The 60,948-nt window shown below is 36.9% G+C and overlaps 4 protein-coding genes across 5 annotated transcripts in view; 2 read left to right on the top strand and 2 right to left on the bottom strand.

Moving 5' to 3' along the window:
• Window positions 1-312: 312 nt before the first annotated feature.
• Window positions 313-2,297, bottom strand: LOC145127250 (uncharacterized). The gene is made up of 6 exons (XM_079062471.1): window positions 1,994-2,297; window positions 1,506-1,888; window positions 1,362-1,451; window positions 1,019-1,252; window positions 813-840; window positions 313-734 (listed from the first exon to the last, which is right to left on the bottom strand). The coding sequence occupies exons 1-6, from the start codon at window positions 2,295-2,297 to the stop codon at window positions 313-315; spliced, it is 1,461 nt and encodes a 486-aa protein (XP_078918597.1).
• A 21,372-nt stretch (window positions 2,298-23,669) lies between these two features.
• On the top strand, window positions 23,670-31,988 carry LOC145124216 (amino-terminal region of chorein). 2 transcript variants are annotated; one of them, XM_079059477.1, is made up of 19 exons: window positions 23,670-24,038; window positions 24,231-24,319; window positions 24,456-24,565; window positions 24,661-24,715; window positions 25,504-25,592; window positions 25,717-25,783; window positions 25,865-25,927; window positions 26,039-26,191; window positions 26,271-26,364; window positions 26,442-26,521; window positions 26,601-26,676; window positions 27,691-27,734; window positions 27,833-27,900; window positions 27,998-28,083; window positions 28,180-28,337; window positions 28,644-30,113; window positions 30,612-30,809; window positions 30,906-31,062; window positions 31,415-31,988. In XM_079059477.1, the coding sequence occupies exons 1-19, from the start codon at window positions 23,927-23,929 to the stop codon at window positions 31,705-31,707; spliced, it is 3,462 nt and encodes a 1,153-aa protein (XP_078915603.1). In that variant the 5' UTR covers window positions 23,670-23,926; the 3' UTR covers window positions 31,708-31,988. The 2 variants fall into 2 exon arrangements, with proteins under 2 accessions (XP_078915603.1, XP_078915604.1); XM_079059478.1 differs by lacking the exons at window positions 23,670-24,038; window positions 24,231-24,319; window positions 24,456-24,565; window positions 24,661-24,715 and adding an exon at window positions 25,214-25,242.
• A 1,936-nt stretch (window positions 31,989-33,924) lies between these two features.
• Window positions 33,925-36,727, bottom strand: FIE (Transducin/WD40 repeat-like superfamily protein). The gene is made up of 13 exons (XM_079061593.1): window positions 36,448-36,727; window positions 36,057-36,122; window positions 35,843-35,965; window positions 35,667-35,747; window positions 35,498-35,590; window positions 35,337-35,412; window positions 35,165-35,244; window positions 35,005-35,076; window positions 34,862-34,921; window positions 34,649-34,745; window positions 34,449-34,512; window positions 34,311-34,370; window positions 33,925-34,194 (listed from the first exon to the last, which is right to left on the bottom strand). Exons 1-13 carry the CDS (start codon window positions 36,622-36,624, stop codon window positions 34,131-34,133), a joined length of 1,113 nt encoding a protein of 370 aa, XP_078917719.1. The 5' UTR covers window positions 36,625-36,727; the 3' UTR covers window positions 33,925-34,130.
• A 23,170-nt stretch (window positions 36,728-59,897) lies between these two features.
• LOC145127249 (F-box protein At5g49610-like) overlaps window positions 59,898-60,948 on the top strand; it is a 1,867-nt gene continuing 816 nt past the window's right edge. The window contains exons 1-2 of the mRNA XM_079062470.1: window positions 59,898-59,903; window positions 60,417-60,948. The exon at window positions 60,417-60,948 is cut by the window's right edge and continues 638 nt beyond it. Of these exons, the coding sequence (XP_078918596.1) occupies window positions 59,898-59,903; window positions 60,417-60,948 (538 nt within the window). The remainder of the gene's footprint in view (window positions 59,904-60,416) is intronic.

The following is a 60,948-nucleotide window of genomic DNA, read 5'->3' as shown; positions in this document are numbered from 1 at the left end:
ATATAAAAGTTTCATTAGTTGTTATAATCTGCAAACTTAACTAAAATATGAAACCATAACATCTTATAAGATTTAATAAAAACATTACAATACAAAATAAGTTAACAACTCTTCATTTTAAGGTTGTTTTATATCAAAATCGGCGTCATAGGTTTGTGAGCAAGTCGCAAAACCACCAATATTAAATGTCATTTCCGTAGTAGAAATTGTCGTGTGACGTGCTCCACTACCGGACGCCCTTCCAGTACTATTGTTTCTCGTGTGTCCTACTTGACCACATGTAGAACATTCTTTTCTAATTGGACCCTCGCCTTAGGATGGAATGCGGTCTGTGTTTCTTGGCCTGCCTGGCTGACGTTTATCCATTATAGGTGGCTTAACAATCATCAAATCATCGGGGATCTCCCATTCGGATGGCTTTGGCAAAAGGTTTACTGATTCTTCATATGTTTTCCTCAGTGTTTCGGTAAAGTAAGCATTTAATGCAAACCTCGAGCAATCTTGGTAATTGTTGACTGTTAAACATCTTATGAGATGACCACAAGGTATGTCATCAAGTTGCCAATGCCTACATGTACATGTCATTTGTTGGAAATCAACAATCACGTTTTGTGCCCCCTTTTTGACCTCGCATTTCGTATTTGAGATCATGCGAACATCCCACTTACTACAAGTTTTTTTGTTTTCTTTTACAAAATCATCGGCCCAAGGGGTGAGTGTTGTTGTTGCTTCCGCTTAAAAAATAGACAAAATTACAAAGTTAAGATCAATAACATTTAATAAAACATTAATATTAAAAATTAACTTAATACCTGCAAAGTTACGCCTTTGAAACCACCACTGTTGCATTGTTGCACGAAAAAAATCGATCAATATAAGTATCGACACCTTACGTGCGTGTCTAGATAATGCATTTATAGACTCCGCATTGTTAGACGACATAAGATTGTATCGGTTCCCTCTAAAATGTGCCCTAGACCAAGTTTCTGGAATTTATACTTTTTAAGTATTCCCATACTGGTTCTTTTGTCTTTTTCATAACTTCCATCGCAGCGTCAAAAGCATCAACTGTATACGCCCTACAAGCCTCCCAAAAAAATCCTTTAACTGTCTTAGTCTTCCCGAATCTAGATACTATGTTGAAATACAAATGGACACCACATATTCCGTGATGAGCGTGAGGAAAAATTTCGGCAACGGATGTCGCTATAGATGGAGACCTATCAGATATAATTGTAAGCTCCTCCATTGCCTATACAATCACGTAGTTTTTGAAAAAACAATGTCCAAGAATCTGTACACTCATTTTTGCATATACCATATGCAACCGGTAATATTTGGTTTTGTCCGTCCTTAGTAACTGCAAGTAACATGGTACCTTTGAACTCGCCCTTTAGGTGGGCTTCATCTACCACAAGGGTCGGTTTACAAAAATTGACAAAAGCGCGTACCTACAATACACCAAAATAAAAATAAAAATAACAATAATAAATTAAAATACTAACCGAGCAACCAAGTGCGACGTACAAAAACTCAAAGCGATCATCACCATCTGTTTGAATATGTGTCACCGTACCCGGATTATGTTTGACCAAATTGTGGAAATAAGCCGGAAGTTTGGTAAAAGAATCCTCTTTCGTACCCCTTAACAACAACAATGCATATTGTTTCGCACGCCAAGCCTGATGGTATGAGATATTGATATTCAATTGAGCATTCATATCATTAGTAATATATTTTCCCCGATAAACTCTACTATAATCTTTAGCCAAAACATCAGCAAGATATTCACCAAAAACATATTTATTTGCTTGTCGATGATTAGGTTGCAAAATTGTTGAAGAACATATGTGTACATCAACAAATTTATTCACTTGGAAAAGTCCACCTGAATTTTTAATTCCTTTTGCTCTTAGTAACCAAGAACAATTTTTTGAAACACACACAACCTCATACCTTCATTTGGTGGATCTACTTGTCATCGTCTGAAAACCTTCTCGAAGACATTTTTTCCCAATAGCCCGTTTTAGAAGTTCTTTGCTGTTAAATATACTCTCACATTCAATCTTTTGAATATTGATGTCTACCATCTGTGTTGGGATATCTTCATTAATATCAACTGGACATGCTTGTACAGGGGGCATACCGTAAAAAAGGTTATCGGGAAACTTAGCTTTAACTTCATCACCCAACTCATCTCCATCTGAATTGCTTTGTAAGTCGGTTATATCTAAAGCTACATCAGCAACATCAACATAATCTCCGTAAACATGCATTTTTTCATCTTTTTTAGTCATAACTTTTTTCTTTTTACTTTTATCTACTAGACGCCTATTCAAAACTTTAACTTCTTATTCGGGAACATCAACACAAACACCACCAACGTCATTAAGATATGTACCAACATCATCATCACCAACATACTTGTAATTCTCAGGATCCACATAGTGAATAGGTGAATAACTAACATTAACATTTTCAGCAACACTGTGAAATTGAGGTACACTAGGAGTATTGAAAGTACCTATCATTTTGTTGCTCCCTTTATAGCTGCATAAATTAGAAACCGACTGATTTCCACTCTCGCCAGCCTCATTAACCTCATCTCTTTCATCAACCACCACAAACACTTTCACAACCTTTCCTCCACTACATTTGATTACATATATCAACATTCTAACATCCATGTCTTCAACCATGGCTATATACTGATTCAATTCAGGATGATGGAAACGAAGACTAATGTTATATTTGTCTAACAAACCAATTCTGCTTCTCACCAAAGATACAAACTCACTATAACTAATATACTCAGAAAATATCAAAGCGAATTCAGAAATACCTCCCTGTGGACATACGTATTCCAAATTTGTTTCACTAACTTGCCATCTCACACCAGTTACAAGACAAACCAAATATTCAATCATTTTTTAGAGAGATTTTTACAGAAATTTTCTAAAGAAATAACAAGTAAACTGATAATTATTTACAAAAGTTTATATATAATAAAGTTATTTCGTAGTCAAACTGTAACATCCCAAAAATACAACCCAAAAATTTTTGTTTGAAAACTTTACTAAACCATAATATCAAATATTAAAAGATAAAACCATGAATCATGTGTCTCAAAATGTCATAATAAATTTATCAAATTGAAACTACTGTCAAGATCATATTAAAATATCAGAGTCTAACTCCCAAGCTAAAACTGTGGTGTGTGCCATGCCATCATCCCGAGCCCTTCCCTTTGCTAGATGAAGTACCTGAAACCAAAACTGAAACTGTAAGCACGAAGCTTAGTGAGCTCCCCCAAACTACCACATACCATACAATAACATATAAAGCACATACTGGGCCTTGCCCACTGCATCGGACCGAAGTCCGAAACTAACTAGGGCCTTGCCCACTGCATCAGACCGAAGTCCGGAACTGCATCGGACCGAAGTTCGGAACTGACTAAGGCCTTGCCCACCGCATCAGACCGAAGTCCGGAACTGCATCGGACCGAAGTCCGGAACTGACTAGGGCCTTGCCCACTGCATCGGACCGAAGTCCGGAACTGCATCGGACCGAAGCCCGGAACTGACTGAACATATCATAACATAATCATAGCATATAATATGAACACATATACTGCCTACTGTATCGGACCATAGTCCGGAACACATAACACATACCATGCCTGTATCACAAAGACACCAAGCATACTGAACTACTGCATCAGACTGAAGTCCGGAACTACTGCTAACTAAACGGGCCGGCATTGTGGCCGTAGACTCGTTCCTACTGGAAGGAAAAACTCACCTCGTAAGGCTGGCTGCTGAAATGTTGCTCGGGAACTGTTTGACTGCTGCTCTGGTAACTCCCCGGCTACAATTCCCAAAAGACACTTAATCAGACACTGATAGCTAATCTTAGGGTAAAATGACTATTTTACCCCCTGGTCAAAGTCAACAATTCGTTGACCTGACTCGCCGAGTTGGGCCGCCAACTCGTCGAGTCCCTATCTTTCCTTCTACTCCCCTTCCCGACTCTACTCGTCGAGTTTAACCAAAACTCGACGAGTTCTCCTTCTTTACTGATATCCTGCCAACCTTCATCCGACTCGCCGAGTTGTATGAACAACTCGTCGAGTCTGTTCTTACGGGTAAGGAAATTGCCTTGGACTCGCCGAGTCAGGGCTTAGACTCGCCGAGTCCCTCTACACTCAGATCCATGTCTTAACTCACTGAGTCTTTACTCCACTCACTAACGGACTCGCTACTACTGAACAGGGAATCTAAGACTCGCGACCGGACTCGCCGAGTCCGAAGAACGACTCGCCGAGTCCTTTGCATGCAGTTTCTATTCAGTCGATTCTAATTAGTTTCAGTGCATCCAATTCATAGATATGGGTTTCTGGGACAACCTGAACACAAGTTGCTAACTTTACGTGTATCTATGATGTAATGAAGCAATAACACTCAAACTTGGCTATAATGGGGGTTACTTGTCTATAACAAGGCCATGGCTGCCAAAAGGTGGCCTTCTTGAGCTCCTGGAACTCAAGAGAGGCTAGATCCGAGATATGGCTTGATTACAAAGCTTCATCACTAGGGATTTGGGGTTTTTTTAGCTCAAAACCATCAATTTGGGGACAAACTAGATCTAGCAATACAATAACCAAGATGAAAGTTTTATTACCAGAAAGGATGGCCAAAGAGGAGTATAATCTGGATCTACTTCTTCTTCCTTGAGTTCTTCTACCTTCTCCTTCTTCTTCTTGCTCAACAATGCACCAAGATTCCTTCACAAGGGCAAAAATCACTCACACACACTTCAAGGAGGCTAGGGTTTCGGGAATAAGTCTCTGAGAGGTGAAGGAGGCTGGTTTGGGGCTATAATGGTGTTTAAATAGGGTACACTCCCTAAAATTAGAGCTTCATCCAGACTGGCGGACTCGCCGAGTCCGAAATATAGACTCGTCGAGTCGCCACGCCTACTCCACGTGCTAACTCGCTGCTACTCGACGAGTTAGGGCCACTGACTCGTCGAGTAGCTTCTAAAATAAAAAGAAAAATAATGTTTTAAATGCATACCAGGAACGGGGCGTTACACAAACCCATTGATTTCATAGTCAAAACAAAAAAAATCATAAAAAACCAATAAAATCGCAGATAAAAGAGAGAGGAAATTGTAGATGGACATAATCCATCTACGATTTTAGCCTGGAAAAGCCTATATATATACAAAAAAAATAAAAAAATAAAAAATAATAAACCACCTGCGAATGTACAAGTGGCTAAAGCACGTCTGTGTTTTAGCCACTTGTACATTCGCAGATGGATAGGCAAAATCGCAGATGGGGTGGTTCCATCTACGATTTAAGTGGCTAAATTTGCAATTTTGTTCTTTTTTGGCTATTTTCCACAAAGTAACTAATGTATTGGGCTAAATTTGCAATTATCTCTATTTATATTACTTTATTTTTTAGAAAAAACCCATAAGTTAAGATATTTTATAAAAAATGAATTGACTGATCAAAGTAATTACATTTTTTTGTTCAGTAATTTTTTTTAATTTTTTTTACACATTTAGATAACGAACTTGTTAGAAGTGTTCACATATGATCATTATAACTGGTTGTAGCAAAGTTACAGCTTACGTGGCATATATGTGACAACGATAATTAACTAGGAAGGTAATGAACTATTGGTTTTGCTCACATCTAGACAATTTTAGTAGAAATTAACCTCAATCATTCACGCGTCTTACTTATGGCAAACAATAATACAACTTCTCACACGTCTATTGATTAAATCGTTCAAGAAATTGAACGCATTTTTTGAGGAACATCCCAACAAAATCGACATCCTCGAATACATGACGTATACAATCAAAGTAACAAAATAGGTTCCCGATGAACATCCCTTGGAAATGAAGATCGACCTTAAGTTAATGTGTCATCCTGAAAGCTTAACAAGCTGAAAGAAGGATGTAACACCTCATTTCATTTTTTCTAGACAAGAATAATTTTAAATAATTAACTATCCCGAATAAGTAACTTCGAAACTTTAAGAATTAGTAGATAAATAGAAATATGGGTTTAATAGCATTTCATCAAAAAAAAAAGAATTTTAATGAAATTAATTGGTTTTAAAACAAATAAATATTAATAAATAAGTAATTCAAAAATAAATATACATATCACTTATGGCCTTGAATGTTAGTATTATAAGTTTAGGGGGTATAAGGGGTCAATTCATTAACTTCATGTGTTAGGATTTTGAATAGAGGGGCCATTAGTGCCAAATTCATAAAAACTAGCATATGGTTCACTATCAGGTGTGTGTATGCTTCATCCAGCAGTATCCTCCATCTTTATCTCGCGATTGTACGACCCAAATCAAGTCCCTATGTTTGGTTGCCTTCGTTTTATAGAATAGAGTGAGAAATAAAGGATGGAAGCCAAGAAAGCCGAGAGAAAGGAACGTCGAGGAGGAGGGAGGCCGGAGGGAGGTGAACTGGAGACAGTCGTTGGACTCTGTAGTCGGACCATTACGGTTACGGTCACCGGAGCTAGGGGAAAAGGAGGATAGGGTGTGTGTCGTTTAAAGCTTTATGGTATAACTTTCTCTTACTTGTTTTCTTTCTTCTTACTTTCAAACACCACACACAACTGTTGGATTAGGTGTCTAAGCCATAACTATATTTGGCATGTACTTGACCCGGTTGTAGCATGGTCCTTTTGGGTTGCCTTCACCAGATCAACTTGACTGGATAAATAATGGAGAAAGAGGTTATTATGGTTTATTAATATATTATATGAATAATATATTAAAGGAGAAATCATATTTGTTTAATTAATATTGGTCAGGATTTAATTTTGTGGTCAAAAGATATTAATTAAACTTGGGGGACTGATATTGTAATTATAAGATAATTGCATTTTGGGCTGAGGAACCCTTGGAAAGGGGTTGGACGAAATCTTATGGGAGCCCATAAGGATTTCGTCCAAGGGGCTTGATTCTAGAAGATTCTTGTGGGCTGCTTAGAGCCTAAGCAACCGGATGAGGTCTTTGACTGAAACCCTAATTCCTCAGCTATATAAGGAACCCCCTGGCTCCCCAATTCGACTACCACTTGAACCCTAGATATTCCAAGAGCCGATTTTATCCTTCCCCTCTCTCCAAGATCATCCAATTGCTTTTGGTGTTTGTGATTCATTAGAGGTATCGCATTTGAGGTGCTAGGTTTCTCAAAAGCTCAAGATCTTCAAGCAACAATCAAATGTAACTTTCTAACTTGTTTATTAGATGTTAATTTCGTTTTGTTGTATTCTATATTAGGGTTTGCAAGTCTTGGACAATTATTGCATGTACAAAGTAGAAAAACTAGATCCAAGCATTAGGGTTTGCATGAACACCATAGGAATGTTGTTTTGCTCATAACCCAATAGTGGTATCAGAGCCTAGATCGTTTCTCTTTTGTATTTGATGCATATCTAATTTGTTCAAGCTCAAAAGTCGAAAAATCATGCCTCTGACTGATGGACTCGTCGAGTCACCAGATGAACTCGATGAGTCAGGGCTACTCGACGAGTCCAGTTCTGTGACTCGGCGAGTCGGCTCGTCTGGTGGCTGATTTTTCGGGATTTTGACTAAAATTGAATTGGGATAATTACCAAAAACGTTTTTGACTGATAAAACTCGATTTTTTCAATATGGTATTGATTATCCTAATTCAATTGAAGGATAATTGTCATAAATAAGATAATCACTTGTTTTATAAGATAAAATTGATTATTTGTATTTTTGATTTGAATTATCTTGTAAAGAAAATAGATTAGGTCAAATTATGTGATAAATATTAATAATATGATTAATTAATTATTTTTCAAATTTGATCTAAAAGATGTTTTGAAAAGTTTCAAAACTTGCCCTCAAGTTTTGGAATTTAAATTTTTGATTAATAGTTTTAATTTTGAAATATTTAAATTCTAAACCCTAGAGTTTTAAAAGTTAAAATTCAACTCTTATACTATTATAATATTAAAAGATTATTAATATATATATATATATATATATATATATATATATATATATATATATATATATATATATGTATAAGATTAAGCTAGTCTTACCGTTAGTAGGCCTCATTCACGAAGCCGATCTAGAAGGGGGGTATAAGGTTGCTGCCTATAAAATGACAGTTTAATGGGTGTCCACTCTCACCCACCGCTTCCTTGATTGATGGAGGGTCGTTAGCCGAACGGGTAGGATAGGGCAACCAATTCCTCATTAATAAGTATAATGATTATATAAAGTAACTAAATGTTTTTATAAATTCTCAATCTTAGTTACTTTAGGAAAAATGTGAAAATGTATGATGTTCCATGAAATTACACTTTGCACCATTGCCAAGTCGTTAGTGGAGCGTGTGTGGTTAACCGACACACTAATTTGGGACTAGCAAAGGTGGCAAAGGGTAGCTTGATGTTTATCATAGATCAATGGAGCGTGTGTGGTTAACCGGCACATTGATTATGTGGTAAATGACATCGAGAGTACCAAGTATATTTGCATGGTTATTCACACCTTGTTTATGATCCTCGGTATCTCAGTCACAAACTTGAAGGACATAATCGAGATTTAAACATGCCATTGAAAAGTTCAATGAATCTAGAAATTTCAGTTCATTTAAAACTTAAAGTCCTTTTTCGTTTTTCATGGAGGAAATTGGTAAATGAGCATTTACCTACCTTCATATTATTTGCAATTAGATTACGACATCCCTGTTCTAAATTGTAAATAATCATGTTGGATCCTAGCCCTAATTTCTCATTTGGGTGTTTAATTGGGGATAATTATCTAATCTAAACTTTGTTCCTTTTCTATTTCAGATGTCTACTCAAAACAACAACAACGCTTCTGGATCGACCCCTTATGGCTCATTCTCACTTATGAACTTGTGTGGGAGGGTGATATTCGATGGGACCAATTTCAATGATTGGATCTGCAACATTCGCATGGTCACCCGCTACGAGGACAAAGAGTATGTTCTCGACAAGGAGCTGAAAGAGGTCAACGTCAACACTACTACTCCTGAAGAAATTGTTGCTTACGAAACTCATGAGCGAGATGTTACGAAGGTTCATTGCATCATGCTCACAACAATGACTGCTGAACTCCAAAAGTCCTACGAGGACTACTATCCCTACGAGATGCACCAAGATTTGATGGAACGTTACCATCAAAGTGCCAGGCAGGAGAGGTATGAGATCATCGCCTCAATGATCACTACCAAAATGAAGGATGGAGAGTCCATCACGACCCACTTGCAGAAAATGCAGAGATTCGTGGACCGCTTGCTGAAGCTGAATGTCAACTTTGATGAGGAGTTGGCCATAGATATCATTCTTCACTCGTTGCCTCCTTGTTATGACCAGTTTCGTATGACCTATCATATGAACAAGGAGGAGGTCACTCTGAGCAAGCTTCAAGGCCTGCTAAGGAATGCTGAGAGTAGTATGAAAGGCAAATCTACTACATCCACTCCTACTACTGTTGCCCCTGTCTTGGCTATTGGGCAAGGGAAAGGAAAGAAGATGAAGGCTCCTTCTAAGAGCCACAAGGGTAAACCCCATGATGGATCCTCTTCTAGTGGGACCAAATTTGGTTCTGCTACCCCCTCTTCCAACCCAAAAGAAGCAGAGTGCTTCTACTGTCACGACAAAGGACCTTGGAAACGAAGCTGCCCGAAGTATCTGCACGACATCAAGGATGGGAAGATAAAGCCATCCTTCGCAGGTATTTACACCATTCAATCTAATAACTCATCACGTGCTATTTCCTGGGTCATGGATACAGGATGTGGTTTTCACATTTGTTCTGATTTGTAGGGTCTAAGAAGAAGTAGGGATGTGGAGCATGAGAAGATGAACCTGATCATGGGAAATAGGAAAGCGTCGCATGTCACCAAGATTGGAGTTTACTCTTTAGTGCTTAGTAGTGGGTTAGGTTTTGATTTAAATGATTGTTGCTACTCGTCAGAAATTGCGAAAAACATTATTTCTTTTCATGGTTTGTATAGAAAAGGTTTTAGATTTTCATTTAATAATGAAATTGGTTCTATTAATGCTTTCTTGAATGGTACTTTCTTTTTGAAGCATTGCCTTGTAATGGAGTATATGAAACTGTGAATATTGTTGATAACTTAGGAAATAATGTGTTGCATATTGATTCGTCCAATTGTCCGGACAAAGCATGCTTGTGGCATTGTCGTCTTGGACATGTCAACAAGAAGCGCATAACCCAATTCCAAAAGGATGGAGTGTTGACACGTGCGAATATTGTTTACTTGGAAAGATGACCAAGTCACCCTTCACTGGTTCTTGTTAAAGGGGTGAGGGTTTATTGGATCTCATACATACGGATGTGTGTGGACCCTTTAGATCCACCACAAGGGATGCAAGCCACTTCTATGTGACTTTTACTGATGATTATAGCAGATATGGGTATATCTACTTAATCAAGCAAAAGTTAGAAACCTTTGAAAAGTTCAAAGAGTTCAAGCAAGAAGTGGAGAATCAGCTGGGCAGGAAAATTAAGATGCTCCGATGCGATCGAGGAGGTGAGTACCTTAGTATTGAATTCTGCGACTACCTCAAGGAATGCGGAATCGTTTCGCAATTAACGCCACCTAGGACACCGCAGTTGAATGGTGTGGCTGAGAGGCACAATCAAACCTTGTTGGACATGGTTCGTTCCATGATGAGTCGAGCTTTGTTACCTATCTTATTTTGGGGGTATGCCTTAGAGACTGTCGCCCATATCCTTAATCTAGTCCCAACTAAGAAGGTTGCCAAAACACCTCACCAGATGTGAACACGGAAAGTTCCCTTGTTGGCATATATCAAGGTTTGGGGTTGCGAGGCTTTCGTAAGACGAGAGACTCACGACAAGCTCGAGCATCGTAGTGAGCGGTGTATTTTCATCGGCTATCCACAGAAGTACTTTGGATATCTCTTCTATAGACCGAGTGACAGTGTTGTCTTCGTTGCGAGGATAGGGGTTTTCCGAGAAAGAGAACTCATATGCCAAGAGGACAGTGGGAGGCAAATTGATCTTGAAGAGATTGAAGAATCAAGCGATGAAGGAACCTCTAACACTGGCGCTCAACTCGAGGAGGAAACTCATGTTGAACCGATTGACGAGTCTCTACCTCTTAGACGTTCCAGTAGAGTTAGTGTTCCACCCGTATTATATGGTTTCCATATAACTGCTGAGGGTGATACATTTATTAGAGATAGCACACTAATAAATTTGGATGAACCTAACAACTACAAGGAAGCCATAGCAGGCCTGGAGTCTGCGAAATGGAAAGAGGCTATGGACAACGAGATTCAGTCCATGTATAACAATCAAGTTTGGAACTTGGTTGACAATGTGCCAGGTCGTAAGATGGTCGGGTGCAAATGGATCTTCAAGAAGAAGACCGACATGGATGGGAAGGTGCACATATATAAGGCGCGATTGGTTGCGAAGAGCTTTACTCAAACTCCTAGAGTTGACTATGATGAGACCTTCTCACCAGTAGCGAAGATTAAGTCTATAAGGGTTACGCTAGCCATAGTTGCGTTTCATGATTATGAAATATGGCATATGGATGTCAAAACCGCTTTCCTTAATGGGAAGTTGGTTGAAGATGTTTACATGAGTCAGCCAGAGGGTTTTGTCGATGCGAAGCACCCTAATAGAGTGTGTAAGCTTTAGAAATCCATCTATGGATTGAAACAAGCGTCTCGCAGATGGAATCTTTGTTTTGATGAGAAAGTCAAAGAGTTTGGTTTCTCAAGAAGCGAGGATGAGTCATGTGTATATGTCAAAGCCAGTGGGAGTATAGTTAGCTTTCTCATTTTGTATGTCGATGACATACTGCTCATAGGAAACGACGTCCCAACCCTGCAGGAGGTTAAGTCTTGGCTTGGGAAGTGCTTCGCTATGAAGGACCTCGGAGAAGCTGTCTATATTCTAGGGATAAGGATATTGAGAAATAGGAGTAAGAGGCTAATATGACTTAGTCAAAGTACTTACTTGGATAAAGTGTTAAAACGTTTTAGCATGGAGAATTCCAAGAAAGGGGAGTTCCCAATCCAAAGCAATACCAAGTTGAGTAAGAGTCGGAGTCCGAGTACTGATGTCGAGATAGCAGAGATGAGTCGAGTACCTTATGTGTAACGCCCGCAGATCCGGGCTAGTCAATTTAGAGACGATGAGCATCAAAAATGAGTTTTTGATGGAAGATTATTCAGAAGGATTAATCTTAACCAAGTTGTAGTATATGTTACAAGGGTTCCGTACATATAAAGAACGCCGAAATCCGAGTTATAACGAAGAAGTTATAGCCCGTCGAAGTTTTACGGCAAAACCGGCACGGCACCGAGAGACGTAAATAGTGAATTTACGGTAGAATAATTTTTAGCCTTAGTGATCTAAACAAAATTTGTAGTATACGTTAAACCGAGAACATACAAAAAAAGAACGCCAAATCTGACTTCGTATGAGTAAGTTATGAATTTTCTAAGATTTGGCATAGCAGTGCACGACCCGAAACTCGAATTTTAGTTCGAGCGGTTTTTGGCCTGCGCGACCTAAATGAGAGTTGAAGATCTCATTAATAGGAACTGATCTCATTAATAGGAACTCAACGGTAAAAATACAGATGAAAACGGAGTCCGTATGTAGAAGTTATGAATTTTACGCGGACATTTAACAGTATAATCTCATCCTACTGTTAAATTTAAGATTGGTCGAGAATTAGCCGACGGAGTCAAAATGAAAGTTTTAGATCTTGTTTTTACCTACGCGTGGATATACAGAATATCGAGAGTAGAGCTCGTATGTTAAATATATGGACGAAACTTGGTCCCTACTCTTCGAGCGCGATAAATTCGATACAGTTTTGTAAATCTGAGATAGAATGAGTATTAGCTGACGGCGTCTAAATGAAAGTTGTAGTGCTCGTAAATAAAAATGCGTGAATATAAAGAACGTCAAAAATGGAGTTCGTATGAACGAGTTACAAATTATAATAGCATATTTACGTATTAAAATAAAGTATAAATCATATATACGTACACATATATACACAAATGTATATATCATTAGAAAGGTATCGACGATGCGGTTATTATAAGACTAGTGTTGAGTACTTTCGACATTAGTTTAGTACAAATATCATTAAATCTATTTAAAATAGTATTATGAAGGGGTGTTTAGTCGTTTATATAAGTATAAGGTCATTAAGTAATTATGGAGGGTAGTTTTTGTAAATTCAATTACTATAAATAAGAGGCTTGGGCTCTCATATTTCTTGCACCATTCTCTTGATTCAAGAGTCTTTCTATTCTTATCCCCCGAGCATTTCGGTCTCTCGTGATTCGACTTCTATTTCCGTAGTTTTAGTATAGTAAGGTGAGCGCTGAAGCGCTGCACGAATCTTTCTTTGAAAGATTCAGCGACGAAGTTCTGCCCCTGCAGAGCCCGACTCCTAGCTAAAACCCCCTTGTAAGTAAGTTATGCTTACCTATTTTAATATAGCTTATATTTAAAATTAGTATTGTTATTATGAACTTATAATAAATATTTGAGCTATTATTATGACTTATATAAGTGTCGTTATAATATCTTTTTAACTACTCGCGGTACGGGGAATCTGGTTTAAAGGGCCGCATAGGGTTGTTGGATTTCAGAAGTGCTATATGCCAAAATGCTCCTGCCCTCCGGTGTTTTATGTTTGGCCCTGTCTGTACATAGTGGTTGGAAAGTATTGTTTAAACGCTTATATAATAATAATAATAAGACTAATAATTAGTCACGATAAATATTAGACTAAAATCTAGTGGTAATTATACTAGGTTTCGTCGAAGGAAATTATTTTAAAAGTAAACGAAGCGCTGTCCGAGTACCGAGTCACCGCCTTATCAAGTGAGTGCATAGTTACTTTCATCTTACACATAGATATGAAGTATTTTATATAAACTACGTGCTATGTGTGCATATTATCTGTATACTTGCTATCTATGTTGGATGAACGATTTTATACAAGTTTTATATGATTTAAACTGTATATGTATTTATATCTACATAATATGTTGGGTAAAACATGGGTAGATGAAATATGAGTTGGATGATGAGTTGAGAGGTGATATAGACCATGAGGTAAGGGTGAGAGGTGGACGATGTGAGAAGCCTTGTTCGTAAATGTTGGCCCCGTCATCTAGCAGAGTATGGATGACAACCATGGACTATTCTAGACAGTCCAGTGGAACACTAGCAGGCTCGCAACATGTAGGTGTTGTGAACGATGTGTTCACCCGGTGTACTCTAAACCCTGGCGATCATGCAGACTTGGTGCCTAAACCTTGGCGATCATGCAGACTTGGTGCCAAAACCCTGGCGACTATGCGGACTTAGTGCATGTTGTATAAACCCTGGCGACTATGCAAACTTAGTGTCTAAAACCCTGGCGACTATGCATACTTAGTGCCTAAAACCCTGGTGACTATGCGGACTTAGTGCCTGTTGTATAAATCCTGGCGACTATGCAGACTTAGTGCCTAAACCCCGGTGATGATGGACTTCGTGCCGATTCCTTAGGATGATCCTTAGGAATGAATGAACAAGAGATAGTTGATTCTTAGGGTAGATCCTTAAGAGTAAATAAGATAATGAGGATGGATAATTGGGTTAATTGTTTGATGATTAAACATAATAATTATATTATTGTGGGTTGAAAACCATATGTACTCACCAGGTTTCCCAACCTGACCCACTCGGTTTATTTGTATCACAGGTGTCGATATGAAGTTACTTTACACTGAGAGATTTAAAAGAGATGTAGATCACTAGTGTAAATGAATGTAAGTTCTGTTTATGCTTATATTTTTGTATTGACGATGACATCCTAAATGTTTTAAAATGAATAAAAATACATTTCTTCGGAAATGCTTTGATAACGTATTTATCATGTTTTTCTGGGAACAAATTCCGCAAGCTTTTTATTAAAAGAAGTACTCTGATTTTTATAAAGCATAAACAAAATCGGTCTTTTCTGGCCGTGAAAATGGGGATGTCACATTATGCTTCCGCAATTGGCTCAATCATGTATGTTATGACATGTACTCGCCCTGATGTAGACTTCGCTTAGAGCATGGTCAGCATATATCAAGGGAACCCTGGTAGAGCACATTAGATCGCAGTAAAGAACATTCTTAAGTACATGCGGAGGACTAAAGACTGGGCTCTTGTCCTCGGTGGGAGTGATGACTTGAGAGTGCGAGGGTATAGTGACGCTAGTTTTCAGACCGACCGGGATAATTTTCGATCTCATTCGGGTTGGGTCTTTACCCTAAATGGAGGAGCAGTGACATGGAAAAGTTCCAACCAGGAGACCGTAGCTGATTCAACGTGCGAATCAGAGTACATAGCAGCGAGCGAAGCGTCGAAGGAGGAAATATGGCTAAAGAACTTCATCGGAGACCTTGGAGTTGTACATGCCATAAAGGAGCCTATGGAGATTTTCTGCGATAACGAAGGTGCGGTTGCCTTGACCAAGGAACCGAGGGATCATGGCAGCTCCAGGCATATTGACAGGAAATATCATTTTATTAGACATCGGGTAGAAGAGGGACTCCTCGTAGTATAGAGGGTATCGTTAGAGGATAACCCAGCAGATCCTCTTACGAAGGGACTGAGTAGGGTTAAGCACTTGCAGCACGCTAGGAGCATTGAGCTGAAGGACAGTATTAGTTTTAGTGATTAGATAGATTTTAGAAACTTGTAATAGATAAATTGTAATTAACATTTGATGATTAAATAAAGGTGTTTTATTTATAAGTAATGTTACTGTCTTGTGTTGATTATTTACTATTGTTTCACTTTGCATGTTTTGACTTCCTAAATAATAAGATTATTTAAACTATCGACAGTCGATCATACATTGGAAGTAAGTATGAAAGAAGATTGTCATGAATTGGTTTGTAGATTGTCTAAGCGTTTAGACATAGCAAAGGTTTGCTGCAACGTTCATGAGTGCTTATGAAATATGATTTGAGTATTGGATTAAACCCACGCTCACATGGATCACTTCATGGAACTAATCACGAGTGAGTCACACCCCCGAACCAGACGGCGGAAACGTCCTCGGGCTCGCGTGACTTAAATTGAATATCATCACAATGATTATACATGAAACACAACATAAACTTCACCATACATTAATACATAACGATTGACATTGTTCACATCCAGTACATTGTTTAAATATTACATATCCATAGCATCAATTGTTTGAGAGTTTTCAAAACATAACATCCTAACATACTTGATATTACCCTTCAGCTTACCTGTTACCTGAGAATACAAGTTATTTTGAAAAACGTCAACATATGAAATGTTGGTGAGTTCATAAGCAGGGTTATGATAAAAATGATTTGTGTAGTTTATAAAACCCAGAAAATCCGATATTTTCTGAAAAGACAATTGTTTACCAAAGTGTGAAGATCCATAAGTTGGTGCATGAATGATTTCAAAACGTGTGTAAATGGGAAGTTTTGCATTATAGTTATTGAAAATATAAGCGAGTGGTGTTGATTTCCTCGAAAAACCCGATGTTTTCCGATAACATAATATAATTGTTTCAAATTGTTATACCGCCACACGAGTGATTTTGATTACTTTTCCTTGATTACTCGGATAGTATTGGATTTATTTAATTACGTGAGTCGTTATAACCATACATAATAATGACTAGTTCGTCTATCTTGGCATCCTAATAAACGCCGGAATTGATCTTAAGATTTTGTCACCCTAGACTGGCCGAGTCTAACTGTAGCGAACAGCTGAGGTGTGGGGGAGCCACCCCCGTATAGATCTATACACAAACTCTCGCTCTCCCTCCAGGAGACTTTGATTATAACTACAGACTACAAACGACCCATAAAGGTGCTGCCCGTTATTACTCACTGAATCCAATTGAATTTGATTACCACTGATTAACGACCTGTATTTGTTTACTGAATTGAAGGTAAGCCTAACAAACGAGAAGAAGAGGATTACAAAGTCCTGCTAATTACGTGTATTATTTAAGGCTGTTGGGTATACGAAGGACATGTAGGCCCATTTCGCATTTGATTTATTTGGACCTTACTAGCAATGCTAATTGGGCCACTGAGGCCCAGTAGCACTTGAAAGCCATTGAGGGTCCCTTAAGCATGTAATTGGGTCACCGGAGGCCCAATAACATTTATCTTCATCGTTGGGCTCAAAAGTTATGTTAATGGGTCACGAAGGCCCAATAAGCATGATTAAGATCTTTCAAGCCCAACTATTTGAATATTTACTTGTTTTAGGTATTGTATAATTGTTGGAAAGTTTGATTGAACGATTTTTATTTTTGTATCGGCACGAGGCCGGTCGGTTGTTTATAACGATATTTGGAATTATACGTATATTCATCTTTCCATTTTCATGAGTTGCAGTTTGGTATTTTTGACTCAAATATCTTAGTAATAAAATAATTGGTTCAAAATATTGGTTTGACCTTTTCAGCCCTTCTTTAATAAAAATGACAATTTTAGTCCTTTATTTAAAAAAAAGACATTTTAGGCCCTTAAACCATTTTCTTGACAATTTTGACCCATAGACTTGTTTAAATGATTTTTTTAGTTCAAAATTTACTCTTTGGCAGTTTCAGCCCCTCCAGTAAAGAGTTTTTCAATTTAAGCCCAAACTTTTCGGAACTTTTACAATTTTAGTCCAAAATCCAAAAAGCTTACATTTTTTTATCCTTGTTTGGAAAATAAATCATTTTAACCCCTGAATTAGTTTTGTTTACCCTTTTACCCCCTGTTTTTGAGAAGTTTACCATTTCAATCCCTTGAAAATTGTATTTTTCGCAATTTTTGGCTCAATGGGCCGAAAAGCCCAAAATTTGGCCCATTAAGCTACAAATTACATTTCTAGCCCTTAAAAGAGTATGATATTCATAAAAACTTTTATTTTTACTGTTTTGACTCTTTTAGTCCTTAAGAAAACCGTGGATGGTAATTTTCAACCCAACTTTTGTTTAATTGACAATTTAAGTCCAAAAATGGGTTTTATGTTGTAACATGCTTATTATAACCTTAGATGATAAATTTTCTTAACTTGTTAAGTGTAATATATATTAGATCATGTTTGTTTCCCTTCTTGTGCCATATATCTCGAGATTTCTTTCCTTTTTGTTACATATTTACCACATAAACACATAAAATCACACATACATACATGAAATCACACATAACATACACATACACATAGATCTACACATTTTACTTGTATTCTCCCCCATAAAACTTGTGAAAACCGAAAATAGAGGGGTATGAACTCACCTTTGCTTGTTGTTTTCGATTTGAAGAAGAAATGGAAGAAGTTTGATGCTATTCTCGGCCCTAGAAAGCTTCTTGAGAAGACTTTGGCTTAGATAGGTTCTAAGAAGTATGATCATGAACTTTCATGAGTTAGAAGGAGATTTATATCAATTTCAAGAAGCTAAACCATGGATCTAAGCATTAACTTACCTGGAATGATGATTTTTGTGGAAAAACCTTCTTGAAATGCCCTAGATCTCGAAAATTTTGATAGAGAAACAAGAGTGTTCTTTGAGAGTGTTTGGAGATAATTTGTGAGGCGTGTGTGTTTTTCCTTTGTGTTCTCGGCCGAAGAAGAAAAAGAGAGGGGAGAAGAGAGAGAGTGAGGTGATAGATGCTTGGAAGTATGAGATTTGTGCATGGGTTTCCAATGGACAAATATGAGGTGGCATATAAAAGTCAACTCTTTTCCCCCCATTTTTGTAGTTGGGCCGAGAGAAGAAGAAGAAAGAAAGAATTTGGGGCCTTTTTGTGCTTAAATCCATATTATGGCCCATTTTGATGATTTCTCGGCCTAATAGGTCTTTGGAGATGGTTCACGGCCCAAAACAAATCAAAGTATGAGTTTTATGGCCTAAAAGGGCTAATTAAATTTGTTATGGCCCAATAAGAGTATTTTATTTCATTCTAGGCCCATTATGGCCCAAAATGTTAAAATAAATGAAAGTGGGTCCAATTAGAGCCCATTTAAGAGTTCTAAGCCCAAAATAGTCAAATTGGAAGCTTATTGGTCCATTAGGCCCAATAAGAAAATCCTAGTCCAAAATGGACTTAAACCGGGATTTTTAGGGTTTCCAACTTTTGTTGACTATTTGAAAGTTTGTATAGGGTATTTGATGGAATTTTGTTGTCATTGAATAAACACCATACATGTTTTCTAGTTTTAGCTACAATGTCATTCTTTGTTAAGTGTTTACAACGTATCAGAAATTCCTAGTTGTGACATTGTGAGACAATAATATCATATAGTCTTTAAACCTAGATATATGAGTTGTTGTTTACGATTCGGTTGTGCATTGCTAATGTGTAGACGCATCAGTAACTTGATGTTATAAAATGCATTGTTGTGTACGATTTGATGAGTAAATAGTACAAACATATAAGTCGAAGTTTATTTGTTCCTTTTATCCTACGAGGCTAAAAGCGATATCTTGGGCCCCTCGATGATTTTGTTTTGACTTATGTGTCGGGCCCGGTTAGGACTGAATTGATGTGTTTAATTAAGTTCTATGTCAGACAAATCAGATATCAAGAAACAAACTGCTGGATAATAAGTATAACTATGTTCCATGTGATTGTCTACATGATATCTTGAGAACGGAGGACTATACGATCCCTTATCTATAGGACGTGTCGGAGTCCGACAACAGCTTTTGAGAGCTACAATTGCTAATCGGATTTTGAAGTCGTACTTGCACATATAGTTATTAGACTTATCCAAGTAGGAGACTATTGGATTAGGTGTCTAAGCCATAACTATATTTGGTATGTACTTGACCCGGTTGTAGCATGGTCCTTTTGGGTTGCCTTCACCAGAGCAACTTGACTGGATGAATAATGGAGAAAGAGGTTATTATGGTTTATTAATATATTATATGAATAATATATTAAAGGAGAAATCATATTTGTTTAATTAATATTGGTCAATAATTAATTTAGAATTATTTTTGTGGTCAAAATATATTAATTAAACTTGGGGGACTGATATTGTAATTATAAGATAATTGCATTTTGGGGTGATGAACCCTTGGAAAGGGGTTGAACGAAATCTTATGGGAGCCCATAAGGATTTCGTCCGAAGGGCTTGATTCTGGAAGATTCTTGTGGGCTGCTCAGAGCCTAAGCAACCGGATGAGGTCTTTAACTGAAACCCTAATTCTTCAGCTATATAAGGAACCCCCTGGCTCCCCAATTCGGCTACCACTTGAACCCTAGAGATTCCAAGAGCCGATTTTAGCCTTCCCCTCTCTCCAAGATCATCCAATTGCTTTTGGTGTTTGTGATTCATTAGAGACATCGCATTTGAGGTGCTAGGTTTCTCAAAAGCTCAAGATCTTCAAGCAACAATCAAATGTAACTTCTAACTTGTTTATTAGATGTTAATTTCGTTTTGTTGTATGCTAGATTAGGGTTTGCAAGTCTTGGACAATTATTGCACGTACAAAGTAGAAAAACTAGATCCAAGCATTAGGGTTTTCATGAACACCATATGATTGTTGTTTTGCTCATAAACCAACAACAACCACCACTAACCACCACCTATGGGGGGTGGCTGCTGCCGGAAAATTCCTCTGCCACCACCTTAAGTTCAATGGGTGGTGGTGAGGTCATTAATGGGTACAAGTCCTATAGCTAGATTGTTTGTTTTGCAATTCGTTCCTTTCAAATTTTAGTTGTATTTCTCTTTGAAATTGGCTTGGTGTGAGGGTTTTGAACACCCTATGACCACCATGACTCCACCATGTAACCACCACTTCATGGTGGTTGAATGGTATTATGTTTTTCAGATATATGTATATTTTATGTTAAGCACCTAATGAGTTTGGTTTGAAATCCAAACTCATAAATCTCTTCTAACGAGCTTGATGTGAAGAAGTGAGTTTATATGTTGATTGTTTGAATAAGTTCTTAATTCATTAAGTCACTTACTATGTGGTATTGAAAATAGTTGGTTTAAGGTCACCTTTAACTGTTTTAGTTGTTTTGGGGGTTAACCATTAAGGACTTAATGAGTTAAGTGGAATGTAAGCTCAAACTCAATTGTTTTGTAAAATTCTGAAATTATCCCCGATCTTTGAAAAATCATATAAAATCATTGGATGATCCAAATTGTGCAAGAAATATATCCATGAAAATGTATGAATGTCTAGTTTCACTCATATCCATGGCATAACCTGATTTTAAGGTCAACTGTACATTTTTCACTTTGAACACACGTTGGTCCATAAATTTCACTGATCACTTTGGTTGTTTTGTAAAAATCATAACTAAATCTAGGGAGCTCCATTTTAATGAGGTTTTTCCCTGAATGTTAATATTTATGTTTAGTTTTAGTGATAAATTGGACTTTGTATGATTCCATTTCTAAGTTAGTGGGATTTGACATTTCTTGCAAGTGGGTCTAGAAAAATGTTGTTTTCATTAGTCATTTTTTAAAATACATAATTGAATCTAGAAAAATATAAATTGCATAAAATCAAAGGTTGAGTTTAGATGGAAGGTTCTAGTTTCTTAAATAATTTTTCAATGGAATGATTCTCATCCCTCCTAGGGCGTTGATGACCATTTTTCCTGCATGGTCTAGAAAGGGGACAATGTTTATAATCAACTTGTGAAATCTTTAGAGTTCAATATAAAGCTAACTAGAGAATGTGTCCTATATTATGAAAAGCCAAGGAAATATATTATAAGAAGTAATGTCAACCTTTCATGGGTTTGGGGGTTGAGTGAGGTTTAATGTCCCACAAAACCAATTGCTACAACGATAATAAAAATGAATAAGAAGTATATTATGAAGTATTAATAAGTAATATGCAGATACGAGCTAAGTAAGGACTATTGATGTGATTGTAGCTGTCTTAAGAGCTGGAAACCCATCTTATGGTTTTATCCTATGTAACTGCTTCATGTGAGTCTCTTCACTATACTCGTGGGTCGAAGGCACCAATGCCGACCCACTGAATTATGTTATAGGATGATAGTTGCCTTTGTGACACTTGTTGATATGTCTGTATGTGCTTGTTGTCTTTGTGCCTCTTGTTGTCCTATGGGTTGATACGGACCCGACACAACTACATGCTGTTATATAGAGTCATTTTGGACTCGGGGTTGATACGAACCTAGGGGTTGATTCAGACTCGATGCAACTACGTGTTGTTATATAGAGTCATTATGGACTTGAGATTGATACAAACCCGACACATCTACATGCTGTCATATGGAGTTGATACAGACCCGACACAACCACGTGTTGTTATATGTATATGTGTATTGTATGTGATATTTTGGAGAACTCACTAAGCTTCGTGCTTAAGGTTTCATGTTTAAATTGTTTCAGGTTTTCTTATATTGAAGGAAGGGCACGACTTGATTGCATAGCATCCATCAAAGATTTATGCACTTAATAACTTTTATGTCTAATCTGTGATAAATGTTTTAGACTAATGGGTTCATTTAGATCCTTGAAGTTGTAATTGTAATAAATGCTTTTATTTTGAAATTACTTTGACTCTGATCGCCTTTTGGAACAATGAATGAACAACTTTAACTTATTTAAAAATGAAATTTTTACTCGGTATTTTTGGGACGTTACAAAGGAGATGAGAAAGGTTTTGTTTCAGACGAGTAGTAGGAGATTATTAATCGATCATGACAATTTATTATCTTATGGATTTCACATCACACTCTCTATTAATGAGATGACACCGACCTTACTGAACGTGGCACATAACTTTGGTGACTAGCCAAAACATTATCAATTTACCCTTTTATGTTGTCAGTAATGTTTTTTTTACTTGATAAAAGTGGACTTTAAGCTCCTAAAATACTAAAAAGAGAGATAATAGACATTTTAGAACAAAAATCAAAAGTTTGTAGGAATATAATATCATTTCCACGTGTTTTTATAAGTTATCAATTTATAATCGGTTAAAAACATATCAAACCCACATAATTATTGAAAAAACTAATGAAAAGAATTTTTAATTAACAAATAATTTGCAAAAAACTTTTCTTATAGCTTTATCAAAATTTAAGAGTTTTTTGTTAAAAAAAAATCTTATAGAGCTTATATAGTGGATGCTAATATATATTGCATATACTGTTTTAAAAATAATTAAATATGTGTGACTTTATTTTTATTTATCTTATTATATAATGCTGTTGTTAGTGAAGATGTGATGTTAAATATGATTATATATAGATGATTAAACATAAATTTACAAAAACCCTACAAAATCTATGTTTATTATAAGTATGATGCGATGTTAGATATAATTTTATATAGATGATTAAATAAAAATTATAAAAAACCCTATAAAATCTATAGAGGAGAATATATACTACCAAAAAATACATACTTTGAAATATATGTTAATAAAATATAAGTTTTTACTTTTTACTACATGTAAAATAAATAAATTTAAAAAAAAATAAGTATTGTAGGATGAAAAAAGTGATTTAGACCCCCAAGAGACCAAAGACGTCGACAGATCATCCATCTCCTGACTGTCAAATACCAGCTGCTGACGGCACCCCGAGATCCCGTAACGCACGTCCTTTGAACCCATCATTCTCACTTCATTTCATCACCTTTAATTCCCATTCATCATCACCACAATCCATGAGATTCACTTTTCACTTTCCCCTCATTCCTCACCACCTTTGAACCACCTCTGTGGCTTTGTCACGCTCTATTCCGGCGGCGTCGACGGCGTATCATCCGATCTGTGGAAGTTCTTCCTATAGAAATACATGGAGTCGATACTCGCGAGGGCGCTGGAGTATACTCTTAAGTACTGGCTTAAATCCTTCACTAGAGATCAGTTCAAGTTACAAGGACGGACTGTTCAGCTCTCCAATTTAGGTTAGCATTTAGCAACTTGCTTGATTTGGACGCAAATGTATTAAGGTTGTATAAGCTTTTTTGATGCTCCGATCAGAGAATTCCGTGTTGTATTAGTAGGTTTGGTACTTCGATTTCGGTATTGTGTTAGTAATTTTGGTGCTTCGATCCGAAAATTTGGTACAATTTGAGTGACGAATTTGATTTTGATAGATATAAACGGTGATGCGTTACACGCGAGTCTTGGATTGCCTCCGGCTTTGAATGTTACAACCGCGAAAGTCGGGAAGTTAGAAATTATAGTACGTAGCTTGTTCTTCAACTTATATTCAATAACTTGCCATCTGAATTTCTTTGGAAGGATTGCTGTTGGTGATATCTTCTGCTAGATTTGATTTCTGTACACTATCTAATTTTATCTGGTGATTTGTTTCTAAGCTTCCTTATTTGAGCAATGTACAAGTTGATCCTATTGTTGTGCAAATCGATAAGCTTGATTTGGTATTGGAAGAAAATGATGATTTGGATGCATATAAGAGCACAGACAGGTAACTATTAGTTTGGAACCAAAAAGTGACAACAAAGTTGTTTAAAGTACCACTACAATTCCTAACTTGCTAATCTCTCTGTTTATTTCTTGAAGTGCACAAACGCCATCCAGTCCTGCAAAAGGCAGTGGATATGGATTCGCAGACAAGGTTAGTCTCTTCTTACAATGCAGTTTGTAGCTCTTTACTGGGGTTGTGAGCTAATTGTATTCTGTTTTTAGACAGTTTGAATAAACATGATCTCTGAACATAGGGTTGCATAGAATGTTATGGCTAATTAGAGGGGAAAAGAATATCCATCTACTCCTGAGATTAGCGAAACCAAAAAATAGTAGTATGTCAATTCAATGGAGCAATTTGATTGTGTTAGTTAAGTTTTCATATCCCATGCTAGTTAAGTGAAGCAGTCAAAGGAAGAACATATAGGAAGTTAAGTGAATATTAAGTAAAAGCAAATGACTTCTAGCTACATGGAGCTGCACAAAATATTGTATCTTGAGAATGTTACTATTTGAGAACCAGTTGATAAAGATTTGCAGCCACTATCTTCATGAAGCTTTTTATTTCTAATTTCCAACATAGTAAAGGAGGTTCCAGTTTTAAATATGTGGGTGTTGGTTTGCAGAGGTCATTCTTGCAATGGTAGGAAGCTACCTTCTTCTAGCTGGTAGTGAATTGTACGTACTACATGTGCCTTTGTGCTTTCTTACTGCAATATTGACGGATATCATATCTTTTTTTCCATTGTCTGTTAGCTTTTTGAAAAATCTCTTGTCTTTTGCATTCAACTATTATGCTTTGCACTTAACAACCATGGTTTATGAGCTTAGGTCATACTTGTAAGCTGGGCTTCATCTTTGTAGGGCTTTATTTGTAGCTCATAACTATTTCTTTTAAGACTTTCATGGATTCTTGCACTGACAACTTGCTTTTATCAGATTGCAGATGGAATGACATTAGAAATAAGGACTGTCAACCTTTTACTTGAAACTCATGGAGGTGCTAGACGTCGTGGAGGGGCAACTTGGTACATTTCCAATTTAAGCATCCCTCTCACTAATATCCTTTTTAATTTCTATGATAATCTGCTTGTTGCTTACTTGCTTACACATTATCATGTCTTCTTCTGTATATGTGTTCTCACTAACCAGGGCATCACCAATGGCATCTATTACTATCCGCAACCTCTTGCTTTATACCACAAATGAGAACTGGCAGGTTATCTTATAAACCCAATTCATTTTGATGATTTAGTTTCTTTGATACATTAAATAATTGATTGGAGATTACCCGTATCAGGCTGTAAACCTTAAGGAAGCCAGAGACTTCTCAAATGACAAGAAATTCATCTATGTGTTCAAAGTAATGTTCCCTTCTACCATTTCTTTTCAAACTGTTGTTTATTAGTATTGCTTTTGATATTTTAGTTGATGTTCATATTAGTACTTATAATACTTGTTTTGTGGTTACCAGAAGCTTGAATGGGAGCATCTATCAATCGACCTCCTGCCTCACCCTGATATGTTTGCAGCATTTTCTGAAGGTGCATTTAAAGATGATGATGGTGCAAAGAGAGTTTTTTTCGGTGGGGAGCGGTTTCTTGAAGGAATTTCTGGAGAAGCTTATGTAATACAAACTTAATCTCCTCAATTGATCATCTATGAATTGCATTTGAAATATGATTAATCTTTGATTCTATATTCAGATTACCATACAAAGAACAGAGCTTAACAGTCCATTAGGGTTGGAACTCCAACTACATATTACTGAAGCTGTGTGCCCAGCTTTGAGTGAACCAGGTTGGTTTTAGTCTTTGTTGATAATCCGTTATTGTGTTTTGAACCATATTTTGAATAAAACAATTTAACTTGAACAGGGCTTCGCGCTCTTCTTCGCTTTTTTACGGGATTGTATGTTTGTCTGAATAGAGGAGACGTGAATCCAAATGCTCAAGAGGTTTGATTTTTTTTTCTTCAATTGTTAACCTTGTTACATAGTTTACAAATTGTTTACAAGCAACTCTCTCTTATGGCAGCGATCAGCTGAAGCTGCAGGGCGTACGCTAGTCTCCATTATGGTGGACCATATATTCTTTTGCATCAAAGATACTGGTTTGTTGACTTCTTACAATTATGTACAACCCATCATTGTAGAATAACTAGAGCTGGATAAAACTGACACAGCCTGAAATTAGCATGTTGGGTTGAGATTTTTAACCTATTTAACTAAATAGGTTGGGTTAGTGTTCAATTTTCTTTTTCTGAAATCTACCCACCAATCTGTTTAAATATATATTTATTTTCAATTTTTATTATATTTAATATGTTAGTCTAACAATTACAAAACTCTAATGTTTAAACCAATTACCACTTTGGACAAGTAAATTTTGAGATGTGTCTCTTTAAATTTTATAGATTATTTGGGTTTCTAACTTATTTAACAAAGTCTGAACTTTTTTTTTTATGTAAAGTTTGAAATCTAAATGGGTCAACCCAGGCTAACCTGTTTATCTAAATTCTAACATATATCATATATAGCTGGAAAGAAAAAGTAAACAGGTCAACCTGTTTATCTAACAGATCAGGTTGGGTTGAAAATCTTAACCCGTTTGTTTTAGCAAGTTGGGTTGTGTTGGAAAATTTTCAACATGTTTATATCAACCTAAATCCAACTGTTATCAAGTTCTGATAATAACTTTTGAGTAAATTACAAATTTTACCTGTGGTTTGTCAAATTATGGATTAGGTTCCTTGCCAGAATTTTTAACCTTTTCGTCCCTAAAAGATGCATTTGTATCCCTTCTCGTCCCTCCACTGTAAAATGACTAAGTTGCCCTTATATGATAATTTAAAAAAAAAATACTTTTTATGATGTAATTAATATACAAATAATAAAAAATTAAAAACAATATTAGATAAGTGCAAAATAGTCATTTTACATTGGCCAGAGAAGAAAAGGGATACAAACGCATCTTTTTAGGGATAAAAAGGTTAAAAATCTTATAAGGGATGCAATTCGTAACTTTTGACAAACCACAAGGAAGAAGTTTGTAATTTCCAACTCAACTATAAAATGATGTACATAATAATAAATAGCTGGCTAATGATTCTAATTTTACTTTGCAGATTTCCAGTTAGACCTTTTGATGCAGTCACTTCTCTTTTCTCGGGTATCTCTCAATGACACTCAAAAAGATTATGTTGTTTGCTGTTTCACTTTCTGTTCTATCTTCCTGATTCACATTGCAAATTCAATTTGGTCTTTCAGTCAAGCCTCTCTGATGGAGAAATCACCAAATGTTTAACTCGGGTCATGATAGGTGGACTATTTCTGCGGTATAACTATCCTATGGTTTGTTTTTTTTGTAGTTATTCTCATACCATTGTCAAAAAAAATAACCTTACAATTTTATTTATCTGGGATAAAATTCAGGGATACTTCCTCTCGCCCACCATGTGCATTAGTACAACCATCAATGAATGATGCTGCAGAGGAACCACTACGCATTCCAGATTTTGGTATAAATATTAGAAAAAAAAAACGTTTTGTTTATTGATATTCTCATATTCATGCGCTATATAAAATTTGATATCTCCCATTTCTTATTTAACCAGGAAAGAATTTCTGTCCTCCAATATATCCATTAGGAGATGACCAATGGAAATTAAGCGATCGTGTTCCATTAATTTCCCTCCATTGCCTCCAGTTTTTGCCCTCACCTGCCCCACCTTCCTTTTCTACACAAACTGTCATTGATTGCCAGCCTCTTATGGTACTTTCATTACCTATATATACAATGTACTTTACTTTTATCCATATTAACATTTCTTTACCCATATGTAACTGATGATAGCAATGTAGAAAAAATTTAAAACTCATAATAGCAACGTACTTACATTTCTTCCCAATAATGATAATATGTAGCAAATAAAGTACAATGCCAATATTGGTAGCAAAATGTAAGTATGTTGCTATTATAGTAAAAGATAAAATACATTGCTATTATTTTTAAAGAAATGCAAGTGCATTGCTATTCTCTGAATTGTTCTTTTTTTACTTTACTATGTCTTGTTTTTAGATACATCTTCAAGAGGAGTCGTGTCTAAGAATATCATCTTTACTAGCTGATGGAATCATGGTTAATTCCGGTGACATTTCACTGGATTTCTCTATCAACTCCCTTGAACTAAACATCAAAGGAACAGACATCACAATTCCACTCGAAAATCAAAAATCTAATTATCCTTCATTTGATAACTCCTTCACTGGAGCAAAACTTCATATTGAAAACCTATTTTTTCACGAGTCACCTTCCTTGCGCCTCAAGCTACTCAACCTTGACAAAGATCCCGCGTGTTTCTGTCTATGGAAAGGCCAACCAGTCGATGCCAGCCAGAAAAAATGGACAGGTGGCGCTTCTGTTCTTAATTTATCTCTAGAAACACGTAACAGGAATGTAATCAACGATTCCGGTCTCCAATCTTCGGAATTGACATGTGTAGAAGTGAAAGACGCTTGCATTCAGGTCGCAATGGTAACAGCAGACGGGACCCCTTTAACAGACGTCCCACCGCCAGGTGGCGTTGTTAGAGTAGGAATCGCGTGTGAACAATATCAGTCAAACACTTCCGTTGACCAACTGTTTTTCGTATTGGATCTATACGCGTATTTTGGTTTAGTCAGTGAGAAGATGGCCATGGTTGGAAAAAGTAAACGGAAAAAAGCAGTGAAAAGTGATGGAAATTTAATCGAAAAAGTTCCTGGTGATACTGCGGTTAGTTTAGCTGTTAAAAACCTAAAGCTAACTTTTCTAGAATCTTCCATTCAAGAAATAATGCCCTTGGTTCAGTTTTTTGGAGAAGATCTTTTCATGGAAGTTACACATAGAACCCTCGGTGGTGCAATGGCAATTTCGTCAATTTTACGCTGGGACAAAGTCCAGGTGGACTGTGCTGAAACTTTTGAGACAAATTTAATAAATTCAAATGGTAACGAATTTTGTCTCCCTAAATTAAGACCCGTTTTTTGGGTGCAAAAAGGAAGGAATAAGCAACAGTTTTTGAATTTACGAATGGTGCATGTTATTCCATATAACGCACAAGACACAGAGTGTCATAGTGTAAGTTTGTCCGCTTGTGTTGCTGGTGTACGTTTAGCCGGTGGGATGAATTACACCGAATCGCTACTCCACCGGTTTGGAATTTTAGGACCGGATGGTGGGCCGGGGGTTGGGCTTTCTGAAGGTTTGGACCGTTTGTCTGCGGGCCCATTTTCAAAACTTTTCAAACCATCATCTCATAAAAGCATAGAGGAGAAGGATAGCGGTTATTTGCAATTGGGTACGCCTGATGACGTGGACGTATCACTGGAATTGAAAGACTGGTTATTTGCGTTGGAGGGTGCTGACGTGGCAGAAAGATTGTTTTTCAATAGAGAAGAGGGATCGTGGCATACAACTTTTGAGAGTTTTAAAGTTAAAGCAAACAGCAGGAAAAGTCGCTTAGTAAATGGGAAGAATAACTCGAAGCATCCTATTGAGTCAGTGACGGTGGGTATTTTTGTCATTATTGTAACAGTAAATTACATTTTTGGTACCTGAGTATAGGTAGTTTTTGCATTTTTGGTCCCAAAAAGTTTCTATTACAGTTTTGGTACTTATTTGAGGGAGCAAAAACGTTACAAAAACCTCTAGGAAGGACCAAAATGCCAAGACAACTTTTAGGGATCAAAATTGAAAAAATCAGCTATATTCAAGGGCCTAAAAATGTAATTTGTCTCTAAGTATATGTGATATCTACAAATTTGGTCCCAAAAAGTCCTCTTACAATTTTGGTCCAAAAAGTATAGTCGTTTTACTTGGAATAGGGACTAAAAACTTTACAAAAACCTCAGATAAGGAACCAAATTGCAAGAGACAACTTTAAGGGACCAAAAAAATTGAAAAAAAAAACCAACTAAACTCAAGGACCAAAAATCTAATTTGCTATTTACTATAATTATGTTGTTTGTTCACAGATATTATATATAAAATTGGAAATTGATGTAGGTTGGTGTTGAAGGGTTAAAGACGTTGAAACCACAGCAGCAGCATAAAGGAGTTGTACCTTCAAATGGGCACAAGGAAAGTGTTGAGCCACATGGTGGGGTGGATCTTGAAGCTGACATAGTGTTATCTGAAGATGATGGTCTTAATGGGGTGATTAAGTGGGTGGTGGAAAGTTTGAAATTTTCTGTGAAACATCCGGTAATTTTACTTGTAGCTTTAATTGATATTTTATGCAATCGATCGAGAGCATATATGTATATTGATGATGGATGGGTAATTTGGTAATTTGAGCAGGTTGAGGCAATTGTAACCAAGGATGAGTTGCAACATGTTGCTAAACTGTGCAAGTCGGAAGTTGATTCCATGGGTCGAATAACTGCTGGGGTTTTGCGTGTGTTGAAGTTGGAAGGATCAATTGGTCAGACAGCAATGGATCAACTAAGTAATCTTGGTAAATATTTCTTTCTTCTCTAGATTGAATACATCGTCTGGATGAGTCAAATGACCATTTTATCTTTATATTCCAAATTCTTTTTTTGCAATATTCATCAATTCTAAAATGAGATGAATAAGGTGGAAAAACAAAATAAAAAAGACAAATAGGTAAACGGTTAAAGTCTCTTGACACATTAAGCCACGTGTTAAGTGCTTAACCTATTTTGATCATTAAGTCAAAAAGAAGCAACCCCCCTAATCTATTAAGTTGATATGGACTTAATAGAGAAAGTCACTTTTTCCCATTAAGTCCTTTTTTTACAAAGAAACATATATGATTTGGAACTTATCCAACTGAAAACTTGTAGGAAGTGAAGGGTTTGACAAGATCTTTTCAGCAAATAGTAATGGTTCTTCTAGTGTTGTTGGCTTGAGTCCATCTTCCTTATTGGCTTCAGATGACAAACGTAGTACATCCTTGGGTTCAACTTTAAGCTCACTTGAGGTGGCATTATTAGATACACACACCAATTGCACAGCTCTTGCTGCTAACTTAAGCACTTCTGAGTCCACCAAGCCACACCTTCATAGTGTACAAGAACTCACTCTGAAACTCGAGAGTATGCAGAAATTATTGGCCAAGTTGCAGACTCAACTCTAATTCCACCTTCTACATTATTGCTGTGGTTGTACAATTTCGGTATTGTATGGTCTCTCCCTTTCCCTCTTCCTAGATATATGCATTCTTTTGTGTATATAATAGTGTTTACATATATTATTATTATTATTTACCAGCACATGTACCAAAGTCAGCTGGTCCGAAATTTTGTATGAAAAAAAAAACACTTTATTCACCACATAGTTGCTTGCATTTGCACACTACTGGATAAAGTTGTTTACTATGTGTTTATATTATACAGAGAAAACTACAAATTTGGTCTATGTGTTTGTCAAAAAATTGGCGTTCAAGTCCCTAAACTTTCAATTTTGCATAGAAGGTCCTTATGGGTAATGCTTTGTTGTGGTTTGAGTCCATGGTTTTAACCCTCATCTAATTTGTTTGCTAAATTTTATGAAATGAGGATTTTACCGTCACACACACACACACACACACACACACATATATATATATATATATATATATATATATATATATATATATATATATATATATGTTTATTACTAAGTGGGACCCAACCCCACATCTCACTTCTACCTATCTTGAGTCCCACCACTTTATTAATAAGGCTGATGGGTATGGATATATAATCCTTAGCCTCCCTCTACGCCGGGGAGCATGCCAGAGCACCACCTCAAGGGTGTGGCCTGTGGCCGGTATGTGGAGATGACAACATAGAGTAACACCTAGTGGAGGAGTAATGTCATGGTTATATAATTTTTAATGCAAACTTATCCTATAAATTAAAGTGGTGGGTATTTCCTAACAAATATGGAATGGTGTGGAGACAACATGATGTGACAAATAAAATGATGTGGAAAGTGTGATCCATACCCACCAACCTAAGTGGGTCTGTTGTTGCTTCTGTAGAACAAGATGAAGATGGCCCATGCACATCATCACTATGTAAAGATCTTATGAAAGCTCTCGTTCTCTCAGAATCGCTAACACCTCAAATCAACAATACCCATCAATTGTTTTTTCATCGATGCATCCCCTTCACGGTTCTCCTTGCTCCATTCTTGACCCAAATGAGTTTCCCTAGAGGCCTGAGTTCATCCATCGTTCTTCTAATATGGATGTTTGAATTTGAAGTTTGAGGTTGTTTGTTAATCAGAATGAAGGGGAAAAGAACCTTACAGGCCAACATTGATTTGTAGTCTTCGTGGAATTTCTAGGATGTTGCTTAGTTTCTGTTTTCAGATTTAGGGAAATCAGTTTAGCATTAGAACCCTACAATAGGTTAGAATAGTTTCTGAAGGTTTTATTAACCTGATTCGATTTTCAATTTTTGGGTTTCAGCAATGCTAAAGAAAAATTAGGTTATAGTTCACTGAGCTTTTAACAACAGGGGATTTGATGGTGTTTTGGAAGATGGGTTAAACTTCTCTTTATTGAAGATTTCTCTGAGTACCCATTTCTGGAAACTCAATTAGTGGTCACCAAAAGATATCATGCTGCCCTTATGAAACTTGTCTCTTGCCTCTCATGGTTACCAAAAGCCGGCAAATTCGTCATTTCATAACATTTAACAGAGAAATTAAGATGGGGGTTAAAACTAGATACCAAAACCACAATGAAACATGCCCATATGGACCTTCTATTAGACCTGTCAATGGGGCGGGTTTGGAGCGAATCACCCTTGATCCAAACCCGTTTAAAAAAAATAAAAACATGACCCGCTCCGCTCCAATAACCCTCAGGGTCTTGAATAGTCGAATCCATACCTGTATCCACCGAATCAACGAATACCCGACCCATTAACCCGACCCTTTTATAATATTAAATTTTTATAATTTTTATGTGTTCCACAAAGTAATATTTCTCAAAAAGATAAAATGTCTACTTAAACAAGATGTACATTAATTAATACTCAAAGTCCAATACAATAAAAATCATATTTTACTTAGACATCGAGTGGTATATATATATATATATATATATATATATATATATATATATATATATATATATATATATATATATATATATATATATAATGGGGCGGGTTATAAGTGGAGCGGATCGACAATGATCCATACCCGACCCTTTTATTAAAAGGGTAAGCGGGTATGGATCGTAAACGGGTAAACGAATCGAAAATTACAATCCAAACCCGTAAAATTCTTACGGGTTTGGAGCGAATCAGGGTCAAAACCCGCCCCATTGACAGGTCTACCTTCTATGCAAAATTGAAAGTTTAGGGACCAAATTTGCAGTTTTCTCTATTCTATTTATGTATATATAGTCCGCTACAAATCCAAGTCCAATTCTATGATTGTTGAAGAAACAAAATACAAAAAATAGATAATGCATTCTTCTACATAACTCGATGAAGCACAAGCACAAGCAGTCACTATACAAGCCAAGGTACAAACAGTATAGCCGGATAGATTTAAATAAGGTTAGGAGGTTGCAACTGTATCCCACCGCCAAATGGTGCCATCTTCACAGCAACTCAGTATTGTGCTGAAATATAAACATATCTCAACATCATCAAAGGTAATAAATAATAATGCTCTACACATCACTTAAAAGGCAAAAGTAAAAAAAAAAAATAGGAAGAAAGATTTATAGTTTTATACCTGCCATCAAAGGACATGGCAGTTTGCCTGATTGGAGATTTGGATTGAACATGGGATAACCTGAAAATTAATCAAATCAATCTTTACCCTTTACTCTTTAATCTTTAGATGATGATTTGAGAAACTAAGAAAGCAAACCTTGCAATGAGAGAAGGTGGACTAGTCTGCAATTCCCATACAAAGATTTTCCCTTCTCTGTTGCCTGTTCAACATTCATTACATACATCATTACTAGAATGAACTTTTTATATTATTACATGATCAATTCTTATTTTATTCCATCAGAAAAAAACACAAACTTTTTTTTTTAGAGGCATCATAATTTAATTCATAGTTACCTATTGCTGCTGCATTGTAATGGAAATCACACGAAAGCTTTATAAACCAAATGTCACATTCAGGGACAGGATATTTCTGAAGGATATCTACTGTGCCCTGAAAATTAATTATAATGTATCACCATTTCATTCTTCACCCATAAAAATCAAGTAATATAACACACACACACACACACACATATCTGCATATAAGTAAATTATATGGTATCAAACCTCTCCTGGAGATTGCTCTTTCATCTTTGGCTCCCACAATACAAACTCATTATCAACACTCTACAAAAAACAAAAAATAAATAAATCAACTTTATATTTAAATATATATAGAAACAATAAATATGTATGAGGTAGACAGTTACCTTAGATAATATGAAATCACCAAGCCACCTATTGCAGTCAACATAATTTGTATGGATTGAAGCAATTAACACCTAAACAAGTGTTGGCCTTAGATTAAAAAAGGGACAAATGCCCATTTCACAAAAGAAAATAATCAATAAAAAAAAAACAAAATCTAACCGGAAACTGCACATATTTTGTAGGAAATTGTGAAGGAGATCCCTCCCATGTAAAAGACCTCTCAACATACGTCCAAAACTCTGCAACAAATTCAATCACAATAACAATTAAAGATTAACATTCACTACTTCACATATTTTGTAGAAAAAACACCATTAACAAAAGACTCTACCTTTCATTGACCAGATCTTTACAGTGTTATCCATACCACAACTGGCAATACGATATATATCTGAAGGATGAAAATCCTGAAACAAATATTAAAAAAATATACTTAATAAATGATTTGAAGTGTTTCATTGAATGGAAATGAGATAACAAGTCTACACTAACCACACTTAACACTTCATTGCGATGACCACCAGCTCCAGCAAATATCAAAATGCATATTCCAGTTTGAACATTCCACAAACGAACAGATTCATCCTATTCCAATTCAAAAAAGAATCAGTTTTGAATATACTTTAGTGGACCCAAACTGTAAATTTGGAATGATGCTTACTTTACTTGCAGAAAGCACAAGAGAAGGTCTTAATGCTTGTGTTCTGATTTCATTTACTGAATCTCCATGGCCAACAAAACTCTGCAGGAAATAACAATGATTATAGGGTTACAAATTACAATTACAGAATAAAGAAACAAAATGGCATCGCTATTATCACATTGAAAGAAGTTAACCTTGTGTATCTTCTCATTGCCAGCATCAATGACACGGATTATACCATTGATTCCTCCAGCTACTAACAATGGTGTCCCATCAGCATCACATGCCCAGCTCACAGTGTAGAAAGACTCGTCCTTCTGATCTAGAATGCACATGGAAATCCAGGTTTTGTTCATATATCTCCCACTAAGAAGATAAGATTTTAATATAGAATATGTTTAATCTTACATCTTCATCAATGTAGGATTGTAGTACAGCAATAACGCCACCTTCAAGGCATTGGTATACAGTAACCTAAAAATATCAACATCTTCGTTTAATCATATAACAAGTACAGAAGAAACCAGAAACAGCTGGAAATGTATAACATCACAACGACTATAGATTTAGTTAACTATCTGTCTGTTTCGATTAATGGATCCCTTTCAGCTAATCTCTGCTCATTCCGCAATTTAGACCTAATCGAAAGCCTACTTTACCAAATAATCGTGAATTAATCACATTTTCATCCTCCTAGCTTCAGTGTCGATTTCTAAAGGAAAAAACTGAAAGTCGCAATCTAATTGGAAAGTTTTCAGTAAGCTAACGATAACAGAGAAAAGACACAGGAGACTCTTACGCGATTACCACCAACAGTGGCGAATACATTGTAATAACGAGAGTCGATGAAGTTGAAAATGACAGCGTAAATTGGGCGCTTGCCTTCTTGTAGCCTGTTGGTGACTCTATAATCCCTCTTCTTCGACGGGATCAGTGATCCGATAACTGGTTCGCAGCCTAACGTTATCTTCGCCATTGAAACTATACTACTATTTTCCTAAGCGGCCGCCGGAAACTACCGCACCGGAGCACAACGGAGCGAGCGGCAAAGAGGGCAAAATCAACCGTGCTCGTTAAAAGTTGTCTGGGGAAAGAGGCTAAAACCTATATTCACTTTCTTCGATATACCCTTCTAATTTAAAATAAGGACATAAATACCCCCTATATTTATCATTCGTTTCATAATACTTCTTTTATCCTAAAAAATACAACAATAATATGCAATTCCCTATCAGAAATATGATAAAGGGAAAGTTAGATTTAGAGAATTTTTCCGGATATAGACATTTTTGGGGTTAATTCCCAAAATAAGACACAAAAAATCGAATTTCTAAGTATAGACATGGATTCCGCGGAGGTAAGCTCCGAGGGCTCCACGGAACCGACTTAATCTCCGAGGAATCAATGTGGGAAAAAAAATATAAAGAACCATTTCGCAGAGCTTATACTCATTCCTCGGAGGTAGCTCTGCGAAATTGTTCTTAAGATAATTTTTTTTTGCCATATCAATTCCTCGGAGCTTATACTCATTCCGCGGATCCCTCGGAGCTCACCTCCACGGAATCTATGTCTATACCTGAAATTTCAATTTTTTGTGTCTATTTTTTGGAATTCAACCCCAAAAAATATCTATATTCAACAAAATCCCTTAGATTTATAGTTTTACTTCCAACCAAGGGTAACCTATTTCCATTGGAGACCTCTAACAATAAAAAAGTTTGCGCCAAAAACAAGAAATAAAGAAAAAAAAGTAACAAAACTCATGTATGCTATACAAATATAAACAATAGAACAATAAGACAAATATAACAAGAGAGCAAAAAAGTAACGAGGGACACATGTGCAAACATATGTTATACTCAAAACTCATACATAAAGAAGAAAATTGTGACATGTGCTAATCCACTACCCTATTATTTTGTGCGACGTCCTCGGAAAGAGCTAACTTCACCCTCCTGATTATACATGTTGGTCGACTCGTTTGGATATGTCGAAACCATCACAACCTTTATTCCATCGATCTTTCTTATCATATCATCTCCCTAGTACCTCCTTAGGGAAGTTTCTCATACGTCCAAAAAGAAAATGAGGTGTTATTTTTAGGGGTAATTGTGAAGAAGTAAGGCAATTCTTCTTACAAAATGTTTTTATTAAAAGCACTTAGAGGAAGTAATTTATGTTCTATAAGTCTTAAATTCTTGTTTTAATCCTTATTTTAACTTGTAATTGGGTTTAGCAGATCATGGTCAACTAAAACCCTAGAAATTCGACTATAGGTCTAAATTCTTCTTGTTTGTTTTTATTTTTATGTTTATGTTCTTGGATTATTGTTGGAATTTTGTTTGGGATTGGTAATGCATGTTTGTTTCAATTAAAATCAATGATTATTTGCGTAAATGAGTTGTTGGATTGAGCAATTCGGATTTGGCATAATGCGAAATAAGAATAATCACAAATCAACAAGATGAATTTTGGTGCTAAACATGATAGTCGTCTATTAAGAGGAGACAAAGAATAAAAATATGATCCTAGCTATTTACAATGTTCAACTCTCAACTCACAATGACTACATATCTGTGCACACCCCCTCTCATTTGAATGATAAAAATCTTTGAAAAGAGAGTACAATCTTTTAGTTGTATTACAAAAAATATTTATCTATTTTATCAACTTAAGATTTTCCCTCCTCACTAAGATTCTATAACCATCTAAGTTTACTACATCCTTCTTTAGAATTTTAATTTTCAGATCCCTTCTATCAATCGCAGCCTGAAACTCTTCTAATCTCTCTTGTGCCTTATAAGTCTTCTTATTCACAAATATTAGTGCCTGACTCAAGACTATGCAATTTTTTCAAATTTAGCAATATCATATTTATATTTAGAAATTGAAATATTATTTGCAATGAGAATATAGATTACCTATTGAGTGATTGTTCATTTGGTTTTTGCAGAATGATCCAACTTTGTCTGATGCGACATTTCCATCATGAGTTTCCATGAACGCTCCATGAGTTAGTCGTCGCATATCTTCATCATCAAAAAAGACCATACTTGAGTACCTTTGCAGTCATCTTCTCGTGCAAGAAGAGAAAAATCTTTAGCTTTTTTCTTCAAATCACGAATTTCATTCAACTTTTCAACATAGTAAACTTCATCCTTGACTGGTTCCTATTTTGTTTGTCTTTTCTTAAGCATAGAATTTTTTACGAAATGAATTTTCCCATTGTAGTAGTTACAATAAAAAATAGAGTCACTAACTAATTTCTTCTTTCCGCTTTCAAACTTAACTCCTTGAGTTTTTGCTTTGTAAGTTGGATTTGGCTTCCATTCTTTTGCGAAAGACTTTTCACCATTAGTATTAGCTTCATGAAAATTTAAGGATGGTTTCTTGTAAAACTTTTTCGCTTTGTTATTGTTGACATAGAGTGCGAGTTCTTCATCATCATTAGAGACCGCAATCACGACTTCTTCATCTAACACAACTTGTTTCGTACATTCTTCTTTTGAAAGCAATGAGTGGTCCACCAAATGATTTCCTGTTTCTCAGGGGCTATGATATATTCTTCACGAGTTTTCAAAATATCAAACAAATCAGTTAGAGTGTAGGAATCAACTCTTTCATGACTTTTGATAATAGAGGTTGTAAGTTTCCATTCCTGATGTAATGATGACATAAAGGTTATGTTAATCTCCTGCTAACTTTTGATAACTTGATGAGATTCCAGATTAGTTACCATGAGACTGAAACATTCATAAGCACTTTCAAGTGATTCGTCTGGGTTTTTACGAAACTCAAGAAATTCAGTTAAATAACTGGCCATTCGTGATTTCTTACGTTTCTTAGTTCCTTCATATATGATCTTTAAGCTTATTCGACATATCATAATTAGAAACACAATTTTTCAATTTAGAATTGATGTTTGGAGGTATACCATAACAAAGTTCACGCTTAGTTTTACGTTCGTTTTCAATTTCTTCTTATCTGCAGATGTGAGAGCTTTTTCAGCTTCAGTATCAGCATCATCAATACCAAATCGAGTTATGATTACAGGAATGTGAGGACTTAGGACCATGCTTCACTGATCTCTGTGCGTCTTCATCAATGGCGTAGAGATAGTCTTCCATTCTTCCTACCGAGTCACCATAGTCACCCGACATTTGTTGGAGTAGTTGAGGTGAATAACTTCTTGATTGAAATTTTCCATAACTGAACATGATGTTAGAATAATCAATAAACTTTTCAGGGAATAGATGAAATGAAATCCGAATGAAACTTGGTATTCAAGGATCACAAACAGATCAGAATTCCCATAAGGAAATTTGATTCATGCTCTGATACCAATTGACGGGACACAAACTAGTTAATAAGGGCAAATGAATTACGAAATAAAATCAACAAGAAGATATACATTTTCAATAATTCTCTTATTTCAGCTTGCTATAATATTCATGATGAATATGAACAAAGGAAACCAGAGACAACGAAGGATTACAATGCAAGGAATAACGACTTTTTGCACACATGATCCTAAGGTCACACCACCTATATACATAGTTAGAAAAAGGAGGCAGTCGTGACAAATTTCATTATTATGAGAAGACACGTGGAGCATAGTACATGATAATATCTCAACTGGAAAAAGATTTTTGGAGATTACAGTATCAACCACACATTCATGCTATAACACATATAATGAAGGTTTACGAAGGAGCAACTAAGTATGGGGCTTAATGACTTCGAAACATACACAAAAGATAATGAGAAATAAAATATTACTCAAATAGATATAATGTGTTTTTCGCAAATCAACATATATTTGTATATAGACATTCGCAAAGACAGACACAATAAATTTAACTCTCAACATGAGTTGACCATTTTGAGTAGGAAATTATAATGCAATGTTATTGTGCTTCTAAAAGTCGTAATTACTTTAGGACCAAAATAAATAAAAAATGATGAATGTGAATCCAATATGGAGTATTATTTTCATTGTAAACATGTATTGGGTGTTTAAAACCCTTCAATCTTATGAAGGGTCGAACCCTATCGGAAAACTTGCAAAACTTAAGGCAATTTCTAGTAAATGAATTTAAGAGTATGTTTGAATTTGATTGACAATATTAGGTTTGACTAAAGATCTTGTTTTGGTTAAACAATTTGGCAAATAATAGATTTTTTAAAACTTATCAACATGTCTTAGTACCGGTTCAAATCCGAGACTTGACAATTCTAATATTTTATCAAAGTGTAACAAACACATCAAGATAGAAAAGACTTAAAGTCGAATTGTAACACCCATAAAAATCATGCCAAATTTAAACTTTTAAATTAAACATTTCAAATCCATAAACCATTACAAACTTGTTTTCAAAATGTATCATATCAAAGTATCCCAGAAACAAAGTCATAAAAAGTGAGGAGCTGTACGATCACGCCTTTGCCTTGGACCCTATTGATATAGTGGGGATAACTCACCTTGCAACTGTCGACTCGAAAGATAAGCTCAAACTCTCGGATCGCCGCCACAAACTCCACCACCTATATTCACCATAAAACCATACTCATAAATTTCCAACTTCCCAAAATGCCCCATAAGTCAAATAGTCAACCCTTGGTCAAAGTCAAAGTCAATGATCAAGGTCAACAATCCATATTGACCCGACTCGTCGAATGCAGTCTCTAACTCGCCGAGTCCTTCCAGAACTCAAGTAGTCATGAAAACCCCCCATTCGCCGAGTCCTTCCATACTGCAGATCCAGCTCCCCAAGGCATGTTTATCACGTAAAGTTGCAAACTTTACGTGCATCCAAGGCTCTAAGGTCTTATAATGACAAAACCAAGCTTGTAATGGAGTTTTACACTTGAGGAGAGGTTCACACTTGCTAAAGCTGAAAGCTTTATGGACCTAGAGACCCAAGAGAGCTTAGATCTGAAGTTGCAACTTCAGATCTTAGCTCATACACAAGAAAAGCTTCCTAATATGCTAGAAAAGCCCTAAACTTCACCCAAATGAGATCTAGAAGGAAATGAGGTCAAGATAACGACTTGATACCTTCAACTGATGCTACTGAGGTAGATTTCTGCTTCCCACACGTTCCTTACTTCTAGACACTTGTTCTCCAAGCTCTTCTCACCAAGAATCCTCTTCCAAAGCTTAACACACACAAATGGAGCACACACACACATATTAGGGTTTTGCTGAGCTCTCAAGGGACAGTAAGGAGGCCAAAGGAGGCTAATGATCCCTTAAATAGGGTGCAAAACCCCGGAAATTCGGGTTTCATCCTCTAGCTCCTACTCGTCGAGTCCCTTACTGGACTCGGCGAGTAGGTCACTTAACACGTGGACCAACCTGCTGCTACTCGACGAGTCAGGGCACCCAACTCGTCGAGTAGACCTTGAAATCATGAAAATTTATAACCATAAGTCAATACCTGAGAATTGGGGCGTTACACGAATATTGCTCTTACTATTTTAATTTGATGAACATCTCGTGTTATATCTTTCCTGTATTTGATCTTAAGATGTCATACGCTTGGCATGTGATAGATTGATCTGTATAATCCCAGAGGACACAAACCTTTCTACCATCTATACATCCTTTGTTTGTATATTTGGTCCAATTTCATTACTTTATTTTGTTGGATTATACATAAAACCCATGTGACAAACTACTTTTAGCTTTTTTAAAAGATTACTGATATAACAATTTTTTATATAGTTATCCATTTTTTACACTACAATAACTTATTTTAGGGCATACATGGGCATACCTTGACTTTTATTTAGGGGAAACTATGTTTTATGAATTAGAGTGTTTAATATAAAAGGCAACAACTAGAGTACAAAGTGGCAAGAAGGTGGAGAACGAGACTCTTAAAATGGATAAACCCTTGAAAGGTAAATTCTACATGATAGAAGTTAGGCCAACTATGTTATGTTGATTCGATTGTTTGTCGACAAAGAATGGACGTGAGAGAAATATGAAGGTTGCATAAATGAGAATGTTAAGACGAATTACAGTATGGAAGTGTTGAACAACAAATACAATTATATAAAATAAGTTAGAGAGTGACATGAGTCACTGAAAAATAAGGTAATAAAGATTATAATCTGCATAATTAAAATGCTACAGTTAGGAAGGTGGAGACTATTTGGGTCGTTGAGGAAAGGAGGAGAGAACATTCTAGGAGGAAGTGGAAATATAGTTTGAGGTTATACGTTAAGGATATGACACCTTTTTTAAGATAGGTTTATGGCATAAATTAAGGGCAATGGAGTAATGTAGGTAGGGATGATACTAGTCACAAGAGAAATCAAGGGATGAAGATCGTGGTATTTTGGCATGTCCATATGAGACCACCAATATGTTGGATTAGTGTCTAAGGCTATAACTATATTTGGTAAGTACTTGACCCGGTTATACATGGTCCTTTTGGGTTGCCTTCACCATAGCAACTTGACAGGATGATTTGTTAAGAGAGAAGAAATATTATTAATATATTATGAGAATAATATATTGAGGAAATAATAATATTATTTGATTAATATAAGTCATATATTAATTAAGAATTAATTTGGTGACTTAGAGAGGTTAATTGAATAAAGGGCATAAACTGTCAAATGTGTGATAACTGTATTTTGGGCTATGTATCCTTATGGATATTAGGGTGAACGAAATTTAGGGGCTTGGGAACCTTAATTTCGTCCAAGCCTTGTATCTAGAAGGATCTTGGATTGCTTAGGGCCTAAGTCATTCAATTAGGGTTAAAGTAGAAACCCTAATAGCTCATAGTATAAATAGAACCCTTGGGGTGAAGAAATCGGCACTCTTGCGAGCCAAGGAACCCTAGGGCCGATTTCTATCCCTCCTCCCTCTCTCTCAAGATCATCTTCTTGCTATTTGGTGTTTGTAAGCCATTAGAGGAGTGACAATTGTGACTCTAAGCTCCAAGAAGAAGAAGTATCAAGCAAGTAATTCAAGGTATTCTTTCAGATCTGATTTCATATGATTAGATTCAATATATTACATTAGATCTAGTATTGCAAGTCTTGGATTCAATGCATGTTCAATTAGAGAAACCTAGATCCAAGCAATTAGGGTTTGCATGTGCACATAGGAAAGTTCTTATGGCTCAAACCCATCAGTGGTATCAGAGCTTTGATTGATTTCTATTGAATTGATGCATTGGTTGATTGATTGTTGCTTGAAAAATTCGATTTTGTGATTCTGACTGCTGTACTCGGCGAGTTCCACTGTGGACTCGGCGAGTCCATAGAGGTACTCGGCGAGTCCATAGAGGTACTCGGCGAGTTCGAGCGTCAGAAGGAGGAAGTTTCGGGATTTCTTGCTGTTTTACTTGAGGATACTTGCCTTAACTGTTTTGGGTCATTAAAATCCGATTTTAATCATATATATGAGTATATTCTTGACCTAACAAAAGATAATTACCAATTAGTTGAATAATAATTTCCTTATATGATAATTGTTGATTATTTGAATTGAATTGGTAAATTGTTTTGCAAGTAACATTAAATAAGATCAAATTGAGATAATCTAATTAGATGATTTATATTATTTGCTATTTGATCCTTATGCTTTGAAAAAGTTCAAGACTTGTCCTCAAGCTTTGAAATTTTAAATTTTGTGATTAAAAGTTTAATTTGGATAATTTTAAATTTCAAATCCCTAGAATTTTACAAGTTTAAAATTCAACCCTATACTATTATATTATTACAAGCTTAATATATATATATATATATATATATATATATATATATATATATATATATATATATGATTTACAATGCTAGTCTTACCGTTAGTAGGCCTCATTCACGAAGCCGGTCTATAAGGTGGGTATAAGGTTGCTGCCTATAAAATGGCGCTTAATGGGTGTACATTCACACCCACCGCTTGCTTGACTGGTGGAGGGTCGTTAGCCGAACGGGTAGGATAGGGCAAACCTCCTCTCATTAATAAGTATAATGAATCTATATAAAGTAACTAAACATGTTTTATAAAATTCCCAATCTTAGTTACTTTAGGAAAAGTGAATTGATGCAATCCCATGAAATTACACTTTGTACCCTCGCTAAGACATTAATGGAGCGCGTGTGGTTAACCGGCACATTAATTGGGTTCTAAGCAAAGGTGGCAAAGGGTGACTCATTGTTTGTTATAGTTCAATGGAGCGTGTGTGGTTAACCAGCACATTGAATAGGTAACTGTAACAGTGGGGGCACCTTGTACATTTGCATGGTTATTCACACCCACTTTGTGATCCTCGGCATCCCAGTCACAAATGAGAGGGGCATATCGAGATTTAAACATGTCATTGAAAGGTTCAATGAATCTCAATGAAATCTACGAATTCTCAATACATTTAAAACTTAAAGCTTATGTTTTTCATGGTGAAGAATTAGTGAATCGTCATTCACTTACCTCCAAATTATTTGCATGTTGGATTACGGCATCCCTTTTCTAATGTGTAAATAATGTTGTTGGGTCCTAGCCCTAATTTTCCTTTTGGGTGTTAATTAGGGACTTAATCTAATCAAACTTTGTTCTTTCTATTTGTAGATGTCTAACGCAAACAACACAGCTGCTAGCTCATTTCCTCTAATGAGCCTTTGTCAAAAAGTGACATTTGATGGAACGAACTTTAGCGAATGGATAAGATACATTCGCACAATCACGCGTTACGAGGACAAAGAGTATGTTCTCGATGAGAAGCTCGAAAAGATCAATCCAGAAACTGCTACTCCTGAAGAAATGGTTGTCTTTGAGAACCATGAGTGTGATGCAACGAAGGTCCATTGCATCATGATAGCCACAATGAACTCAGAATTCCAAAAGTCCTATGAGGACATGTATCCTTATGAGATGCATCTAGACTTGATGGAGAGGTATCACCAAAGCGCGAGGCAAGAGCGCTATGAAATCATAACGAATATGATTACTGCTAAAATGGGAAGTGGAGAGTCTCTTACTATGCACTTGCAAAAGATGCAAAGGTATGTTGATCGTCTTCGCAAGTTGAATGTCAACTTTGGGGAAGATTTGGCTATCGACATTGTTCTTCACTCCTTGCCCTCATGCTACAACCAATTTAGGATGACCTACCACATGAACAAGGAAGAGTTCACCCTAAGTAAACTCCAAGGGCTCCTGAGGACTGCTGAGAGCAACCTCAAGGACAAGTCTGTTGCACCAACTCCCAATCCACCCGTTGCTCCTGTTTTGGCTATTGGACAGGGAAGGGGCAAGAAGAGGAAGGCTTTTTCAAAGAACCACCACAAAGGAAAGTCCCAAAATGGTTCCTCTTCTAATGGGACCAAGGTTGATCCTGCTAAGCCCAACCCAAACCCAAAGGAGGCAGAGTGCCACCATTGCCACAAAATAGGGCATTGGAAGAGAAGCTGCCCGGAATATCTGCAAGCCATCAAGGATGGGAAGATCAAGCCATCTTTCACAGGTATTTACACAATTAAATCTAATGATTCATCTCATGCTATTTCTTGGGTTCTTGATACATGGTGTGGTTACCACATTTGTTCTGATTTGCAGGGACTAGGAAGAAATAGGGATGTGGAGCTTGGAAGAATAAATCTGATCATGGGAAACAGAAGAACGTCACCTGTCACCAAGATTGGAGTGTATTCTTTAGAGCTTAGGAATGGTTTGAATTTAGAATTAAATAATTGTTGCTACTCGCCAGATATGGCAAGAAACATCATTTCTTTTCATGGTTTATTTAAACAAGGATTTAGATATTCGTTTAATAATGAGAATGGTTCGATTTATGCTTATCTAAATGGTGTTTTATATTTTGAAGCAATGCCTTGTAATGGAATTTATGAAACTGTTATGGTTGTAGATAACCTAGGAAATGATGTGTTGTGTATGGATTCTTCCAATGGTATGGATAAAGCATCATTGTGGCATTGTCGTCTTGGACATGTTAACAAGAAGCGCATAGCCCAACTCCAAAAGGATGGAGTGTTGGAGTCGTTCGACCTTAGGGAAGATGACACGTGCGAATCTTGTTTACTTGGAAAGATGACCAAGTCACCCTTCACTGGCACTTGTGCGAGGGGTGAGGGTTTATTGGATCTCATACATACAGATGTATGTGGACCCTTTAGATCCACCACAAGGGATGCAAATCGCTTCTATGTGACTTTCACAGATGATTATAGCAGATATGGGTATATCTACTTAATCAAGCACAAGTCAGAAACTTTTGAAAAGTTCAAAGAGTTTAAACAAGAAGTGGAGAATCAATTAGGCAGGAAAATCAAGATGCTTCGATCTGATCGAGGTGGAGAGTACCTAAGTCTTGAATTCCACGACTACCTTAAGGAATGTGGAATAGTTTCACAATTGACGCCACCTAGGACACCACAATTGAATGGTGTAGCTGAGAGGCGTAATCGAACCTTGCTAGACATGGTTCGTTCCATGATGAGTCGTGCTTCACTACCTATCTCATTCTGGGGGTATGCCTTAGAGGCTGCCGCCCATATCCTTAATTTAGTACCCACAAAGAAGGTTGCCAAAACACCTCACGAGATGTGGACAGGGAAAGCTCCCTCGTTGGCACATATTAAGGTTTGGGGCTGTGAAGTTTTCGTAAGACGAGAAACTCACGACAAGCTCAAACCTCGTAGTGAGCGATGTATATTCATCGGCTACCCACAGAAATCCTTTGGATATCTCTTCTATAGACCGAGTGACAATGTTGTCTTCGTTGCGAGGAGAGGGGTTTTCCGAGAGCGAGAACTCATAAGCCAAGGAGACAGTGGGAGGCAAGTCGATCTTGAAGAGATTCAAGAATCTAGCGATGAAGGAACCTCTAACACTGGCGCTCAACCCGAGGAGGAAACTCCGGTTGAACCAATTGACGAGTCCTTACCTCTTAGACGTTCCGAAAGAGTTAGAGTTCATCCCCAGTTTTATGGTTTTCATATTACTACCGAAGGGGACACGTATATTAGTGATGGTACACTAATAAATCTAGATGAACCTAATAGCTATAAGGAAGCCATGGCAGGCCCAAAGTCTGTAAAATGGAAAGAGGCGATGGACAGCGAGATTCAGTCCATGTATGACAACCAAGTTTGGAATTTGGTTGACAATGTACCAGGTCGTAAGACGGTCGGGTGCAAGTGGATCTTCAAGAAGAAGACCGACGTGGATGGGAACGTGCACACTTATAAGGCGCGATTGGTTGCGAAGGGTTTCACTCAGACTCCTGGAGTTGACTACGACGAAACCTTCTCACCAGTTGCGAAGATAAAGTCTATTAGGGTGATGCTAGCCATTGCTGCATTTCATGACTATGAAATATGGCAAATGGATGTAAAAACCGCTTTCCTTAATGGGAAGTTGGCTGAGGATGTTTACATGGCTCAGCCAGAGGGTTTTGTCGATCCAAAGCATCCCAATAGAGTGTGTAAGATTGAGAAGTCCATTTATGGGCTTAAGCAAGCGTCTCGCAGATGGAATCTTTGCTTCGATGAGAAAGTCAAAGAGTTTGGATTTGTACGAAGTGAAGATGAATCATGTGTATATGTTAAGGCCAGTGGGAGTATAGTTAGCTTTCTCGTTTTGTATGTCGATGACATACTGCTCATAGGAAACAACGTCCCGACTCTGCAGGAGGTTAAGTCCTGGCTCGGGAAGTGTTTCGCTATGAAGGACCTCGGAGAGGCTTCCTATATTTTAGGAATAAGGATAGTGAGAGAACGAAGTAAGAGACTAATAGGACTTAGTCAGAATACTTACTTGGATAAGGTACTAAAACGTTTTAGTATGGAAAACTCGAAAAAAGGAGAACTACCGATACAGAGTAATGCCAAATTGAGTAAGACTCAAAGCCCGAGTACAGAAGCCGAGATAGCTGAGATGAGCCGAATACCCTATGCTTCCGCAGTTGGCTCAATCATGTACGCTATGACTTGTACTCGCCCTGATGTGGCCTTTGCTTTAAGCATGGTCAGTAGATATCAGGGGAACCCAGGTAGAGCTCATTGGATTGCAGTCAAGAATATACTTAAGTACCTTCGGAGGACCAAGGAATGGTTTTTAGTCCTCGGAGGGAGTGATGACTTAAAGGTACGAGGGTATAGTGACGCCAGCTTTCAGACCGACAGGGACAACTACCGTTCGCAGTCGGGCTGGGTCTTTACCCTTAATAGGGGAGCAGTGACTTGGAAAAGTTCCAAGCAAGAAACAGTAGCTGATTCAACGTGCGAATCAGAGTACATTGCAGCGAGCGAAGCGTCAAAGGAGGCTATATGGTTGAAGAACTTCATTGGTGATCTTGGAGTTGTACCTACCATAAAGGAGCCTATGGAAAATTTCTGTGATAATGAAGGAGCGGTTGCCTTGACCAAGGAACCGAAGGATCATGGTAGATCTCGACATATCGACAGAAAATATCATTTTATTAGACATCGAGTAGAAGAAGGACACCTCGTGGTAAAGAGGGTATCATCAGAGGATAACCCAGCAGATCCGCTTACGAAGGGACTTAGCAGGGTTAAGCATTTGCAGCACGCTAGGAGCATTGGGCTAAAGGACGATATTAGTTTAGATTAGATAGTTTGGAAACGTGTAATAGATAAATGTAATTAACATTTGATGATTAAATAAAGGAGTATTATTTATAAGTAAAGCTACTGTCTTATGTTAATTGTTTAACTATTGTTTCATTTTGCATGTTTTGACTTCCTGAGTAATTAATTATTTGATAATAATCGAATTATTCAAATAGTCCACAGTCGTTCGTATGTTGGAAGTAGGTATGAATGAAGACTGTCATGAATTGGTGTGTAGATTATCTAAAGTGTATTAGACATAGCAAAGGTTTGCTACAACGTTCATGAGTGCTTATGAACTTGATTTGAGCATTGGAATAAACCCGCACTTGTTGGAATCACTTCATGGAATTTATCACGAGTGATCACAAGATGGTAATATCATATAGTCTTAAAACCTAGATATATGGTTTATTGTTTGTTAATTGGTTATGCATTGATAATGCGCAAACGCATCAGTAACTTGATGTTATAAAACGTATTGTTGTGTGTAATTTGATTAGTGGATAGTAAATGCATATAAGTCGAAGTTTATCTGTTCCTTTTATCCTAAGAGGGTAAAAGCGATATCAGGGCCCCTCGATGATTTGATTTGACTTATGTGCCGGGCCCGGTCAGAACTAAATTGATGTGTTCGGTTAAGTTCTATGTCAAGTAAATCTGAGATCGAGAAACAAATTGCAGGACAATAAGTATGACCATGTTCCATGTAATTGTCCGCACGGTATCTAGAACAGAGGATTATACGATCCCTTATCTAAAGGACAGGATACTGATAAGATCAAAGTTGACAGCGTCTTTGAGAGCTACGATTGCTAATCAGATTATATTAGCATATATAGTTACTAGACTTATCCAAGTGGGAGACTGTTGGATTAGTGTCTAAGGCTATAACTATATTTGGTAAGTACTTGACCCGGTTATGCATGGTCCTTTTGGGTTGCCTTCACCATAGCAACTTGACAGGATGATTTGTTAAGAGAGAAGAAATATTATTAATATATTATGAGAATAATATATTGAGGAAATAATAATATTATTTGATTAATATAAGTCATATATTAATTAAGAATTAATTTGGTGACTTAGAGAGGTTAATTGAATAAAGGGCATAAACTGTCAAATGTGTGATAACTGTATTTTGGGCTATGTATCCTTATGGATATTAGGGTGAACGAAATTTAGGGGCTTGGGAACCTTAATTTCGTCCAAGCCTTGTATCTAGAAGGATCTTGGATTGCTTAGGGCCTAAGTCATTCAATTAGGGTTAAAGTAGAAACCCTAATAGCTCATAGTATAAATAGAACCCTTGGGGTGAAGAAATCGGCACTCTTGCGAGCCAAGGAACCCTAGGGCCGATTTCTATCCCTCCTCCCTCTCTCTCAAGATCATCTTCTTGCTATTTGGTGTTTGTAAGCCATTAGAGGAGTGACAATTGTGACTCTAAGCTCCAAGAAGAAGAAGTATCAAGCAAGTAATTCAAGGTATTCTTTCAGATCTGATTTCATATGATTAGATTCAATATATTACATTAGATCTAGTATTGCAAGTCTTGGATTCAATGCATGTTCAATTAGAGAAACCTAGATCCAAGCAATTAGGGTTTGCATGTGCACATAGGAAAGTTCTTATGGCTCAAACCCATCAGTGGTATCAGAGCTTTGATTGATTTCTATTGAATTGATGCATTGGTTGATTGATTGTTGCTTGAAAAATTCGATTTTGTGATTCTGACTGCTGTACTCGGCGAGTTCCACTGTGGACTCGGCGAGTCCATAGAAGTACTCGGCGAGTCCATAGAGGTACTCGGCGAGTTCGAGCGTCAGAAGGAGGAAGTTTCGGGATTTCTTGCTGTTTTACTTGAGGATACTTGCCTTAACTGTTTTGGGTCATTAAAATCCGATTTTAATCATATATATGAGTATATTCTTGACCTAACAAAAGATAATTACCAATTAGTTGAATAATAATTTCCTTATATGATAATTGTTGATTATTTGAATTGAATTGGTAAATTGTTTTGCAAGTAACATTAAATAAGATCAAATTGAGATAATCTAATTAGATGATTTATATTATTTGCTATTTGATCCTTATGCTTTGAAAAAGTTCAAGACTTGTCCTCAAGCTTTGAAATTTTAAATTTTGTGATTAAAAGTTTAATTTGGATAATTTTAAATTTCAAATCCCTAGAATTTTACAAGTTTAAAATTCAACCCTATACTATTATATTATTACAAGCTTAATATATATATATATATATATATATATATATATATATATATATATATATATGATTTACAATGCTAGTCTTACCGTTAGTAGGCCTCATTCACGAAGCCGGTCTATAAGGTGGGTATAAGGTTGCTGCCTATAAAATGGCGCTTAATGGGTGTACATTCACACCCACCGCTTGCTTGACTGGTGGAGGGTCGTTAGCCGAACGGGTAGGATAGGGCAAACCTCCTCTCATTAATAAGTATAATGAATCTATATAAAGTAACTAAACATGTTTTATAAAATTCCCAATCTTAGTTACTTTAGGAAAAGTGAATTGATGCAATCCCATGAAATTACACTTTGTACCCTCGCTAAGACATTAATGGAGCGCGTGTGGTTAACCGGCACATTAATTGGGTTCTAAGCAAAGGTGGCAAAGGGTGACTCATTGTTTGTTATAGTTCAATGGAGCGTGTGTGGTTAACCAGCACATTGAATAGGTAACTGTAACAGTGGGGGCACCTTGTACATTTGCATGGTTATTCACACCCACTTTGTGATCCTCGGCATCCCAGTCACAAATGAGAGGGGCATATCGAGATTTAAACATGTCATTGAAAGGTTCAATGAATCTCAATGAAATCTACGAATTCTCAATACATTTAAAACTTAAAGCTTATGTTTTTCATGGTGAAGAATTAGTGAATCGTCATTCACTTACCTCCAAATTATTTGCATGTTGGATTACGGCATCCCTTTTCTAATGTGTAAATAATGTTGTTGGGTCCTAGCCCTAATTTTCCTTTTGGGTGTTAATTAGGGACTTAATCTAATCAAACTTTGTTCTTTCTATTTGTAGATGTCTAACGCAAACAACACAGCTGCTAGCTCATTTCCTCTAATGAGCCTTTGTCAAAAAGTGACATTTGATGGAACGAACTTTAGCGAATGGATAAGATACATTCGCACAATCACGCGTTACGAGGACAAAGAGTATGTTCTCGATGAGAAGCTCGAAAAGATCAATCCAGAAACTGCTACTCCTGAAGAAATGGTTGTCTTTGAGAACCATGAGTGTGATGCAACGAAGGTCCATTGCATCATGATAGCCACAATGAACTCAGAATTCCAAAAGTCCTATGAGGACATGTATCCTTATGAGATGCATCTAGACTTGATGGAGAGGTATCACCAAAGCGCGAGGCAAGAGCGCTATGAAATCATAACGAATATGATTACTGCTAAAATGGGAAGTGGAGAGTCTCTTACTATGCACTTGCAAAAGATGCAAAGGTATGTTGATCGTCTTCGCAAGTTGAATGTCAACTTTGGGGAAGATTTGGCTATCGACATTGTTCTTCACTCCTTGCCCTCATGCTACAACCAATTTAGGATGACCTACCACATGAACAAGGAAGAGGTCACCCTAAGTAAACTCCAAGGGCTCCTGAGGACTGCTGAGAGCAACCTCAAGGACAAGTCTGTTGCACCAACTCCCAATCCACCCGTTGCTCCTGTTTTGGCTATTGGACAGGGAAGGGGCAAGAAGAGGAAGGCTTTTTCAAAGAACCACCACAAAGGAAAGTCCCAAAATGGTTCCTCTTCTAATGGGACCAAGGTTGATCCTGCTAAGCCCAACCCAAACCCAAAGGAGGCAGAGTGCCACCATTGCCACAAAATAGGGCATTGGAAGAGAAGCTGCCCGGAATATCTGCAAGCCATCAAGGATGGGAAGATCAAGCCATCTTTCACAGGTATTTACACAATTAAATCTAATGATTCATCTCATGCTATTTCTTGGGTTCTTGATACATGGTGTGGTTACCACATTTGTTCTGATTTGCAGGGACTAGGAAGAAATAGGGATGTGGAGCTTGGAAGAATAAATCTGATCATGGGAAACAGAAGAACGTCACCTGTCACCAAGATTGGAGTGTATTCTTTAGAGCTTAGGAATGGTTTGAATTTAGAATTAAATAATTGTTGCTACTCGCCAGATATGGCAAGAAACATCATTTCTTTTCATGGTTTATTTAAACAAGGATTTAGATATTCGTTTAATAATGAGAATGGTTCGATTTATGCTTATCTAAATGGTGTTTTATATTTTGAAGCAATGCCTTGTAATGGAATTTATGAAACTGTTATGGTTGTAGATAACCTAGGAAATGATGTGTTGTGTATGGATTCTTCCAATGGTATGGATAAAGCATCATTGTGGCATTGTCGTCTTGGACATGTTAACAAGAAGCGCATAGCCCAACTCCAAAAGGATGGAGTGTTGGAGTCGTTCGACCTTAGGGAAGATGACACGTGCGAATCTTGTTTACTTGGAAAGATGACCAAGTCACCCTTCACTGGCACTTGTGCGAGGGGTGAGGGTTTATTGGATCTCATACATACAGATGTATGTGGACCCTTTAGATCCACCACAAGGGATGCAAATCGCTTCTATGTGACTTTCACAGATGATTATAGCAGATATGGGTATATCTACTTAATCAAGCACAAGTCAGAAACTTTTGAAAAGTTCAAAGAGTTTAAACAAGAAGTGGAGAATCAATTGGGCAGGAAAATCAAGATGCTTCGATCTGATCGAGGTGGAGAGTACCTAAGTCTTGAATTCCACGACTACCTTAAGGAATGTGGAATAGTTTCACAATTGACGCCACCTAGGACACCACAATTGAATGGTGTAGCTGAGAGGCGTAATCGAACCTTGCTAGACATGGTTCGTTCCATGATGAGTCGTGCTTCACTACCTATCTCATTCTGGGGGTATGCCTTAGAGGCTGCCGCCCATATCCTTAATTTAGTACCCACAAAGAAGGTTGCCAAAACACCTCACGAGATGTGGACAGGGAAAGCTCCCTCGTTGGCACATATTAAGGTTTGGGGCTGTGAAGTTTTCGTAAGACGAGAAACTCACGACAAGCTCGAACCTCGTAGTGAGCGATGTATATTCATCGGCTACCCACAGAAATCCTTTGGATATCTCTTCTATAGACCGAGTGACAATGTTGTCTTCGTTGCGAGGAGAGGGGTTTTCCGAGAGCGAGAACTCATAAGCCAAGGAGACAGTGGGAGGCAAGTCGATCTTGAAGAGATTCAAGAATCTAGCGATGAAGGAACCTCTAACACTGGCGCTCAACCCGAGGAGGAAACTCCGGTTGAACCAATTGACGAGTCCTTACCTCTTAGACGTTCCGAAAGAGTTAGAGTTCATCCCCAGTTTTATGGTTTTCATATTACTACCGAAGGGGACACGTATATTAGTGATGGTACACTAATAAATCTAGATGAACCTAATAGCTATAAGGAAGCCATGGCAGGCCCAAAGTCTGTAAAATGGAAAGAGGCGATGGACAGCGAGATTCAGTCCATGTATGACAACCAAGTTTGGAATTTGGTTGACAATGTACCAGGTCGTAAGACGGTCGGGTGCAAGTGGATCTTCAAGAAGAAGACCGACGTGGATGGGAACGTGCACACTTATAAGGCGCGATTGGTTGCGAAGGGTTTCACTCAGACTCCTGGAGTTGACTACGACGAAACCTTCTCACCAGTTGCGAAGATAAAGTCTATTAGGGTGATGCTAGCCATTGCTGCATTTCATGACTATGAAATATGGCAAATGGATGTAAAAACCGCTTTCCTTAATGGGAAGTTGGCTGAGGATGTTTACATGGCTCAGCCAGAGGGTTTTGTCGATCCAAAGCATCCCAATAGAGTGTGTAAGATTGAGAAGTCCATTTATGGGCTTAAGCAAGCGTCTCGCAGATGGAATCTTTGCTTCGATGAGAAAGTCAAAGAGTTTGAATTTGTACGAAGTGAAGATGAATCATGTGTATATGTTAAGGCCAGTGGGAGTATAGTTAGCTTTCTCGTTTTGTATGTCGATGACATACTGCTCATAGGAAACAACGTCCCGACTCTGCAGGAGGTTAAGTCCTGGCTCGGGAAGTGTTTCGCTATGAAGGACCTCGGAGAGGCTTCCTATATTTTAGGAATAAGGATAGTGAGAGAACGAAGTAAGAGACTAATAGGACTTAGTCAGAATACTTACTTGGATAAGGTACTAAAACGTTTTAGTATGGAAAACTCGAAAAAAGGAGAACTACCGATACAGAGTAATGCCAAATTGAGTAAGACTCAAAGCCCGAGTACAGAAGCCGAGATAGCTGAGATGAGCCGAATACCCTATGCTTCCGCAGTTGGCTCAATCATGTACGCTATGACTTGTACTCGCCCTGATGTGGCCTTTGCTTTAAGCATGGTCAGTAGATATCAGGGGAACCCAGGTAGAGCTCATTGGATTGCAGTCAAGAATATACTTAAGTACCTTCGGAGGACCAAGGAATGGTTTTTAGTCCTCGGAGGGAGTGATGACTTAAAGGTACGAGGGTATAGTGACGCCAGCTTTCAGACTGACAGGGACAACTACCGTTCGCAGTCGGGCTGGGTCTTTACCCTTAATAGGGGAGCAGTGACTTGGAAAAGTTCCAAGCAAGAAACAGTAGCTGATTCAACGTGCGAATCAGAGTACATTGCAGCGAGCGAAGCGTCAAAGGAGGCTATATGGTTGAAGAACTTCATTGGTGATCTTGGAGTTGTACCTACCATAAAGGAGCCTATGGAAAATTTCTGTGATAATGAAGGAGCGGTTGCCTTGACCAAGGAACCGAGGGATCATGGTAGATCTCGACATATCGACAGAAAATATCATTTTATTAGACATCGAGTAGAAGAAGGACACCTCGTGGTAAAGAGGGTATCATCAGAGGATAACCCAGCAGATCCGCTTACGAAGGGACTTAGCAGGGTTAAGCATTTGCAGCACGCTAGGAGCATTGGGCTAAAGGACGATATTAGTTTAGATTAGATAGTTTGGAAACGTGTAATAGATAAATGTAATTAACATTTGATGATTAAATAAAGGAGTATTATTTATAAGTAAAGCTACTGTCTTATGTTAATTGTTTAACTATTGTTTCATTTTGCATGTTTTGACTTCCTGAGTAATTAATTATTTGATAATAATCGAATTATTCAAATAGTCCACAGTCGTTCGTATGTTGGAAGTAGGTATGAATGAAGACTGTCATGAATTGGTGTGTAGATTATCTAAAGTGTATTAGACATAGCAAAGGTTTGCTACAACGTTCATGAGTGCTTATGAACTTGATTTGAGCATTGGAATAAACCCGCACTTGTTGGAATCACTTCATGGAATTTATCACGAGTGATCACAAGATGGTAATATCATATAGTCTTAAAACCTAGATATATGGTTTATTGTTTGTTAATTGGTTATGCATTGATAATGCGCAAACGCATCAGTAACTTGATGTTATAAAACATATTGTTGTGTGTAATTTGATTAGTGGATAGTAAATGCATATAAGTCGAAGTTTATCTGTTCCTTTTATCCTAAGAGGGTAAAAGCGATATCAGGGCCCCTCGATGATTTGATTTGACTTATGTGCCGGGCCCGGTCAGAACTAAATTGATGTGTTCGGTTAAGTTCTATGTCAAGTAAATCTGAGATCGAGAAACAAATTGCAGGACAATAAGTATGACCATGTTCCATGTAATTGTCCGCACGGTATCTAGAACAGAGGATTATACGATCCCTTATCTAAAGGACAGGATACTGATAAGATCAGAGTTGACAGCGTCTTTGAGAGCTACGATTGCTAATCAGATTATATTTGCATATATAGTTACTAGACTTATCCAAGTGGGAGACTGTTGGATTAGTGTCTAAGGCTATAACTATATTTGGTAAGTACTTGACCCGGTTATGCATGGTCCTTTTGGGTTGCCTTCACCATAGCAACTTGACAGGATGATTTGTTAAGAGAGAAGAAATATTATTAATATATTATGAGAATAATATATTGAGGAAATAATAATATTATTTGATTAATATAAGTCATATATTAATTAAGAATTAATTTGGTGACTTAGAGAGGTTAATTGAATAAAGGGCATAAACTGTCAAATGTGTGATAACTGTATTTTGGGCTATGTATCCTTATGGATATTAGGGTTAACGAAATTTAGGGGCTTGGGAACCTTAATTTCGTCCAAGCCTTGTATCTAGAAGGATCTTGGATTGCTTAGGGCCTAAGTCATTCAATTAGGGTTAAAGTAGAAACCCTAATAGCTCATAGTATAAATAGAACCCTTGGGGTGAAGAAATCGGCACTCTTGCGAGCCAAGGAACCCTAGGGCCGATTTCTATCCCTCCTCCCTCTCTCTCAAGATCATCTTCTTGCTATTTGGTGTTTGTAAGCCATTAGAGGAGTGACAATTGTGACTCTAAGCTCCAAGAAGAAGAAGTATCAAGCAAGTAATTCAAGGTATTCTTTCAGATCTGATTTCATATGATTAGATTCAATATATTACATTAGATCTAGTATTGCAAGTCTTGGATTCAATGCATGTTCAATTAGAGAAACCTAGATCCAAGCAATTAGGGTTTGCATGTGCACATAGGAAAGTTCTTATGGCTCAAACCCATCACAATACTACAATGAGAGGGTAGAGATGGTAATTTTTTATGATACGAGGAGGAGCAGAAGTCGAAGAAGGAAATGAGAAGATAAAGAGAGGTTATTTTGAAGAAGTTGGCTCTTACCAATGACACAACTGAGGGTTTGGAGGCTTGAAATCAATGTAATGGAATTGTAGAAATATTACCTTCTTTTCCATAGCTCGAGTTAGCCTCGTAGTTTTCACTTACTCTCCCCTTTACTTTCAACTTATATTTCTAGTATTTGCTACCTACTTTATTTCTAATGTATGCTTTCACTACTTCTGTGTCTGTACAATATTTAACTACTTATTGTTGCCTATATTTAATTGCAATTTATCATTTGTACTTATTTTTTTATTTAGTCATACACCACTTTATATTTTCTACTTCAGGCTTATATTTTTCTTATTCTCATCAATGTAAGAAGTCTCTTTATCCTAAACTAGAGGTTTTATTGTCTACATCTTACCTCCCCCTACCCACTTATGTGTGTTAGGTGGTGTTATTGTTATTTCCTCTTTCTTTACCATCGGTTCTTTATATAGTGTTTGTCTTCTATACTCCCTAATTTTATTATTTTCTTGTTGAAGGTCTCTAGTATCATTTCTTTCTCTAGCTTTATTTTCTCTACTTGTAGATGGAGGTAGGGTTGTCAACATCCAACCTCCTATACCATGCGACCATATGAGATATGGTTATCGTTGTTGTTATTGTATGTAAGAGGATGATAAGTATCATTTTAAAAAAATTGTTATATATGGGCTATAAGATTCATAAAGGCTTGAAAAAGGTAAACGCCCCCGCTAAGTGTCCCCACCAAGCGGTTTCATGACCAAGATGGGGAGGTACATCAAAATGTCCCCGAGCAAGAATAGTGACTTGAACCTAAGATCCCACTTACCGATTCTCACCTCCTTACATTAGGACAAGTATGTGACAACAACCAAATAAATTCTTGATTTAATTCAGATAGAGAATATGAAAACCCTCATTGCATACATGCGGTATTTGGCCAATTAATCTACTTGCACAATCTGGTAGGAGCCAAGGTGCCTTCTAACATCATGTCAATGTTATAGTTTCAATAGAGAATTAGTGGAAAAACCTTTTTCTTTAGTTTGTTCTTACCAAAAATTTGACAATGAGAGTATATACTAGTTCGGGAATACCCATAAAGAAAATGTGAACATTTGGCTCAATGAAAAGAAGCCAAGTATGCTAATCTGCGCGCGGCTTTGCCGAGTCAGTTACATAACTTCTATGTGAACACGTGTCGAGTCCGTTACATAATTTCTATGTGGACACGTGCATTATGAAGCGGTGTGAAGTTATTGCATGCACTTATGTAGCATTTATAAGTGCGGCTAAGAAAGGAAATGTGCATCGTGATCTCGGCTTCTCTCAGGAAGCTCGAGGAGAATAGTCGGAATCTTCATCTAGTAAGTGGTTTGATCTTTCTAAAACTATATTTCATTTTTAGTAGAGCATACTTAATTGGTATCCAACATGTCCCAATATCCTGATTTGTTAATCAAACTAATTGTTTACTCGATAGAAATTGAATTTTGATTAGAAATGATGATGATTAGCTAAATGTTCATGAAGTAGAATATGTGTATGCTTGATCTATAGGTTTGCAAGTCAATATACTTTTCAATTTTGGAATTTCTTGATTTGGAAGGAGATCGATGATGATCATGTCATTATTGAATCACTAGGGGTTCTTGAATTATCAAATCCCCTTGTTAATTTGGAAAACATCTTGTTGAAATCTTTGTCATTAGTGGGAATTGGAAATTCATGTGTCACGATGACAAAAACATGCGATTTTCGCACCCGATATCCTTAATTGAATTATGATATAGTGACGATCGTCTATGATGGTAATTTTTTTTCTCATATTGCATTTCTAATGAAATCGAAGTTACTCGGATTTGAATCCCCAAAGTATAAAATGCATATTTATGTAGGCAAGTCTCATTTTTTTTTATTAAAAATCAAATTATGTACAACTATCATATTTTTTTTTACCAATTTATACAACAAAAATGGTTTTAGACATGAATTATACATCCATGTTTTAATTTGTTGCTAATCCTTCCTCAATTTATGCATCCATAAATTGGTAAAAATTCTGTAACAAAATAAAAGATTGTTTTATAAATTGGTGAAAATAAACTCCATTGCATAAATTAGTAAAAATACTAAACATGGTTGCATAAACATGCAATTAACCCTATTAACATATTTTTTTTCTCCAGAGGGTGCACTAAAACATCAACTTTATTTATCCTTTTTCACGATTCCACATGCATATTCCAGCTTCACTGCCCATGTCATATTGTCATGCATACAAATATGAAATATTGATAAAATTATTCATTCATGTATTGCAGATGAAATTCTTGTTCTCTTCAATGGAGGAGCTATATAGTAAGCTAAAGCGTGCTTCCAATGGTACTTGGGAAGATGTGGAGTCTGACATGGGAGCCTTCGAGAACATACTGATCAGACTTCCCGTCAAAAACCTATTAATCTTCAAATCCATCTCAAAACTCTGGTACAATGTCATGTCCACAAACTATTTCATCAGCTTACACCATCATTTGTCCAAAAAAAACACCAAATTTTTGGCCTTTTATGATCCCGGTTTGCTCCAAGACGGAATTGTTCGTGGAATCCATCTAATGGAATCCAACGGGACTTACACTGAATCCTACACAAATATTCCCGGTTTTAGGAATTTCAATCACCCGCTTTTAATCTCTTCTTTCAATGGTCTAATTTGCTGCATAAGTGACGTGAGAAAATACCGGATATTTCATGATTTGGAGTTACGCATCTGCAACCCTGCCACTCGTGAAGTCGTGATCCTCCCTAAGAGCCACATGTCTGTCTACATGCCTGTTTTCGGGGTTTTATATTCGA

This window comes from Lactuca virosa, chromosome 7 (assembly GCF_052849685.1).
Source record: "Lactuca virosa cultivar CGN04683 chromosome 7, Lactuca_virosa_CGN04683_v6, whole genome shotgun sequence".
In the NCBI taxonomy this organism is placed as follows: domain Eukaryota; kingdom Viridiplantae; phylum Streptophyta; class Magnoliopsida; order Asterales; family Asteraceae; genus Lactuca; species Lactuca virosa.
The sequence above is the reverse complement of the archived record's forward strand: the minus strand, read 5'-3'. Positions and strand labels throughout refer to the sequence as shown.

What these genes read in the sequence shown, in the direction of transcription:
- LOC145127250 (XM_079062471.1), bottom strand. Translation starts at nt 2,297, where the DNA reads ATGACTAAAAAAGATGAAAAAATGCATGTTTACGGAGATTATGTTGAT. An exon ending in GAAAAAATGTCTTCGAGAAG is followed by an intron (nt 1,889 to 1,993) that starts GTTTTCAGACGA and finishes TTAAAAATTCAG; the next exon opens with GTGGACTTTTCCAAGTGAAT. An exon ending in TGAAAAAGACAAAAGAACCA is followed by an intron (nt 841 to 1,018) that starts GTATGGGAATAC and finishes ACAATGCAACAG; the next exon opens with TGGTGGTTTCAAAGGCGTAA.
- LOC145124216 (XM_079059477.1), top strand. Translation starts at nt 23,927, where the DNA reads ATGGAGTCGATACTCGCGAGGGCGCTGGAGTATACTCTTAAGTACTGG. An exon ending in CCACAAATGAGAACTGGCAG is followed by an intron (nt 25,784 to 25,864) that starts GTTATCTTATAA and finishes TACCCGTATCAG; the next exon opens with GCTGTAAACCTTAAGGAAGC. An exon ending in ACTACGCATTCCAGATTTTG is followed by an intron (nt 28,084 to 28,179) that starts GTATAAATATTA and finishes TTATTTAACCAG; the next exon opens with GAAAGAATTTCTGTCCTCCA.
- FIE (XM_079061593.1), bottom strand. Translation starts at nt 36,624, where the DNA reads ATGGCGAAGATAACGTTAGGCTGCGAACCAGTTATCGGATCACTGATC. An exon ending in GCAATGAAGTGTTAAGTGTG is followed by an intron (nt 35,413 to 35,497) that starts GTTAGTGTAGAC and finishes TATTTGTTTCAG; the next exon opens with GATTTTCATCCTTCAGATAT. An exon ending in GCCATGTCCTTTGATGGCAG is followed by an intron (nt 34,195 to 34,310) that starts GTATAAAACTAT and finishes TTTATATTTCAG; the next exon opens with CACAATACTGAGTTGCTGTG.